The following is a 72,089-nucleotide window of genomic DNA, read 5'->3' as shown; positions in this document are numbered from 1 at the left end:
ACTACTGGTCTCTCTGATGCCATTACCAATTCCTCCCCTGAGCTCTCCACTGCAGACTTGGTCTCCTCCGTTCCAACATTCTCTCCTAGCCTCCCTCCATCCACATTCTCGACTCACAAAACTCCTGGAAAGGAGAAGAGCATGATGTCTTCTTCCTCCTACATGCCAACATTTGCAGAAACTACCATGACTGTCCACACATGGATTCCTGCATCTACACCCTACCAGACGCATGCCTGGGACACATCGGCCATGGCCTCAGCCTCCAGCACACTCCCCACTGCATCCCAGACTCTGCCCCACTCACACAGCACCCTGCAATCAACCACATCTCCTGAAGTCCTGTCCTCCACACAAACTCCAGCTGTGTCACATCTGAGCTCCACAGGGGCCCTGACATCTGCCAGCCCCACAGCCACACCTTCTCCTGCTCCTTCCTCCCCTGCGACCATCACCCCACTTCTCACCTCCACTCTCCATGACAACATGCAGGGGATGCACACAGGATCAACACCTGTGAGCACCTTGAAACCAAGTCAGACTACAGGTGGACAGGATACCTCAGCCACCTCCTGGGTCTCCTCAGACCTCCACACAAGTCCATCATCTTCAGACACAGCGGCATCGAATGGGAGAGACTACTCTTCTGTACCCCAAACCTTATCATCTAATGTAACCTCCTCACACATTCCTGAGACCAGAGCTGAGGTGAAGACACCCTTCAGCACTGGGGACGCCATAATTTCAACAAAAATGCCAGCATCAACTCAGACCACAGAGCTGTTCACCCAGACAGCTTCCTCCAAGACCACAGTGTTAACTTACAGCAGCATTCCTGAGGAGCCCAGCTCAGCCCTGGCCAACACTGCTGGCCTCTCTAAGGCCACCACAAGCTCCTCCCCTGAGCTCTCCACTACAGGCTTCTTCCCCTCTGCTGCAAACCTCCCTCCCAGTCTTGCACCATTCACAGACTCTGCTCACACACTCACTGGAATGGAAAATAGCCTGATCACTTCCTCTTCACACAGCACAGCACCTACAGAAATCACCGCCACTGTCTACACACCAGTTCCTGCATCTGCATCTCATGGCACGGGGGCTTGGGACACATCTGCCCCAGTCTCAGAAACCAGCACACTTCCCACTGCATCCCAGACTCCTCCCCACTCAATCATCACCATGCGATCAACCTCATCCCCTGAATCCCTGTCTTCAACACAAACTCGAGCTGTGCCACCTCTGAGTTCTACAGGAGCCCTGACACCTGCAAGCCTCACAGGCTCACCTTCTCCTGCTCCTTCCTCCCCTGCATCCATCACCAAACTCCTCACCTCCACTCTCCACGAAACCACCCAGCGGATGGACACAGGATCAATACTTGTGAGCACCTTGACTCCAAGTCAGACCACAAGTGGACAGCACATCTCAGCCACCTCTCGGGTCTCCTCAGGCCTCCACACAAGTCCAACATATTCAGACACAGCAGTGTCCACTGTGGAATATTCCAGTTCTATCCCCCAAACTCACTTTACTATCTCTTCTACCTCAGAATTTACTGAGACAGCAGCTGGGATGAGGACCCCCTCCACCACTGGGGACACCACAGATTCCACACCTAGTCAGAGTTCTGCAAAGACAATAGAGATGGACACACAGACAGCTTCCTCCCGGACCCAGGCACTGACCCACACCAGCACAACAGAGGAGCCCAGCTCAGCCCTGGACACCTCTGTGGGCATCTCTGAGGACTCCACCAGTTCCTTCCCTAAGCTCTCCAGCGCAGAATTCTTCTCCTCGACTCCAAGGCTTCCTCCCAGCCTCGCTCCATCCACAGCCTCACCTCAGACATCCACAGATTCCAGTTCTGTCCTCAAAACCTACTTTACCACCTCAGCCTCCTCAGACCTTCCTGAGACCACAGCAGAGGAGAGAATGCCTTCCACCACTGAGATCACCAGAGTTTCTACACAAATACCAACATCCTTTCAGACAAGAGAGATGTTCACCAAGACAGCTTCCTCATCGACCCTAGAACTGACCCGCAGCAGCACACCCACACAGCCCAGCTCAGCCCTGGCCACCAGAGCTGGCCCCTCTGGTGCCACCACCAGCTCCTTCCTTGAGCTCTCCAGTGCAGGCTTTGTCTCCTCTGCTACAGCGCTCCCTCCCAGCCACGCTCCATCCACAATCTCAGCTCACTTACCCACTGGAATGGAGATCACCACTGCGCCTTCCTCTTCCTACAAGAAAACTTCTGCAGAAATCACCACCACTCATGAAAAGCAAACTCTTGCTTCTGCATCCCACAGCACCCAAGCCCAGGAAACACCAGCCACAGCCCCAACCACCAGCATCCTCCCCACTGCATCCCAGACCCGGCCCCACTCACACACCACCCTGCAATCAACCTCATCCCCTCAAGTCCTGTCCTCCACACAATCTAGACCTGTGCCATATCTGAGCTCCACAGGGGCCTTCACACCTACTGGCACCACAGCCTACCATTCTCCTTCTCCTTCCTCCCCTGCACCCATCACCCCACTCCTCACCTCCACTCTCCAAGAGAAAACACAGCTGATGGACACTGGATCAACACCTGTGAGCACCTTGACACCAAGTCAGACTACAAGAGGACAGGACACCCCAGCCACCTCCTGGGTCTCCTCAGGGATCCACACACGTCCAGCAGCTTCAGACACAGCAGTCACCACTGTGGAAGACTCCACTTCTGTTCCCCAAACCCACTTTACTCTCTTGGCCTCTTCAAAAGTTCCTTTGACCACAGCCAAGGAGAGACCTCCCTCCAGCCCTGGGGTCATCACAGCTTCCACACAAATACCAACCTCCTCTCAAACAAGAGAGATGGCCACCCAGACAGAGTCCTCCTGGACCACAGCACTGACTCACACCAGCACTCCTGAGGAGCCCAACTCATCCCAGGACACCACTGCTGGCCTCTCTGATGCCACCACCAGCTCCTCCCCTGAGCTCTCCAGTACAGTACATACCACCCTGCAATCAAGCTCATCCCCTGAAGTCCTGTCCTCCACACAAACTCCAGCTGTGTCATATGTGACCTCCACAGGGGTCCTGACACCTGCCGCCACCACAGCCTCAGCTTCTTCTGCTCCTTCCTCCCCTGGATCCAGAACCCTACTCCTCACCTCCACTCTCCAGCACACCACTCAGGGAAGGCACACAGGATCAACACCTGTGAGCACTTTGATTGAAAGGCAGACTACAAGTGGACAGAACATTTCAGCCACCTCTTTGGTCTCCTCAGGCCTCCACACACGTCCAACATCTTCAAACACAGCAGCATCGAATGTGAGAGACTACTCTTCTGTTCCCCAAACCTTATCTTCTAATGTAACCTCCTCACATATTCCTGAGACCACAGCTGAGGTGAAGACACCCTTCAGCACCGGGGACACCATAATTTCAACAAAAATGCCAGCATCAACTCAGACCACAGAGCTGTTCACCCAGACAGCTTCGTCCTGGACCACAGCACTGACCCACACCAGCACTCCTGAGGAGCCCAGCTCAGCCCTGGACACCACTGCTGGCCTCTCTAAGTCCACCACAAGCTCCTCCCCTGAGCTCTCCACTACAGGCTTCTTCCCCTCTGCTGCAAACCTCCCTCCCAGTCTTGCACCATTCACAGACTCTGCTCACACACTCACTGGAATGGAAAATAGCCTGATCACTTCCTCTTCACACAGCATAGCACCTACAGAAATCACCGCCACTGTCCACACACCAGTTCCTGCATCTGCATCCCATGGCACCCAGGATTGGGACACTTCTGCCCCAGTCTCAGAAAACAGCACCCTCCCCATTCCATCCCAGACTCCTCCCCACTCAATCATCACCATGCGATCAACCTCATCCCCTGAATCCCTGTCTTCAACACAAACTCGAGCTGTGCCACCTCTGAGTTCTACAGGAGCCCTGACACCTGCAAGCCCCACAGGCTCACCTTCTCCTGCTCCTTCCTCCCCTGCGTCCATCACCAAACTCCTCAACTCCACTCTCCACGACACCACCCAGCTGATGGACACAGGATCAACACCTGTGAGCACCTTGACTCCAAGTCAGACTACAAGTGGACAGGACATCTCAGCCACCTCTCGGGTCTCCTCAGGCCTCCACACAAGTCCAACATATTCAGACACAGCAGTGTCCACCGTGGAATATTCCAGTTCTGTCCCCCAAACTCACTTTACTATCTCTTCTACCTCAGAATTTACTGAGACAGCAGCTGGGATGAGGACCCCCTCCACCACTGGAGACACCACAGATTCCACACCTAGTCAGAGTTCTGCAAAGACAATGGAGATGGACACACAGACAACTTCCTCATCGACCCTAGAACTGACCCGCAGCAGCACACCCACACAGCCCAGCTCAGCCCTGGCCACCAGAGCTGGCCCCTCTGGTGCCACCACCAGCTCCTTCCTTGAGCTCTCCAGTGCAGGCTTTGTCTCCTCTGCTACAGCGTTCCCTCCCAGCCACGCTCCATCCACAATCTCAGCTCACCTACCCACTGGAATGGAGATCACCACTGCGTCTTCCTCTTCCTACAAGAAAACTTCTGCAGAAATCACCACCATTCACCAAAAGCAAACTCTTGCTTCTGCATCCCACAGCACCCAAGCCCAGGAAACACCAGCCACAGCCCCAACCACCAGCATCCTCCCCACTGCATCCCAGACCCGGCCCCACTCACACACCACCCTGCAATCAACCTCATCCCTTCAAGTCCTGTCCTCCACACAATCTAGACCTGTGCCATATCTGAGCTCCACAGGGGCCTTCAGACCTACTGGCACCACAGACTCCCATTCTCCTTCTCCTTCCTCCCCTGCACCCATCACCCCACTCCTCACCTCCACTCTCCAAGAAAAAACACAGCTGATGGACACTGGATCAACACCTGTGAGCACCTTGACGCCAAGTCAGACTACAAGAGGACAGGACACCCCAGCCACCTTCTGGGTCTCCTCAGGGATCCACACAAGTCCAGCAGCTTCAGACACAGCAGTCACCACTGTGGAAGACTCCACTTCTGTCCCCCAAACGCACTTTACTCTCTTGGCCTCTTCAGAAGTTCCTTTGACCACCGCCAAGGAGAGAATGCCCTCCAGCCCTGGGGTCATCACAGCTTCCACACAAATACCAAGCTTGTCTCAGACAAGAAAAATGGTCACCCAGACAGCTTCCTACTGGACCTCAGCACTGACTCACACCAGCACTCCTGAGGAGCCCAGCTCACATATGGACACCACTGCTGGTCTCTCTGATGCCACCACCAGCTCCTTCCCTGAGCTCTCCAGTGCAGGCTTCTCCTCTGCTCCAAAGCTCCCTCCCAGCCTCATTCCATCCACAGTCGTGACTCACAGAACCACTGAAACAGAAAAGAGCGTCATCTCTTCCTCCTCCTACATGCCAACATTTCCAGAAATCACTACCACTATGCCCATACAGCTTCTTGCATCTGCATCTCACAGCACACGAGCTTGGGACTCATCAGCCACGGCCTCAGCCACCAAAAACCTCCCCACAGCATCCCAGACCCTGCCACACTCGCACACCCCCCTGCAATCGAGCTCATTCCCTGATGTCTTGACCTCCACACCAACTCCAGCTGGGCCACATCTGAGCTCCACAGGGGCCCTGACACCTGGCAGCCCCACAGCCTCAGCTTCTCCTGCTCCTTCCTCCCCTGCATCCATCACCACACTCCTCACCTCTGCTCTCCAAAACACCATGCAGTGGATGGATGCAGGATCAACATATGTAAGCACCTTGACTTCAACTCAGACTACAGGTGGACAGGATGTCTCAGCCAACACCTGGGCCTCCTTAGGCCTCCACACAAATCCAACATCTTCAGACACAGCAGAGTCCACTGTGGAACATTCCAGTTCTATCCCCCAAATTCAGTTTACTCTCTCTGCTACCTCAGAACCTCCGGAGACAACAGCTGAGGAGAGTATGCTCTCCACCACTGGGGTCAGCACAGTTTCCACACAAATGCCAACATCCTCTCAGACAAGAGAGATGGCTACCCAGACAGCTTCCTCCTGGACCACAGCGCTGACCCACAGCAGCACTCCTGAGGAGCTCAGCTCAAACATGGACACCACTGCTGGCCTCTCTGATGCCACCACCAGCTCCTTCCTTGAGCAATCCAGTACAGGCTTCTTCTCCTTTGCTCCAAAGCTCCCTCCCAGCCTCACCCCGTCCACAGTCATGACTCACAGAACCACTGAAATGGAAAAGAGTGTGATATCTTCCTCCTCCTACATACCAACATTTGCAGAACTCACCACCACTATCCCGACACACCTTCCGGCATCTGCATCTCACAGCACGCATGCCTGGGACACCTCAGCCACGGCCACAGCCACCAGCACCCTCCCCACTGCATCCCAGACCCTGCCCCACTCACACACCACCCTGCAATCAAGCTCATCCCCTGAAGTCCTGTCCTCCACACCAACTCCAGCTGCACCACATCTGAGCTCTAAAGGGGCCATAAAACCTGCAAGATCCACAGCCTCACTTTCTCCTGCTCCTTCCTCCCCTGCATCCATCACCCCACTCCTCACCTCCACTCTCCAGGACACCACTGAGCAGGTGGACACAGGATCAACACCTGTGAGCACCTTGACTCCAAGTCAGACTACAGGTGGACAACACATCTCAGCCACCTCTGGGGTCTTCTCAAGCCTCCATACAAGTCCAACATCTTCAGACATAGCAGGGTCTACTGTGGAACATTCTAGTTCTATTCCCCCAACTCAGTTTACGATCTCTGCTATCTCAGAACTTCCTGAGACCACACCTGTGATGAGGACCTCCTCCACCACTAGGGACACCAGAGGTTCCACACCTGCACAGAGCTCTGCAAAGACAACAGTGATAGACATGAAGACAGCTTCCTCCCAGACCCAGGCACTGACCCACACCAGCACAACAGAGGAGCCCAGATCAGCCCTGGACACCGCTGCAGGCCTCTCTGATGCCACCACCAGCTCATCCCCTGAGCTCTCCAGTGCATACTTCTCCTCTGCTACAAGGCTCCCTCCCAGACTCATACCATCCACAGTCACGGCTCCCAGAACTACTGGAGTGGAGATCGCCAGCATGTCCTCTGTCCCTTACAAGGCAGCTTCTGCAGAAATGACCACCACTGTCCATACTCGGATTCCTGCATCTGCATCCCACAGCACAGGTACCTGGGACTCATCATCCATGGTACTAGCCACCAGCATCCTCCCTACTACATCCCAGACCCTGCCCCACTCACACAGCACCCTGCAATCAAGCTCATCCCCTGAAGTCCTGTCCTTCACACAAACACCAGCTGTGTCATATCTGACCTCCACAGAGCTCCTGACAACTGCTGGTCCCACAGCCTCACCTTCTCCTGCTCCTTCTTCCTCTGCATCCACCAGCCCACTCCTCACCTCCACTCTCCACGACACCACCCAGGGGATGGACACAGGATCAACACCTGTGAGCACCTTGAATCCAAGTCAGACTACAGGTGGACAGCAAATCTCAGCCAACTCCTGGGTCTCCTCAGGCCTCCACTCAAGTCCAGCATCTTCAGACACAGCAGTGTCCACTGTGGAACATTCCAGTTCTCTACCCAAAACCTACTTTACCACCTCGGCCTCCTCAGAACTTCCTGTGACCACAGCTGAAGAGAAAATGCTCTCCACCACTGGTGTCAGCACAGTTTCTACACAAATACCAACATCCTTTCAGACAAGAGAGATGGTCACCAAGACAGCTTCCTCCTGGGCCAGAGAACTGACCCACACCAGCACTCCTGAGGAGCCCAGCTCAGCCCTGGAGACCACTGCTGGCCTCTCTGATGCCACCACCAGCTCCTCCCCTGAGCTCTCCACAGCAGGCTTCTTCTCCTCTGCTCCAAAGCTCCCTCCCAACCTCCCTCAAACCACAGTCTCAGCTAACAGAAGCACTGGAATGGAGATCACCAGCATGTCCTCCTCTCCTTACAAGACAGCTTCTGCAGAAATCACCACCACTGTCCACTCTCAGATTCCTGCATCTGCATCCCACAACACAAGTACCTGGGATTCGTCATCCATGGTCCCAGCCACCAGCATCCTCCCTACTGCATCCCAGACCCTGCCCCACTCACACAGCACCCTGCAATCAAGCTCATCCCCTGAAGTCCTGTCCTCCACACAAACTCCAGCTGGGCCACATCTGAGCTCCACAGAGCTCCATACACCTGCCAGCCCCCCAGCCTCATCTTCTCCTGCTGCTTCTTTCCCTGCATCCATCAGCCCACTCCTCACCTCCACTCTCTATGATGCCACCGAGGGAATGGACACAGGATTAATGCCTGTGAGCACCTTGTATCCAAGTCATACTACAAGTGAACAGCAAATCTCAGCCACCTCCTGGGTCTCCTCAGGCCTCCACACAAGTCCAGCACCTTCAGACACAGCAGTATCCACTGTGGAACATTCCAGTTCTCTCCTGAAAACCTACTTTACCACCTTGGCCTCCTCAGAACTTCCTGTGACCTCAGCTAAAGAGACAATGCTCTCCACCACTGGGGTCAGCACAGTTTCCACACAAGTACCAACATCCTCTCAAACAAGAGACATGGCCACCAAGACAGCTTCCTCTTGGGCCACAGCACTGACCCACACTAGCATGCCTGAGGAGCCCAGCTCAGCCTTGGACACCACTGCTGAACAATCCAGTACAGGCTTTTTCTCCTCTGCTCCGAAGCTCCCTCCCAGCCTCACTCCATCCACAGTCTCGGCTCACAGAACCACTGGAATGGAGAACACCAGCATGTCCTCTGTCCCGTACAAGAGCAATTCTGCAGAAATCACCACCACTGTTCACACACAGCCTCTGGCAACTGCATTGCGTACCACAGATGCCAGGGACACGTCAACCATGGCCCCAGCCACCAGCATCCTCCCTACTGCATCCCAGACATTGACCCGCTCACACAGCACCCTGCAATCAAGCTCATTCCCTGAAGTCCTGTCCTCCACACAAACACTAGCTGAGCCACATTTGAAATCCACAAGGCCCCTGACACCTGCTGGCCCCACAGCTTCACCTTCTCCTGCTCCTTCTTCCCCTGCATCCCTCACTCCACTCTTCACCTCCACTCTCCAAGACACCACTGAACAAATGAACACAGGGTCAATACCTGTGAGCACCTGGACTGCAAGTCCAACTAAAAATGGACAGCACATATCAGCCAACTCCTGGGTCACCTCGGGCCTCCACACAAGTCCAACAACTTCCGACACAGCAGTCACCACTGTGGAAGATTCCAGTTCTCTCCCCAAAACCTACTTTACCACCTTGGCCTCATCAGAACTTCCTGTGACCACATCAGAAGATAGAACGCCCTCCACCACTGGGGTCATCACAGTTGCCACACAAATACCAACATCCTCTCAGACAAGAGAGATGGTCACCCAGACACCTTCTTCTTGGACCACAGAACTGACCCACATCAGCACTTCTGAGGAGCCCAGCTCAAACATGGACACCACTGCTGGCCTCTCTGATGCCACCACCAGCTCCTCCCCTGAGCAATCCAGTACAGGCTACTTCTCCGCTGTTCCAAAGCTCTCCCCCAACCTCCCATCATCCCCAGTCACGGCTCACAGAACCACTGAATGGGAAAAGAGTGTGATCTCTTCCTCCTCCTACAGGCCAACATTGGAAGAAACCACCACCACTAGCTCCACACAGCTTCCTGCATCTGCATCTCACAGCACGCATGCCAAGGACACGTTAGCCATGGCCTCAGCCACCAGCATCCTCCCAACTGTATCCCAGACCCTGCTATACTCACACAGCACCCTGCAATCAAGCTCATCCCCTGAAATCCTGTCCTCCACACCAACTCCAGCTGTGTCACATCTGAGCTCCACACTAGTCGGCCCCACAGTCTCACCTTCTCCTGCTCCTTCCTCCCCTGGGACCATCACCCCACTCCTCACCTCCACTCTCCATGACACCACACAGGGGATGGACACAGGATCAACACCTGTGAGCACCTTGACTGAAAGGCAGACAACAAATGGACAGAACATTTCATCTGCTTCCTGGATATCCTCAGGCCTCCACACAAGTCCAGCATCTTCAGACACAACAGTGTCCACCCTAGAAGACTCCAGTTCTGTCCCCAAAATCTACTTTACTCCCTTGGCCTCCCCAGAACTTCCTGTGACCACAACTGAGGATAGAATGCCCTCCACCACTGAGGTCAGCACAGTTTCCACACAAATACCAACATCCTCTCAGACACGAGAGATGATCACCCAGACAGCTTCCTCCTGGACCACAGCACTGACCCACACCAGCACTCCTGAGGAGCCCAGCTCACATATGGACACCACTGCTGGCCTCTCTGATGCCACCACCAGCTCCTCCCCTGAACAATCCAGTACAGGCTTCTTCTCTGCTCCAACGCTCCCTCCCAGCATCCCTCCATCCACAGTCATGGCTCACAGAACCACTGAATGGGAAAAGAGTGTGATCTCTTCCTCCTCCTACAGGCCAACATTAGCAGAAATCACCACCACTATCTCCACACAGCTTCCTTCATCTGCATCTCACAGCACGCATGCCTGGGACACGGAGGCCCTGGCCTCAGCCACCAGCACCCTCCCCACTGCATCCCAGACCCTGTCCCACTCACACAGCACCCTGCAATCAAGCTCATCCCCGGAAGTCCTGTCCTCCACACCAACTCCAGCTGAGTCGCATCTGAGCTACACACCTGTTGGCCCCACAATCTCACCTGATCCTGCTCCTTCCTCCCCTGGGACCATCACCCCACTCCTCACCTCCACTCTCCATGACACCACACAGGGGATGCACACAGGATCAACACCTGTGAGCACCTTGACTGAAAGGCAGACAACAAATGGACAGAACATTTCATCTGCTTCCTGGGTCTCCTCAGGCCTCCTCCACACAAGTCCAGCATCTTCAGACACAGCAGTGTCCTCTGTAGAAGACTCCAGTTCTGCCCCCAAAATCCACTTTACTCCCTTGGCCTCCTCAGAACTTCCTGTGACCACAGCTGAGGAGAGAATGCCCTCCACTCCTGGGGTCAGCACAGTTTCCACACAAATACCAATATCCTCTCAGACAAGAGAGATGATCACCCAGACAGCTTCCTCCTGGACCACAGCACTGACCCACACCAGCACTCCTGAGGAGACCAGTTCAACCCTGGACACCACTGCTGGCCTCTCTGATGCCACTACCAGCCTCTCCTCTGAGCAACCCAGTGCAGGCATAAGCTCCTCTGCTGCAACGCTCCCTCCCAGCCTCATTCCATCCACAGTCTCGGCTCACATTACTACTGGAGTGGAGATCACCAGTGTGTCCTCCTCCCCTTACAAGACAGCTTCTGCAGAAATCACCACCACTATCCACACAAGCATTCCTGAATCTGGCTTCCACAACACGAGTGCATGGAACAAGTCAGCCACAGCCCCAGCCACCAGCATCCTCCACACTGCATGCCAGACCCTGCCCCACTCACACAGCACCCTGCAATCAAGCTCATCCCCTGAAGTCCTGTCCTCTGCACAAACACCAGCTGAACCACATCTGAAATCCACAGGGCCCCTGACACCTGCCAGACCCACAGCTTCATCTTCTCCTGCTCCTTCCTCCCCTAAATCCATCACCCCACTCCTAACCTCCACTCTCCAGGTCACCACTGAGCAGATGGACACAGGGTCAATACCTGTGAGCACCTGGACTGCAAGTCACATCTCAGCCACCTCCTGGGATTCCTCAGGCCTCCACACAAGTCCAACATCTTCACACACAGCAGTCCACACTGTGGAAGACTCCAGTTCTGTCCCGAAAACCTACATTGCCACCTCGGCCTTCTCAGAACTTCCTGTGACCTCAGCTGAAGAGAGAATGCCCTCCACCACTGAGGCCATCACAGTTTCCACACAAATACCAACATCCTCTCAGACAAGAGAGATGGCCACCCAGACAGCTTCCTCCTGGACCACAGAATTGACCCACACCAGCACGCCTGAGGAGCCCAGCTCAAACATGAACACCACTGCTGGCCTCTCTGATGCCACCACCAGCTCCTCTCCTGAGCAATCCAGTACAGGCTACTTCTCCTCTGCTCCAACACTCCCTCCCAGCATCCCTCCATCCACAGTCATGGCTCACAGAACCGCTGAATGGGAAAAGAGTGTGATCTCTTCCTCCTCCTACATGCCAGCATTTGCAGAAATCACCACCACTATCTCCACACAGCTTCCTGCATCTGCATCTCACAGCACGCATGCCTGGGACACATCATCCATGGCCTCAGCCACCAGCACCCTCCCTAGTGCATCCCAGACCCTGCTATACTCACACAGCACCCTGCAATCAAGCTCATCCCCTGAAATCCTGTCCTCCACACCAACTCCAGCTGTGTCACATCTGAGCTCCACACTAGTCGGCCCCACAGTCTCACCTTCTCCTGCTCCTTCCTCCCCTGGGACCATCACCCCACTCCTCACCTCCACTCTCCATGACACCACACAGGGGATGCACACAGGATCAACACCTGTGAGCACCTTGACTGAAAGGCAGACAACAAATGGACAGAACATTTCATCTGCTTCCTGGATCTCCTCAGGCCTCCACACAAGTCCAGCATCTTCAGACACAGCAGTGTCCACTCTAGAAGACTCCAGTTCTGTCCCCCAAATCCACTTTACTCCCTTGGCCTCCCCAGAACTTCCTGTGACCACAGCTGAGGAGAGAATGCCCTCCACCCCTGGGGTCAGCACAGTTTCCACACAAATACCAACATCCTCTCAGACAAGAGAGATGGTCACCCAGACAGCTTCCTCCTGGACCATAGCACTGACCCACACCAGCACTCCTGAGGTGCCCAGCTCAGCCCTGGACACCACTGCAGGCCTCTCTGATGCCACCACCAGCTCCTCCCTTGAGCTCTCCAGTGCAGACTTCCCCTCTGCTCCAATGCTCCCTCCCAGCCTCACTCTATCTACAGTCACAGCTCATAGAACCACTGGATTGGAGACCACCAGCATGTCCTCCTCTCCGTACAAGACAGCTTCTGCAGAAATCACCACCACTGTCCACACTCGGATTCCTGCATCTGCATTCCAAAGCACAAGTACCTGGGATTCATCAACCATGGCCTCAGCCACCAGCATCCTCCCTACTGCATCCCAGACCCTGCCCCACTCACACAGCACCCTGCAATCAAGCTCATCCCCTGAAGTCCTGTCCTCCCCACAAACTCCAGCTGGGCCACATCTGAGCTCCACAGAGCTCCTGACACCTGCCGGTCCCACAGCCTCACCTTCTCCTGCTCCTTCTTCCCCTGCATCCACCAGCCCACTCCTCACCTCCACTCTCTATGACACCACTGAGGGGATGGACACAGGATCAACACCAGTGAGCACCTTGACTCCAAGTCACACTACAAGTGAACAGCAAATCTCAGCCACCTCCTGGGTCTCCTCAGGCCTCCACACAAGTCCAGCACCTTCAGACACAGCAGTGTCCACTGTGGAATATTCCAGTTCTCTCCCCAAAACCTACTTTACCACTTCGGCCTCCTCAGAACTTCCTTGGACCTCAGCTAAAGAGAGAATGCCCTCCACCACTGGGGTCAGCACAGTTTCTACACAAATACCAACATCCTCTCAAACAAGAGAGATGGCCACCCAGACAGCTTCCTCTTGGGCCACAGAACTGACCCACACCAGCACGCCTGAGGAGCCCAGCTCAACCCTGGACACCACTGCTGGCCTCTCTGATGCCACCACCAGCTCCTCCTCTGAACTTTCCAGTACAGGCTTTTTCTCTTCTGCTCCAAAGCTCCCTCCCAGCCTCACTCCATCCACAGTCTCAGCTCACAGAACCACTGGAATGGAGAACACCAGCATGTCCTCTGTCCCTTACAAGACCACTTCTGCAGAAATCACCACCAATGTCCATGCACAGCTTCCAGCAACTGCATTCCATACCACAGATGCCAGGGACACGTCAGCCATGGCCTCAGCCACTACCATTCTCCCCAGTGCATCCCAGACTCTGCCCCACTCACATAACACCCTGCAATCAAGCTCATCTCCTGAAGTCCTGTCCACCACACAAACTACACCAATGCCACATGTGAGCTCCACAGTAACTCTCACAACTTCTGGCCCCACAGCCTCAACTCCTGCTCCTTCCTCCCCTGCACCCATCAGCCCACTCCTCACCTCCACTCTCCACAACACCACCCAGGGGATGGACACAGGATTAACACCTGTGAGCACTTTGACTCCAAGTCACACTAGGAATGGACAGCACATTTCAGCCACCTCCTGGGTCTCCTCCGGTCTCCACGTAAGTCCAACATCTTCACACACAGCAGTCACCACTGTGGAAGACTCCACTTCTGTCCCCCAAACCTACTTTACCACCTCAGTCTCCTCAGAACTTCCTGTGACCTCAGCTGAAGAGCGAACGCCCTCCACCACTAGGGTCAGCACAGTTTCCACACAAATACCAACATCCTCTCAGACAAGAGAGATGGCCACCCAGACAGCGTCCTCCTGGACCACAGCACTGACCCACAGCAGCACTCCTGAGGAGCCCAGCTCAAACATGGACACCACTGCTGGCCTCTCTGATGCCACCACGAGCTCCTCCCCTGAGCAATCCAGTACAGGCTACTTCTCCTCTGCTCCAAAGCTCCCTCCCAGCATCCCTCCATCCACAGTCATGGCTCACAGAACCGCTGAATGGGAAAAGAGTGTGATCTCTTCCTCCTCCTACATGCCAGCATTGGCAGAAATCACCACCACTATCTCCACACAGCTTCCTGCATCTGCATCTCACAGCACACATACCTGGGACACGTCAGCCATGGCCTCAACCACCAGCATCCTCCCCAGTGCACCCCAGACCCTGCCCCACTCACACAGCACCCTGCAATCAAGCTCATCCCCTGAAGTCCTGTCCTCCAAGCCAAATCCAGCTGGACCACATCTGACTTCCACAGGAGCCCTGACACCTACCAGCCCCACAGTCTCACCTTCTCCTGCTCCTTCTTCCCCTAAATCTATCACCTCACTCCTCACCTCCACTCTCTATGACACAACTGAACAGATGGACACAGGATCAACACCTGTGAGCACCTTGACTCTAAGTCAGACTACAGGTGAACAACACATCTCAGCTACCTCCTGGGTCTCCTCAGGCCTCCATACAAGTCCAACATCTTCAGACACAGCAGTGTCCACTGTGGAACATTCCAGTTCTATTCCCCAAATTCAGTTTACTATCTCTGCTATCTCAAAACCTCCTGAGACAAAAGTGGAGGAGAGCACGTCCTCCACCACTGGGGTCAGCAAAGTTTCCACACAAATGCCAACATCCCCTCAGACAAGAGAGATGGCCACCCAGACAGCTTCCTCCTGGACCACAGAACTAACCCATACCAGTACTCCTGAGGAGCCCAGCTCACATATGGACACCACTGCAGGCCTCTCTGATGCCACCACCAGCTCCTCCCCTGAACAATCCAGTACAGGCTTCTCCTCTGCTCCAACGCTCCCTCCCAGCATCCCTCCATCCACAGTCATGACTCGCAGAACCACTGAATGGGAAATCACCACCACTATCCCCACAGAGCTTCCTGCATCTGCATCTGCATCTGACAGCACGCATGTCTGGGACACGGCAGCCCTGGCCTCAGCCACCAGCATCCTCCACACTGCATCCCAGACCCTGCCACACTCACTCAACACCCTGCAATCCAGCTCATCCCCTGAAGTCCTGTCCTCCACACAAACTCCAGCTGGGCCACATCTGAGCTCCACAGGACAGGATATCTCAGCTAACTCCTGGGTCTCCTCAGGCCTCCACACAAGTCCAACATATTCAGACACAGCAGTGTCCACTGTGGAAGACTCCAGTTCTGTCCACAAAACCCACTTTACTCCCTTGGCCTCTTCAGAACTTCCTTTGACCACAGCTGAGGAGAGAATGCTCTCCACCCCTGGGGTCATCACAGTTTCCACGCAAATACCAACATCCACTAAGACAAGAGAGATTTTCACTAACACTACTTCTCCATGGATCCTAGAACTGACCCACAGCAGCACTCCTGCACAGCCCAGCTCAGCCTTGGACACCACTGCTGGTCTCTCTGATGCTGCCACCAGCTCCTCCCCTGAACTCTCCAGTGCAGACTCTGTCTCCTCTGCTCCAATGCTCCCTTCCAGCCTTGCTCCATCCACAGTCTTGGCTCACAGAAAGACCGGAGTGGAGATCACCAGTGTGTCCTCCTCCCCTTACAAGACAGCTTCTGCAGAAATCACCACCACTGTTCACACACGCTTTCCTGAATCTGGCTTCCACAGCACGAGTTCATGGGACACCTCAGCCACGGCTCCAGCCACCAACACTCTCCACACTGCATCCCAGACCCTGCCCCACTCACACACCACCCTGCAATCAAGCTCTTCCCCTGAAGTCCTGTCCTCCACACCAACTCCAGCTGGGCCACATCTGAGCTCCACAGGGCCCCTGACATCTGCAAGCTCCACAGCCTCACCTTCTCCTGCTCCTTCCTCCCCTGCATCCATCACCCCACTCCTCACCTCCACTTTCCAGGACATCACTGAGCGGATGGACACAGGATCAACATCTGTGAGCACCTTGACTCCAAGTCAGACTACAAGTGGACAGGACACTTTAGCCACCTCCTGGGTCTCCTCAGGCCTCCACACAAGTCCAACATATTCATACACAGCAGTGTCTACTCTGGAAGACTCCAGTTCTGTCTACAAAACCCATTTTACCACCTCAGCCTCCTCAGAACTTCCTGTGACCACAGCTGAGGAGAGAACTCCCTCCATCACTGGGGTCATCACAGTTTCCACACAAATACCAACATCTTCTCAGACAAGAGAGATGATCACCCAGACACCTTCTTCCTGGACCACAGAACTGACCCACAGCAGCACTCCTGAGGAGCCCAGCTCAAACATGAACACCACTGCTGGCCTCTCTGATGCCACCACCAGCTCCTCTCCTGAGCAATCCAGTACAGGCTTCTTCTCTGCTCCAACACTCCCTCCCAGCATCCCTCCATCCACAGTCATGGCTCACAGAACCGCTGAATGGGAAAAGAGTGTGATCTCTTCCTCCTCCTACATGCCAGCATTGGCAGAAATCACCACCACTATCTCCACACAGCTTCCTGCATCTGCATCTCACAGCACGCATGCTTGGGACACGGCAGTCATGGCCTCAACCACCAGCACCCTCCCCACTGCATCCCAGACCCTGCCCCACTCACACAACACCCTGCAATCAAGCTCATCCCCTGAAGTCCTGTCCTCCACACAAACACCAGCTGTATCACATCTGACCTCCACACTTGTTGGCCCCACAGTCTCACCTTCTCCTGCTCCTTTCTCCCCTGGGACCATCACCCCACTCCTCACCTCCCCTCTTCAGGACACCACGCAGGGGATGCACACAGGGTCAACACCCATGAACACCTTGACTGAAAGGCAGACGACAAATGGACAGAACATTTCATCTGCTTCCTGGGTCTCCTCAGGCCTCCACACAAGTCCAGCATCTTCAGACACAGCAGTGTCCACTGTGGAACATTCCAGTTCTCCCCCTCAAACCTACTTTACCACCTCTGCCTCCTCAGAACTTTCTGTGACCTCAGCTAAAGAGACAATGCTCTCCACCACTGGGGTCAGCACAGTTTCTACACAAATACCAACATCCTCTCAGACAAGAGAGATGGCCACCCAGACAGCTTCCTCTTGGGCCACAGAACTGACCCACACCAGCACGCCTGAGGAGCCCAGCTCAACCCTGGACACCACTGCTGGCCTCTCTGATGCCACCACCAGCTCCTCCCCTGAACAATCCAGTACAGGCTTCTTCTCCTCTGCTCCAAAGCTCCCTCCCAGCCTCACTCCATCCACAGTCTCAGCTCACAGAACCACTGGAATGGAGCTCACCAGCATGTCCTCTGTCCCGTACAAGACCACTTCTGCAGAAATCACCACCACTGTCCATGCACAGCTTCTGGCAACTGCATTCCATACCACAGATGCCAGGGACACGTCAGCCATGGCCTCAGCCACTACCATTCTCCCCAGTGCATCCCAGACCCTACCCCACTCACACAGCACCCTGCAATCAAGCTCATCCCCCGAAGTCCTGTCCTCCACCCAAACTCCAGCTGTGCCATATCCGAGCTCCACATGGACCCTCACACCTGCAGGCCCCACAGCCTCACCTTCTCCTGCTTCTGCCTCCCCTTCATCCTTCACCCCATTCATCTCCACTCTCCAGGACACCACGCTGGGGATGGACACAGAATCAACACCCTTTACTCCACGTTCTCTCTCTGTACAGGAAACCAGCTCTCTCTCTTCTCTGCCTTTCCTGTCTTCTTCCTCCTCTTTTTCTGTCACTTCATCCCAGAATCTCTCTCCCCTTTCTTCTTCTGCCAGCTCCCTGTTTACCTCTGGGCTGTCGAAAACCACAGACATTTCCAACAGAAGCCCCACACGGGCAGCCAGTTCACCCCCCAGTCTCACCACTTCAGCCCTTGAAACCCTGGCTTTTTCGGATGTCACTACAGGCACAGAAAAACTCCAGTCTTCCTCACACCCAGCCGTTTCCAAGGTGCCAACCCGCCATTCGGAAGGGGCACTGAGTTCTAGGCTCCCCATCTCCTGGGAGTCACCCACAACTGCCTATGCAGTGGGCTCTTCTGCCCATGTGTGGGAGGTCTGGAAGGCCACCCCAGTGTCTGACCACGTGGCACCCACCGGAGTGACCACGGAGCCATTCAAGGAGGCAAGCATGTCCACAGAGCCCAGCTCGGCTCCGCGCACCCCTCTACCTCCTACTCTTGAGTCCACTCCAGCTCTCCAGACTTCCCAGCAGGCCTCAACCTCTTCTACACCCACATCAGCCTCGGGCTGGACGCCAGTGTCACAGTCGACCGTAATGTCAAGGCCAAGTGTCCCCCACTTCTCTACCCCTCCCTCTGTAATGGGGCCTTCTGGGGTGACCTCCTCCCCACCACCATCTCAATCCACTGTGTCAGCTTCCGTACCAGCATCTTCCTCTGACCTCTCCACCCCTGCCTCTCCCACCAGCCCCACCCCCCATGCCATGACTTCCTCCCCGGCCACCACCAACATGGCAGACACTAGTCTTGCTACAGAAGGACACCCAGTGACACCCAGTACTTTAGAGCCCAGAACCCAGCCCATCCAGACATCTTTATCTCCCAGCAAAGGGACAGAAGATGACAACTTAAGAGCAATGACAAGTGCTGTTCAAGTTTCTGCACATCCAACCCAGTCGTCAAGTAAGAACCCACGCCTTCTCTCATCCCAGGCAGGGAAGGAAGGGGAATCCAAGGAGATAAGTCTTTGCCAAAAATGAAACAAAAGGGAGGGGGAGTTATTGAATTCATTCCCACAATCATAATTCCCTTATTATAAAGCCACATGCTGATGGCTCATTCCTGTAGTCTGAGTGACACAAGAAGGCTGAGATCTGAGGATCACAGTTCAATGCCGGCCTGGGCAGGAAAGTCAGTAAGATTCTTATCTCCAATGAACCACCAAGAAGCTGAAAACAGAGCTGTGATTCAAGTGGTAGAGCACCAGCCTTGAGTGAAAAAGCTAAGGGAGAGTACAAGGCCCTGAGTTCAAGCACAGTATGCACCCAAAAACATTTATGTTTATTAGTAATACTATTATTTATTATTATTACATTTGTTATTTATTGTTGGTTTTATTGTTATACTATTATTCTTTAATAGTAGTATAAACTAATAGGTTTTATTGTGATGTTTCCATATGCACATATACTGTGTTTGGTTATATTTCCCCCATTTTCCTATTACTCTCCCTTGCCCTTCCTTCTCTCCCCTAGTTCCCCAGACCCATTTCACTTTACCATAGTCCATTTTCTATTTTTCAAGTCATCTTTTTTCTTTATTTGTAATTTTTACATATGAGAGAATATATAGATACTCGCCTTCCTGCATATGGTTAATTTTGCTAAATGTGAGCATCTCCAGTTACCCCACTGTCTTATTTATGAATGAATTGATTTTATTCATCATCATGACTGAGGAACAACGCATGTGTGTGTATGTGTGTGTGTCTGTCTGTCTGTCTGTCTGCCTATGTCTGTGTCTGTGTCTGTATGTATATGTGTTCTGGTTTTTCATCAACACACCTGTTGGCAAAGATTAGTTTTTTTTTATACAGCTGGGACTTAGACCCAGGACCTTGGTACAAGCTAGGCAAGCACTGTACTGGCAAACCATATCCCCACGTCCCTATAATGGAATTTCTTTTAGCAAACATTTGTTGATTCTAAATTCATTTCCAAGCACTGAACTAGGCATTGGGAAAGATAGATAGATAGATGGATAGATAGATAGATAACAAGGAGGTGAATAATTACAATATCACAATAAGTGTTATGTTGATTGATGATGATTGATTGAATGATTGATAGATTGGTGGTGATGATGATGATGATGGTGATATGATGATGGTGGTGATGGTGATGATATAGCCCGTGGTAGAGCCTTTGGCTAGCAAACATGAGATCCTAAGTTTAATCCTCAATACTGAAAAACAAGAAAAATCCTTTGACCAGTTTAGTGGTACAGGAATGTAGTCCCAGCAAACTGAAGTTTGTGTAAGGAAGTTCATGAGTTCAAGACCAGCCTCACCTACATAGTAACATCCTGTCTTTAAAAAGGAAACATCTGTGGCAAATGGCTCATGCCTGTAATCCTAGCTAATCAAGAGGCTGAGATCTGAGGACTGTGGTTCAAAACCAGCCTAGGCAGGAAAGTCCATGAGACGTATCTGCAATTAACCACAAAAAAGCCGGAAGTGGTACTGTGGCTCAAGTGGTAGAGCACTAGCCTTGAGGAGACAAAAAAAAAAAAAAGGTCAGAGATAGCACCCAGGCCCTAAGTTCAAGTCCCAGGGCCAGCACCAAAAAAAAAAAATCCCTCTCTAGCATGAGTAAGACCCTAGGTTCAATCCCCAGCACTGTAAAATAAAAGAATCCAGAGAATCTAGGGTCAGGACTAGGAAAGTATGCTCTTAACAGGCTCAGCAGGTGTAGTTGGCGAGTTATTAGACAGAACAAGTATTTCTGGCTTTCAAGAAGCACTGTTTTAGGGAGAAGTAATAAGTTCTATCAAATACTATGGAATAGCTAAGTTGAAATAAGGACAGAGCTGTTTTGACAACATGGTCAGCCTCAGAGATTCAAATAAAAGCAGCAGTCCCTGAGACCAAGGGTCTAAAAATAAGACAGATCCAAAGGGGCATTCCTACCATTCAACAAAGCAGTTCAAGAGTAAGTCAGAGCCAGGCACCAGTAGCTTACGCTTATAATCCCAGCTAATCAGGAGGCTGAGAGAGGAGAATCCGCAGTTCCCAACCAGCCTGCCATGTGCAGATAAATCCATGAAATTTTTTTATTTCCAAGTAACCTGAAGTGGAGCTGTGCTTCAAATGGAAGAGCACTAGCCTTGAATGAAAAAAGCTAAAGTACAGTGCCCAGGCCCTGAGTTCAAGCCCTAGTACCAGAACAAAAGCAAACAACAACAATAAAAAGAAAAAGAGGAGAAGTTGAATCCATTTCCCCAGGGCACCCCTTCTGGATACAATGACTCACGCTTGTCCTCTCCCTCGCTCTCATTGCAGAACCTGAGGAGGATACTCTGGAGCACAATACGAAGATGCCCAATAAAGCAGAACACAGGGGAACAAGGAGACCAGGCACAGACGCCCTAACTTCACCTGCTCATCCCAAAGGTAGGTCCACCTCAGAACCATTTGTGTCCTTGCTTCCTTCCCCAGAGACAGGAAAGTTGTTTTCCTTAGGAAGAGAATTATGAGTTGTTTTTGTGAGTTTCTTGGGTGATCAGATTTGTTTTTTTTTGGTCTAATGCTTACCATGTGGATGTCAAACTGTGCCATTTTTATTTCTTCACAGTGTGTTGAATGTACTTAGTTTAAGGTCAAATCTCTCTCCCTCCTCCTCCTCCTCCTCCTCCTCCTCCTCCTCCTCCTCCTCCTCCTCCTCCTCCTCCTCCTCCTCCTCCTCCTCCTCCTCCTCCTCCTCCTCCTCCTCCTCCTCCTCCTCCTCCTCCTCCTCCTCCTCCTCCTCCTCTTCCTTCTCCCCCTCTCATGATGTCATTACATAGCTGAAGCTGGCCTCAAACTTCTGATCCTCTTTCTGCCCCTGCCTCCTGAATTTTGGGCCTACAGGCATGCACTACCACACCCAACCAGAGTTCTCCATTTAGCAAACGTGACCTAATTTAACTTAAATCTGAAAAGTATTTATTGAGACCTCACAACAAAATGTAGCAGTGGAACTCAGTAGACACCATGTTGAACAGGAACTATACAACTTGTGGGTGGGGATAGGAGGGGAAAAACTGGGAGAGAGTAAAGGAAGGGGTGATATTATCAAAAAAGAAATGTGCTTATCACCTGACTTATTTAACTGTAACCTCTCTGTATATCACCTTAGGTGTGGAGTTCCAGGAATGTAGTAGGAAACCCTCTGGGGTTAACCAGCAAGTAGAGCTGTGGCTCAAGTGGTAGAGCGCCAGCCTTGAGTGAAATAGACGTTAGAGCAGGAGGTCCAGAGTTCAAGCACCCCTAAGGTACAAAAAAAAAAAAAAGACTCAGCTATTACTATATTTAAATTTCTACAGTGAGTTTTCTGTCTCCATAAAATGATGGAGATATCATTCAATGCTGGTTTTCCCCCCTTCTTGGGGCTTGAATTCAGGGCCTAGGTCCTGTCCTTGAACGTTTTTTCTCAAGGCTGGTGCTCTACCACTTGAGCTACAGCTCTACTTGCAACTTTTTGGAGGTTAATTGCAGATGAGAGTCTCACAGACGTTTCTTCCCAGGCTGGCTTTGAACCATGATCCTCAGATCTCAGCCTTCTGAGTAGCTAGGATTACAGGTGTGAGACACTGGTGCCTGGTCCATTTACTGCCCTGGAGACATCAGAAAGGAGAGTGTGACAGGTTTTCTGTGATTGTTTCTCCTCATCTTTTCTTCCCCCTCCTCTTCCTCCTCCTCCTCCTCTTCTTCTTTGGTTTCTTCCTCCTCCTCTTCTTCTTTCTCCTCATCCTTTTCTTCTTTTTCCTCCCCCATCCCATCTCCTCTTCCTCTTCTCCCTCTCCTCTCCTTTCTTCTTCCTTTTCCCTCTTTCTCCTCTTTCCATCCTAGACCCTACACTAACCAAAATGCACTGTTTGAATGCCTGAGTGTATGACTCAGAATTACTGATTCATCTCCCAATTCAACAGAGCTCTCCGAGGGAGAAACAGGGAGACGGGAGATCACGCCCACAACACCAGAGGCCACGCCCACAGCACCAGAAACCACGCCTGCGACGCCAGAGATCACGCCCACACCGACAGAGACCACGCCTGCAGCACCTGGGGCCAGGCCCACAATGCCAAAGACTGTGCCCATGACACCGGAGGCCACGCCCACAGCACCAGAGGCCACACCCACACCACCAGATATCTCTTCCAGGACTCCAGAGACCACTCCCACAATGCTGGAGGCCACGCCCACAACACCGAAGGCCGTGCCCACGATGCCAGAGATCACACCCACAACGCCAGAGACCATGCCTGCAATGCCTCATACCACACCTATGATGCTGGAGACCACACCTACAATGCCAGAGATCACGCCCATGATGCCAGAGACCACACCTGCAATGCTGAAGACTATACCCACGATGTCAGAGATCACGCCCATGATGCCAGAGACCACACCCACAATGCCAGAGACCACGCCTACAGCACCAAAGACCACACCCATGATGCCAGAGACCACGCCTGCAACACCAGAGACCATGCCCACGACGCTAGAGACCATGTCTGCATTGTCGGATACCACACCTATGATGCCAGAGACCACGCCCACAAGGCCTGGGGTCACGCCCACAACACCAGAAGCCACGCCCGTGATGCCAGAGACCACACCCATGATGCCAGAGACCACACCCATGATGCTGGAGACCACTACCGTCATAGACGCATCAACTCTCAGAGTGTCTGTACCACCTGTCCTCAGGACACCAGGACAAATGTCCAGCACAAGCACAACCTCCACTACCACCCCTGCCATCTCAGAGGTCACAGACTTATCGATCCTCAGGGCCACGACAGAGACCAGGCCGGCCGGTCCAGCTCCCTCCATCTCCCCAGATGTGCCAGAGCTGGAGACGTCACACCCTATCAACACTTGGGCAGACACAAATACGCCAACTGACTCTCCAAATACAGCAGGAGTCACAGATTCCCCAGTCACCCATTCTGGGCCACAGACAAGTAATTCAGCTGCCATTCTGACTGTCTCCTCTGCTGGGCCAAGATGGGCGACTTCAGTGGGTACAGGAGCAGAGACAACCCACCCGGATATTCCAACTGTGATGATTTCCTCTGCAGAGTCAGGCACAATGGTCACCCACCCAGCGGACACCCAAACACCCGTTTCCAGAACGATCTCCACTCTTAACCACGGTGTATGGGACACTACCACACTCTTCATGGACACCAGGACAGAGGCAAAAGCCAGTTCAGCCATTCCAACATCAGTCGCCATCTCACCTGATACACCAGAACTGGCCACATCAGCGCTCACCGGTTTTGAGACAGACACCAAGATGACGAGCTCAACTCCAACCCCTTCTGCAAGGGAGTCTGAGAGCCCAGCCTCAGGAGCCACTGCCCCTGGGACACAGGTGGCAGCAATGAGTTCAAACCCAACCATCTCACTCGGTGTAGCAGGACTGGTGACATCACAGGTCACTCATCCTGAGCTGGAGATGGCTACTACCACTGCCCTAACTCTCACTGTCCTCCCTGGAGCCTCAGAAATGGTGACTGCACTGACCACTCATTCTGAAACACATACCCATCAGTCTCCAACTTGGATTGTTTCCTCGGGTCCACTGGAGACCACAGCCTCACAGGTCACAAGCCATCCTGGGTCACAGGCCAGTTCTGCTATTCCAGTAATCACTAGGGAGTCGTACTCAACAGCTTCATTTATCACCCAACCTTCAGAGGCCAGTCCAGCTGTGGCCACCACAAGCCCAAGTCTCCCCCACAGGGAATCAGACGCCTCACCTTCAACAGCCACAAGCATTTCAGAGGAAGCCAGTTCTGTTCCAGTGACAAGAATCTCACCAGGTGAACCAGACACAGGGACCTCACTGGAAGCAATCAGTACAGGTAACCCAACCACCACTGCCTCATCCATTACCCCCACTGGGGGACAAGCAAGCACAGCCATTCCAATTCTGACTGTCTTTCCTGAGGCGCCAGCAACGGCGACTTTAGCCATCACCAGTTCTAAGGAGGTCACCAGTCCACCGATGCCAACTCTGGCTGTTTCTCCTTCTGAATCCAATGCCACAGCCTCACTGATCACCAGTGTTGGTACCCAAATGAATTCAGCCATTCCAACCCTGACTGTCCCCCCCAAAGTATCAGAGATGGCAACCACACTGGTCACCAGTTCTGGAACGGAGGCCAGTTCATTTCCAACTGGGACTGTTTCCTCAGGTCCATCAGAGACCACAGAATCAAGATGGGTTACCCATCTGGGACCAGAAGCCAGTTCAGCTGTTCCCATGGTGACGGGGCCCTCCACCATGCAAAATACAACCACCTCCTTAGTCACCGGTTCCACCGAGACCAGTTCAGCTGCTCTTGGAATGAGCTCAAGTCTTTCCCACAGTGAATCAGACACCTCACCCCTGACAGCCACTGTGCATAGGGAAAAGGTCAGTTCACCTGTTCCTCCTACAACTCATTCATCTAGCATTGCAGATATGGTGACTGTGTCACAGGTCTACATTTCCAGCACTGACACCCCCACAACCAAACCACCTCTGACACCTTTTCCTGTGGAGTCAGAAACTACAACTTCGTTGGTTACCCAAACAATTTCAGTCATTCCAACTCTGACTGTCTCTCCCAGTGTGACTGAAAAGATTACTTCAGTGGTTACTGGTCCTGGGGCAGAGATGAATACAGTCACTCTGATGCCGACTGTTTCTCCACCTCAATCAGAAACCACAGCCATGTGGGTTGTCACCCATCCTGAGAGTCAAGCCAGTTCATCTGCTCCATCACAGTCCATTCCCCCAGAAAGAACAAACACCTGGACCTCTCATCTGACAGAGACCAGCCCAATTATTTCTAGAACCACTCCATATTTTTCCCACAGGGGATCAGATACCCCACCCTCAATGGCCACCAGTCCTGGGATGGACACAAGTTCAGATGTCTCCCCTAAGGCACCAGAGGTGGTGACACTGTTGATCACCAGTTCTAGGGCTGTGACCAGCCTAAGTACTTCAAGTTTGTCCCTTCCTTCTGCTGTAACAGAGACCACAGCTTCATCAGTCACTCCCACTGAGGCACAGACAAGTACATCTATTCCAGAGATGACAGCCTCCTCCGGTGTATTAGGGACAGTGACATCCTTAGTCCCTAGTTCTGAGTCAAAGACACCTGTTGCCACATCACCTGATTACTCAAAAGAACCAGCATCTACCACCTCATGGGTCATCCACACCGGGTCAGAAGCTAGCTCAGCTGTTCCGCTTCCAACTGTTTGGCCTGGTGAACCAGCAACAACAATCTCACTGGTCACTCATACTGCAGAGGACAAAACACCCATTTCTACAACAACCCCAGATTTTTCCCAGAGTGCATCAAATTTCATCTCTCCAATGGCCACCAGCACTGGAGCAAACACTAGATTGTCTGCTCCAGCCAAGAAGATCTCGACAGGCATACCAGGGATAGTTACTACTTCTGGGACAGATGCAAATACAGCTACCCCAATGCTGACTGTTTTCCCTGGAGAAGCAGAAGCCACAGCTTCCTCAGTCACCCATCCTGAGACCCAGGCCAGTTCTGCTGGGCCAACTCTGACTGTTTCCTCTGGCGAACTGTTTACAACAACCTCACTGGCCACTTACTCTGAAGAGACAAGCACAGCCTTTTCCAGTACAGCCCCCCATATTCCCCAGGGTGGATCATATACCATACCCACAATGGCTACCAGTTCTGGAACAGAAACAAGTTCAGCCTCTCTGACAACTATCTCACTGGGTGTACCTCATTGGACAACCTCACTGGTCACTGGTTCTGGAACAGACACCAGGACAATTTTTCCAACACCTTCTTCCTCTCCGTATGAAACAACAACAACAACCTCACTGATCACTCATCCTTCAGAGACCAGTCCAATAGTCACCCCTACAGCTCCCCATTTTTCTCACAGTAGTTTACTTACTACCACTTCAGTGGCCACCAGCTCTGGGACAGAAGCCACTTCAGGTACCCCAACAATGAGCAGTTCATCCGAAGAACCAGATAGGCTGACCTCCCAGGTACTGACAACTTCTGGGCAATCAACCAGTATGCCAACTCCAACCATGACTCTTTCTACCAGCCAATCAGAAACCACCAATTTATCAACTGCCAGCCCCAGGGCCGCATCCACCAGCTCAAAATTTCCTTCTTTATCCATGTTCCCTCATACGTCAGAGACCACAGCCTCTCTGCCCATCACACCTTGGGCGAAGGTCAGTACAGCAATTCCAACTCAAACTGTGCCCCCTGGGGGACCAGAGACAGCCACTTCTGTCCTCACAACTGTGACCAGCAGAATTGATCGAGGCTCAACTGTCTCCCCTCATGTTCCTACACCAACAACCTCACTGGCTACCCATGCTGGGTCAGAGGTTAGCACGGGTCTCCCATCTGTCACCGTGTCCCCTGGTTTATCCCAGACCACAGGCTTGTGGGTCACTAGTCCTTTGGCAGAAACCAGCTCCGAAGTTGTGACTATGGCTTTTTCCCTCCATGTCCCTTCAATAACCAGTGAATCGAACACTGTAACTTCCTGGACTCCAGAAACTTCATCACCTGTAACTACAGTTAGAACCCCAGACTTCTCCAAAATGACCACAGGTCCCATGATGATCCATACACCATCAGAGACCTCCACCCTGCCTGCAACCAGTCATGAAGAAGGATCGAGTCCAAGCGCCACACAGAAAACCACCACCAGTGAGACTACTAACTCAGTGACCACAGGTTCAAGACCCACAGTGGCTCAAACCACAAGTACTCCCATCAATCCCCTGTCTGGAAGTCCCTTCGTCCCTCTAACCACAACTGCAATGACAATCTTGACTTCTGAGATGGTGACTTCAAGAACAAGTAAGAATAATTATCTTTTGGGTATGGTTAAATATATATGTATATATATGTATATATATATATATACATATATACATATATACATATATACATATATACATATATATATGTATATATATGTATATATGTGTATATATATATATATATATATCAAGTCATATTTTCCATTTTAAGTATTTGTTGGTATGTGATTGACCAGCATTCATTAGATTCACACTACTAGGCAAGAGGAAAAGTAACAGATTGTGTGTGCCAGTGTGTACATGCACACACACATGAATGCAGACACATGCATAGGACCTAGAGCTTAAACTCAGGGCCTGGTCACTGTCCATGTGCTTTTGTTGCTCAGGGCTGGTGCTTTACTACTTGAGCCACAACTTCACTTCTGGCTTTTTAGTAGTTCATTGGAGATAAGAATCTCACTGACTTTCCAGCCCAGGCTAGCTTTGAACTGTGATCCTCAGATCTCAGCCTCCTCAGTAACTAGGATTACAGCTATCAACCACTGATGCCCGGCCAGATAGACTTTTTTAACATACCTGTGAGACCTACATGCAGTATTTTCTTTCTGTGTTGAAGTTCTGTGTATTTTGTTACAAATAATAAGCTGTGATTTTTCTTTATGACTATATAATATTCCAGTCTGTACATGTATCTCATTTTCTTTATTCATTCATCCATTGATAGGCATCTTGATTGGTTCCATTGGACACTGTGGCCAGAGATTGCTTTCATATCTTGGCTATGATGAATAGTGTTGCTATCTATATCTATCTATCTATCTATCTATCTAATCTATCTATCTATATGCATTGACAGCATACACACACACACACACACACACACACACACACACACACCCCTAGAGCTAGGAACTATCATCTCACTTGTAGCATGGAAAGTCTGTGTCCCAGAAACTCACCAAGTCCCAAAACAACCAGAATAATTTCTTGGACAGTAGGGAAACACAAAACAATCCCAACAGGAAAGGATAGACTAGAACCCTGGACAGGTATCAGACTTAAAATATGTTCTGCCAGGAGCCGGTGGCTCATGCCTGTCATTGTAGCTATTTGGGAGGTTGAGATCTGAGGATCATAGTTAAAAGACAGCTTGGACAACAAAGTTCATGAGACTCTTATCTCAAAAAACAAAAACCTACAAAAATAACAATAAAAACAGAAATGGACAGCCGGGTGCCAGTGGCTCACGCCTGTAATCTTAGCTACTCAGGAGGCTGAGATCTGAGGATCATGGTTCAAAGCCAACCCAGGCAGGAAAGTCCGGGAGACTCTTATCTCCAAGAAACCACTAGAAAACCGGAAGTAGCACTGTAGCTCAAGCGGTAGAGAGCTCGCCTTGAGCTGAGGGATAATACCCAAGCCCAGAGTTCAAGCCCCACGATCAACCAAAAAAAAAAAAAAAAGAAAACAAACAGAAATGGAGCTGTGGCAAGTGGTAGAACACTAGCCTTAAATCAGGGACAGTGCCCAGACCTTGAGTTCAAGCCCCAAGACTAACAAAAAGAATTCCCATTGTGTTCATAAATATTCCTTGATTGTGGTTATTCATTGAAGATTCATGAATGGCCATTGAATTACCATGTTATGAATAGTCATGGACATTTAATGAATGTGATTCAGCCTCTACCAAAATGTAGAGATGTGAGGGACAGCCTACACAATAGTGACCCATAAGATCAGATCCCCTGGCTCAGTAGCGCTTGCCTTGCATGCATGAGGCCCTGGGTTCAGTTCCTCAGCACCACATAAGCAGAAAAAGCCAGAAGTGGCTCTGTGGCTCAAGTGGTAGAGTGCTCACCTTGAGCTGAAGAGCTCAGGGACAGCGCCCAGGCCCAAAGTTCAGGCCCCACAACCGACAAAAAAAAAAAAAAAGATTAGATCACCTCTCTTCATGTAAGTACACTCTGATGTTTGCATAAAGAAAGAGCCGCATAGCAACGCATTTCCCAGAATATACCACTTTCCTTACATAATTTGTGACTGTGTATTTAAGATCCCAGCACAGGGAAGTTAGTTCAACAAATATTTATTAGACAACTACTTATAGTAGGCATGGCAGTCCACCCACTACACCCAGACAGGTGCCGCACTGAACAAGCCACGGGCAGAGTCTCTCCAGCGTCGTTCTACTGAGTAGGCCTGAAATCACTCATGCAGTTACAACAAAAAGTAACCAGAGAAATAGAAATATAGCCATGCTCCCCCCGCAACGTTATGTGTCTAGGTCCTTGTCTCAGACCAAATCTAACTCAGCCACGCCCTCCTTCTCTCCTCCCCCACGACAGCGGTGGTCCCTGACCTGGTGCCATTCACCCTCAACTTCACCATCACCAACCTGGGGTTTGAGAAGAACATGGAACATCGGGGCTCCTGGAAGTTCAACACCACAGAGAGAGTTCTGCAGTACCTGGTGAAAGCTCCGCCCATCTCTCAAAGACCAGCCCCACCCACAGCTTGCTTAGGCCACACCCACTAGGGCCAGCCACACTCACAATCCACAGACCCCACCTGAGGGCCAGCTCCACCCACAACTCCCCCAGGCCATACCTATGGAGGATCAAGCCCCACCCACAGCTCCCCAGGACACACCCACTTGGGCCAGCCCCACCCACAGCTCCCAGGACACACCCATTTGGGCTAGCTCCACCCACACCTCACTAGGGCCTGCCCCATCCACATCAACCCCGCCCAATCTGTCCTACCAAAGTCTCAGCTCCTCCCAGTTTCCCACCAAAGTTCTTCTCTCACTTCTGTTCTCCTTCACAGCTCAAACCCTTGTTGAAGAACAGCAGTCTGGGATCACTCTATTCAGGCTGCAGACTAGTCTCGCTCAGGTGAGCACTTCCCCCCAAAATTCAGGGCCTGCAGGTGGATGAGACCTAAGGCAAGCTTGGCGCTCCCTGGCTAACCACACTCACCATGGATGCTAAGTGTCAACCAGAACACCAGCCAGGAGCCAGAAGAATGACTGTGCGTTTGGTATTCCTATAGCATCAGCCTCATGAATCAGGTGTACAGGGTAAACTGAGGCCAAAAGAAGTAAGTGGCTTGTGCCAGGTCACACAGGGAAACACTAGCATTTCAGGCTGTATCACACACACACATACCACATATAACCACGCATATACACACACACACAACTACATACCCAACCACATAACACAACACATGATATAACCACATACAACCACACACACAATATAACTACACACAGCCACACACACAACCACACAAATCACACACATAACCACATGCGCAGGCACACATACACACAGCCACACCACACACACACACACACGTATGGTATACATGCATGCTATACTATATAAACCATGTGAGTTTTGCTATACAGACCGCACACATTCATGGCAGTTGTGAGAATCTAGTTAGAAAATGAGCTAAAGCAAACAGTTGTAAGTAGGCTGAGAATATGGTTTCGTGGTGGAGACATTGCCTGCCCTGTGCAGGGCCTGGGTTCAATCCCTAGGGCCACAAAAACAAAAATAGTAGCCAGGCAATGGTGGCTCACACTTGTCATCCTGAGTACTCAGGAGGTTGAGATCTGAGGATCACAGTTCAAAGCCAGCCCAGGCAAGAAAATCTATGAGATTCTTTTTTCTTTTTTTTTTTTTTTTTGGGGGGGGAGGGAGGGGTCCAGTCGTGGGGCCCGAACTCTGGGCCTGGGTGCTGTCCCTCAGCTCTTCAGCTCAAGGCTAGCACTCTACCACTTGGGCCACAGTGCCACTTCCAGTTTTTTTGCTTATGTGGTGCTGAGGAATCGAACCTAGAGCCTCATGCATGCAAGGCAAGCGCTCTACCACTGAGCCACCTTCCCAGCCCCCTCTTTTTTCTAACTACAAAAACAAGCCAGAAGTGGATCTGTGGCTCAAGTGGTAGAATCCTAGTCTTGAGTAAAAAAGCTCAAGGACAGAATCCAGGCCCTGAGTTCAAGCCCCAGGACCTGCGTGCACATGTGCACACACACACACAGACACACATTCACACAAAATCATCTGAAACTAGTGTAATATCAATATTAATCATTATATAATGTGCTAGGTATTAGAATATATAAAACAAAAACCACACATTTCCTATTTACATTTATATTTAAATATATATGTATTATTTTTAATGGTATATAATTGTTTTGTATGTGATATATAATAGGTATACTAATCATTGAGGAACTGAGCAATGTCTGCCATGTTGAATAATGGAAGCTGTTGCTTTTTGGTTATTGCTTTTTTTTTTTTTTTTTTGGCCCAAGACCAGGACAATGCTTTCGCTCATTGGTTGGTGCTCTACCACCTGAGCCAGGCCTCCAACCCAGTGGAAGCTGTTACTTTGGGAGCTATTGCACTCACATTCCTGGGATCTTTGGGCTGGTTAATTGGGTCAGTGGCCTGTGGCTATGGTGAAGGCTGACTTCAGATTGAACCAGCTGTGGTTTCCAATAGATCCACCAATCAGGCACCTGTTGCATTTAGCATTCAGACCTGGAAGAGGGAGGGAGGGAAGGAAGGAGGGAGGCAGAGAGGAACAAATAAATGGAAAAATATTTAGACCAATCACGTGCGGCATTCCCCAGGCCTGAGAAGAATGGGGCAGCCACCAGAGTCAACGCCATCTGCACACATCATCCTGGCCCTGCTGGCTTCGGATTGGACAGAAAAAAGCTGTACTGGGAGCTGAGCCAGCTGACCTATGGCGTCACCCAGCTGGGACCCTACACTCTGGACATAGACAGCCTCTATGTCAATGGTGAGTGACTGGGAGGTGAGTGGAGGGTGTGGTCCTCTCACCACCTTGCTGGAAAGGCTCCTTGGGGGCCTGGCCCATATGTTCAGGGCATGGTGAGGTTGATCTGGATTTCTGAGTTCTTCTTCAAGAATGTCTCTGATGTGATCGTATTGATAAAGTATCATCCTGTATCTTCTATGTTATGAATCATCCACCATTTCCCTGTCTCCCTTACTCCTCTTCAGACCCCTACCTTGCCCTCAACCCTTCCCTATGTCCCTCACTCTCTCTCTCACTCTCTCAATCCAGGTTTTACCCATCAAAGCTCAGCACTCACCACCAGCCGTAAGTATTGGACAAATGGTCTCCTATACCCTAAATAGAGAGGAGGCCAACAGATACCCATCCCCACAATGTCCTCTCCAAGAGCAAAGGGACTGAGAGGGCAAAGTTATTTACCTTCTTCACTGCACCATCTTCAGAGAGAGAGTCCTAGACCAAGCCATCTCCACAAGCAGTGTCTCCCCCTGGCATTTCTGTGGTGAACATGCCTTGTTTCTCTTAACTGTGGGCTTCTCCCCAGCTCCTGGAACCTCCACAGCGCCCCCTGGGACCTCCGGGATGCCATCCTCCTTCCCCAGCCTCTCCAGTAAGTACTTCTTCATGACACCTTTGTGAGAGAGGCTGATGAGTAGGTCTCTGACGTTATTCTTTCAAGGAAAGATGGAACGTCGTAGTAGGTCAAGTGAGGATGCTGTGCCTGAGGGAATGTGCCAAGGAACACAAAGTAGTCTCTGTCCTCAGAGGATTTGTGTTGGTGTGATGATGGTGGGGGGGGGGGGGGGTTGCTGATGATGAAGATGGTGATGGTGATTATTCTGATGATTGATGTTGATGGTGTTCATAATGGTGATGGTGATGGATGATGGTTATGGTGATCTTGATGGTGTGATGATGATGATAATGATCATGATGATGGTGAAGGTGATGCTGCTGCTGGTGGTGGTGATGATGGCAATTCTGATCATGATAATACTAGTGATGATGCTGATGGTGATCGTGGTGATGGTGATAGTGAAGGACCAATTGTACCGTATCATTTTATGTAAAGGGCTCAAGCATCCCAGGATGTTGACAGCCATTGTGGACTTGGAAGCTAGTACTGTAACAAATCCCCCCTAAACACCAACGCTAAAATTGTGTCCTTTGAAGGATTTTCCATGCAAAACACAGATGGAAGTTATTCCAAGTGGACATTCACAGTCAAAAAGGCAATGCAAAAACAAACTTCTCCATCATTATTCCACAATACTGTGAAATTTGGGAAATTATGTAATCACTTAGTCACAATTAAAAAAAAAAAAAGAACCTCAGGGAAGGTAGGGAGGGAAGGGATGGTAGGGGGAAAACAATGGAGGAGGTAACAATGCTCAATAAGAAGTGTACTCATTACCTTGCTCATGTAACTGTAACCCTCTGTATAGTATCTTTACAATAAAAAATTTAAAAAAAAAGAACTTCTTAAGCAGGCATTGCACACACAGCTCAGTGTATACACAGAAGCTCTCTGTCATTCCCCAACATCTATTTGTCAACTGTGTTTAAAATGTGCAGTTGGGCACCAGTGATCATGTCAGTAATCCTAGCTATTAGGAGAGTGAGATCAGAAGATCATGGTTCAAAGCCAGCCCAGGAAGGAATGTTTGTGAGTCTCTTAACCTTCAATGAAACACCAAAAAAGCTGAACATGGAGCTGTGGCTCAAGTGGTAGAGTACTAGCCTTGAGCCAAAAAACTAAGAGAAAGTGCCCAAGCCCTGAGTTCAAGCCCCACCACTGGCATCAAAATGTCTCCTCTGCCTTTCTTGTTTCAGCCACGGCGCCCAGTCTGGTTCCTTTTACTCTCAACTTCACTATTGTGAACCTGCAGTACACATCAGATATGAAGCACCCAGGGTCTGCCAAGTTCAACACCACCGAGGTCATCCTGCAACGCATGGTAAAAGCCCACAGCTGCTGGCTGACCACTTCTCACCGGGCATGACCCTCAAGTCTTCTTTTTTTTTTTCATTTATTGCCTGTCCTGGGACTTGAACTGTGGGCCTGGGCACCGTCCTTGAGCTTCTTTTTGCTCAAAGCTCGTGTTGTACCACCTGAACCACAGCACCACTTCCAACATTTTTGAGTAGTTTATTGGAGATAAGAATCTCCCGCACTTTCCTGCCCAGGCTGGCTTTCAACTTCGATCCTCAGATCTCAGCCTCCTGAGTAGCTAGGATAACAGGAATGAGCCACTGGCTCCTGGCCCCCTCAAGTCTTCTTATCCTGCTCCTTTCTCCCCAGCTTGGTCCTGTGTTCGCGAACACCAACATCGGCCCCCAGTTTTCTGGCTGCCAGCTGACGTCACTCAGGTGAGTCCTTACATTCTCCCATGTCTCCAATTTTCCATTCCTGAACTGATCTTGCTCTCGCTTCTCACTTGTCTGGTTCTGTCTGGGTACCTGTGAAGTTGTGTGTGCTGAGGTGTCTCCCAAGATTCTGTCTTCTCTTTGTCCTCTACTCACCATGGAGACCACCACCTCCATGAGAGTGAAGGCCCCAAAAGTTCCAAAATTATCCTAGACTCAGGAAAATGCATGAGGCAAAAAGAAAACTGCGGCAGACAGGTTTTCTACCTTCTGTCAGAAGTACTAAAGACTGATTTTGCACCTAAGGTATTCACAAGGGCTTGTGGCTGTCCAGCTGTTTTCATTTGCTTGTTGGTTTGTTACTTTGTTTGATTTATTGCTTGCTTGAGTTTTCTGTTTTCCCTGGTCCTGATCTGGGATTGGGTTGGCAGAAAGCTAACATAGGTTAAGCCTCCCACATCTGAAAAATTGAAATCTAACATACTTCAACATCTGACATATAGATAGATAGATAGATAGATAGATAGATAGATAGATAGATAGATAGATTGCATACCTACACATATATAACATATTGATATAGACATAGATATTGATGCATATTGTTACTGTGCTACTTGAACTATGCCCCAGCCTTTTTTTTTTTTTTTTTTTTTTGCTAGTCCTACAGCTTGAGCTCAGGGCCTGGGTGCTGTCCCTGAGCTTCTTTGTACTCAAGGTTAGCACTCTATCACTTGAGCCACAGTGCCACTTCTGGATTTTTATTCTAAGTAGTTTATTGGAGATAAGAGTCTCATGAACTTTTCTGCCTGGGCTGACTTCAAACTATGATTCTCAAATCAGGCGTGAGCCACTGATGCATTGCCTCCACCAATTTTTTTTAATCTGCCTGTGTTTAAGATAAGCTCTCACTTTCCTGAGTCAACCTGGACCACAGTCCCCTATTTATGTTCTCCACATAGCCAAGATGACAAACACACACCATTACAACAAGCTTTTTTGTTGCCATAGGGCCTTGCAAACTTTTTTTTTCCTGAGCTCTCCTGGAACCATGATCCTTCTGACCTTAGCATCCTGAGTATCTGAAATTACAGGTGTGAGCCATTGTGCCCAGCTAACACTAAAATTTTCTGTTATTGCTTGTTTATTTTTTGTTTTTGAATTGCCCATATATTAAAAATGGAAGAGCGCTTCATTGTGATGATTCCATAACTGGATATGCATTATACATATGCAGATATGTGTGTTATATGTGTGTATATGTGTGTAGTATACATGTAATATACTTCTTTCACATCACTCCATATACTTTCCTGTTTCTCTCCCCCTTCTCTACAAACAACTAACTGAGTTCAAAGAGCATTCAAACAAACAACTGAATGAAATAAAAAAAAGCAATACAGAAGTCAAGCACCAGTAGCTCACAGCTATAATCATAGCTACTCAGGAGGCTGAGATTTAAGGATTGTTGTTCAAAACCAGCACGAGCAATTCTGTGATACTCTTATCTCTGATTAACCATCCAAAAGCAAGAAGTAGAGCTGTGGGTCAAACGGTAGAACACTAGCCTCCAGGCAAAACAGCCAAGCAAGAGCTTGAATTCAAGCCCCAGAACCAGCAAACTCAATTGAAAATCACACTAATAGACCAAAACAACCTGAAATTTCTTGAATATTATGCTGGCATTCCAAATATGCCAAATATTACAGGATTTCAGATTTTTTCAGGCTAGGGGAAAAGATCTATGCACTGTTCCAAAAAAGAAAACTAAAAAACCCTACTCTGAAATCAGAGACACTTCTAGATCCAGGCATTTTGGATCAGGATTAGTCAAGCCGTAGGTGGATGGGGAACACTACCAATTCTCTTTGTCCATCTACTGATCATTTTACAAATGCTACCTCTTCTTCTGTCTCCATTTTCTCTCACCATCTAAGAAAGCTGCTGTTAGCTTTGGGGCTTTTGCAGACAATATCATTCTTGCAAACCATCTTCATCAACAGTCTTGCTTATGTCCCCCACTCCCACATCCCCTACACCCCAGACCAGAGAAGTATGGATCAGCTACTACAGTAAATATGATCTGCACCCTTCGCTCTAAGCCAGCCAGCACTGGGCTGGACCGAGAGCGACTGTACTGGGAGCTGAGCCACGAGACCAAAGGCATCTCCCGGCTGAACACCTACACCTTGGACAGGAACAGCCTTTATGTCAACGGTGAGTGGAGTCAGCAGGTGCTGAAGACTCTGTGGGCTCTGAGTCCATAACACACAGAAAGTGGTGAACACTCAACAGCTTTGTGGAGATGAAGGCAAGTGGCAGAAGGGGTGAGTCTGAGCAAGGCATACTGTATGCATCTATAGAATGTCAAAATGAAACCTTCTTCTACAACTAATAGAAGCTACTTTTTAAAAAGATGGGCTAGTGGAGTGGTTTAAGGGCTGAGGCATGACTCAAGCAACAGGGGGCGTGGCTGGGTGTGACATAAGCAGAGACAGCTTGGCTTTAAATGGTGGGGCATGGCTAATACACTAGGGGTGTGGCTAATATGGTAGGGGCGTGGCTCAAGCAAGCTAGGCTCATATCATGGCCTTGATGTAAGCATTGAAGGCGTGGCTTTAGTGGTGAGGCGTGGCTCTTTATGGTAGAGGTGTGGCTTTAAGCAGTGAGGTGTGGCTTAAATAATAGTCAAGGCTTCCATAGTGGGCATGACTTCTTAAGCGATGGGGCGTGGCTCCAAGTAGGCTCTATGCCGCTGGCATAGCTCACATAGTGGGTGTGGCTTGTGTAGTGGGCGTGGCTCTGAGAAGTGGGGCGGGACCCAAGTGATGGGGCATTTGCTCAAGTGACATTGCACCAAACCCCAGTGCCACCAAAAGAAAAAGAAGGAGGGTAGGAGGGAAGAGAAGAAGGGAGGAAAGAAAGCAAGGAAGGAAGGAAAAATGACCAATGTCAAAAGGGTCTGGAGGGCATGGCTCAAGACATATGGGGTGTGACTGTAGTGGTACAGTACCTGCCTAGCAGGTATGAGGCCCTGAGTTCAATCCCCAGGACTACCAAAATAAAACAATCAACTCATTAAGTAGTTAAATCTGTAGACATCCAGTAGATCCCAGATCCTGGCCTCATTTTCCCATTCACCATCCTTTCAAATCACACGGTCTATCATTCTGCAGGTTACAACCATCGTCGTCGGGTCCTGACCTCCACCCCCAGCAGTGAGTAAATGGGGTCTTTGCTGCTTCACCTTGAAGCCCTCTTCTATCTCTGCCATCCCTTACAGTGCATCTCTAGAAAAGGAGGATTACAGGAAAGCCCTAGTTTTAAACCTCATCATTACTTTCCTGTCTTAGAAAAAGATACACCCGACATAGACTTCAGAGCAACTCTCATGGTGGGCACTTGTCCTTCACTCCCCCCATGGTCACTTCACTGTGATTTTTTTTCCCTCAGCTGCTATAGCCTCAACCATCATGCCAACAACATCAGCCACTACTGCTCTGGGCCCCACAGGTAGGCATTTCTTTCCTTAAAAAAAAAATCTGGGGCTGGGAAAGTGGCTCAGAGGTAGAGTGCTTGCCTTGCATGCATGAGGCCTTGGGGTTTGATTCCTCAGCACCACAGAAGCAGAAAAAGCCAGAAGTGGTGCTGTGGCTCAAGTGGTAGAGCACTAGCCTTGAGCTGAAGAGCTAAGGGACAGCGCCCAAGCCCAGAGTTCACTGCTGACAAAAAATAATAATCTGGGCTAGGAATGTGCCTTGGTGGTAAAGTGCTTGCCTAGCATGCATGAAGCCCTGGGTTCAATTCCTCAGTACTACATATACAGAAAAAGCCAGAAGAGGCGCTATGGCTCAAACATAGAGTGCTAGCCTTGGGCAAAAAAAAAAAAAAAAGAAGCTCAGGGGCAGTGCCCAGGCCCTGAGTTCAAGCCCCAGGACTGGTAAAAGCAACAACAACAAAAGAAAAAAAACTCCCATGTCCTGTGACTAGAAGCCTCCAGACCTCCTTCATTCAACAAGTATTTGTTAAACACTTACTACATCAGAACAGTCTGGTAGCACAGCAGTAACAAAAACAGAAAGGGCCCCAGTCTTGGATGAATTCCCAGCAGGAGAAAAATGAGTTAAGTATTACATTTGCAAACCTGTGTTCCTGGGGTCAGATCTGCAGGTAAATGAAAAGAGTTCTCTTATCATATTTTGTTTCCAGTTCAGGAATAGAAGGGACCAGAATAAACAATACATAGACCAGGGAAACGCCCTTTCTTAGGTCAAGCTAAGGCACGTGATGAGGTTTTATTGAGCCTCCCATTGGCTCCTGTTGGCTTCTGGTTGGCTAAGGTAGATTTCTGGATGGTTCCCTGGAAGCACTGGCACCAGGATGGGCTTGCTTCAGCCTCTATCTATAGTTACAGATTAGCTAATACCTCTAGAGGGAGCTCTCTACACGAAAGGCTCAGGTTGGCCTGTGGGCCTCTGCCAGTGGTCTAAAGTAGAGACATTATCAGCTTAGACTCTGGAACCACAAAACATGAGTTCTGGTCAGGTTCTGCCATCTAGAAATTGTGCAGATGTTATTACAGTCTACAAAATAGACATCTGTCTATAAAACAGACATCCTAACACCTCCTCCAAAGCAGTAAGCCAACAAATAAAAGACAAATTCAAGCAAGATGTGTACCATGTGAAAACAGAACATAAATGTCTCTTCAAACGTTTATTTTAATCAATAAATATGTAGACCTCAGAGAAAGATTTAGGCTTAATAAAAGCTAATCTAAAAAAAAAAGAAAGAAAGGATTTCCATAGTAATTTTAGAAAGTACTTGCTTTCTAATTCACCGTGGATTTGCCCCAAAAGAAAAACATACTCAACAATGAGTGCTCATGTCTGGGATCTATGCTCAGAGGGAGACATCCTACAGGAAGAGCCACCCACTATGGGCACACCTGTAATGGAAATGCACCCACACCCACGGGTATGGAGAAAAATGGGCTCAATGGTATCTCTCCCCCCACACCCCATCTCCACAGCAACAGGCCCCAGCCTAGTGCCCTTCACCCTCAACTTCACCATCACTAATCTGGAATATGAGCAGGACATGGGTCACCCCGGAACGGGGAAGTTCAATGTCACAGAGGGAATCCTGAAGAGACTGGTAAGAACCCTGCCCACCCTGTACGCCCCGCCCACCCTGTACGCCCCGCCTACAAGAGAAAGCCATGCCCACCCATGGAGAATCAGCCCACCTTAATCTAACTACATCCACTCGAGACAAGCTTCCCCTATACAAGCCACGACCACTCATGAGTGCCCCACCCCCATACTCCCTTAGCCCTCCCACTGACCCTGCTCCTCTTCCTCTGCAGCTCAGACCCTTGTTCGAGAAAACCAGTGTTGGTCCCTTGTACTCTGAATGCAGACTGGATCTGCTCAGGTGAGAGCTCACAACAGATCAGGGCTTACACACCTAACACCAGGCAAAGGAGGTTGGTGAGATCATCCTACCTTCCTTCAGCATGCCCTCTGCAAGTTGGCAATCGGGAGATGCTGGATCCAGCACCGCAGTGTTCCCTAATCCCACCACCTTCCTTCTCAGATATTCCAAGAGCTTGCACACCATAAGCTGAATGGGGCCCTGCCTTTCTCCTCCATAGTTAATGCCCTGCTCCCTTCCCTCACTTTGGACTAGGAGCATTTCCTTCAGGCACTCCTTCTAGGCCCAAAATTTCTCTTTCATTTTGGATTGACATTCAAGACTGCTCTGACCTGATGCAAGTGTGACACCTGCCCCACCCCCTCCCAGACCCTGCACCCAGGTTGGAGCCTTATATTTAAGGAGAAGTTAAGAACCTATGACAGATCAAAAATCCCAGGCTGGCTCAGAGGCAGTGCACACAAACATTGAAGTCTAATTTCTCTCCTGTCCACCAGATGTCTCTTTTCCTGTGGCTCTTCAGCACCTTCACCAGGATGCTCAGGACCCCTCGATTGTCTATGCACTAATTGTCTTGCGTCTCTCCCATCCTCCCAGGTCTGAGAAGGAAGGAGCTGCCACAGGAGTGGATGCCATCTGCACCTACCACCCCCACCCCATGGGCCCTGGGCTGGACAGAGAGCGGTTGTACAAGGAGCTCAGCCAGCTGACCCTCGGCATCTCCCAGCTGGGGCACTACAGCCTGGACCAGGACAGTCTGTATGTCAATGGTGAGCAGAAGCCCAGTGTGCTTGGCTGTGTCAGGGTCCTTGCCCTCCCATCCTGTGCCTCCTGTTCCCTCATTCCCACCTCCTTACCATTTCCCTCCCCCTCTCTCTCTCTGCAGGTTTCACCCTCCACAGCCTGCCCTCCACCCCCAGGAGTGAGTATTATGGGCCTCCCTAAATTCCACCTCCCATCCAAGCCCCAGCCCTCTGCAATGAACCACATCGATGACCACCAAGTCCCTTCACACAACACCCCCCAACACCTGGGGATGAATCAGGAATTTATACAAAAACCCTGGCACCACCACCACCAGGGATCTGCATTGTACTACCTTCAGAGGTGGTGGTGGTGCCCACCACAAACACTTGTTCTTTTTTCCCTAACATCTCCAGTGACCACCGAGTCTTCTGCGATGCCAACACCGTCCTCCAGCCCCACAGGTAGGAACTCTCCTCCTGCACATCCTCCCAGTGTCCCCAGCAACATAGCAGGTAGGAGGGTGTGTCAAGGACATGGTACACACAAAGGAGCATAAGGTGGAGTCTTCATGGCTTTCTCAGGGTCTTCCCAGCACCCCAAAATATTCCTTGAACACTAGTATCCTCCCCAGGGAGCCTATGCCACTCCCTGGACCCTGGTTCAGAATCCTAGAGTTCACCCAGCACCCCTAAAATCTCCCCAACCCTAGATTACAGACCAGCAGATTGTGCAGAACACAGATTGCTTTCATGCCTTGTGCCCCAAAGCAACTCAGAGAAAGATCAGCCCTTCATTCACACAGCTAACCAACTAGCCATCAGTTTGCTTTCTATTTGAGGAATCCTGTATTCAGCGAATTAATAGAAAAGACCACTCTGTTTGGTAATATTTTATGAATGCGCCCTTTGTGAGTATAGATCCAGCCTCTCCTTAAACATCTACAAGGATCACAGCCTTTTCTACATAATAGAAAAATAAATATAGCACATTCTGTTTGTCCAATATTATAGGAACAACAGGGTCTTCTCCAAATATCCTAAGCAATGGATGTTTTGGTATCCATGGGTCTCTTAAATTTTGATCACTTGAAAAAATTGCCAAAACTGACAAAAATATTAAAAATAATATAGCCAAAAGTAGCTCTATTTACCAAGAGGACTTCCCAGTTCTTCTTGTCTTGTTGGTTCCTTGGCCACAGTATTCTCGGCCAACAGATGACATGGGCATGCCTAACAATTGTCATGCTATACAAAATTATCACACATTGGTACAAGGTTTATTTTTTTTGGTGTTGCATATATTTGCTTTGTATTTTTTTATTGTGAAAATACCATATAGAGGGGTTCCAATTACATGGACAAGATAATGAGTACATTTCTTATCAAGCATTGTTGCCTCCTCTTTTGTTTCCCCTTCCCAACCCTTCCCATCTCCCACTTTACCACCACCCCCCAACCCCCACACCCCCCTGCCAAAGTTGTAAAGTTCGTTTTTCGACATAACATCTTGTACATCTCATTGTTGCAATGGGTCCACTGTATCCCTATTTAAACTATTTTTTTCCCTTCCCCTCCACAAATTATACCAACATCAAATACAGTGAAAGCAGGGCTTATACTGTGGGGAGGGACATACAAAGCAACAAAGAAATCATCTTATTTTGAAAATGGCATTTAAAGTGTCAGAAACACACATGTGATCAGAACCTAATTCACCAACGAAGTCTCACATTTGTGAAAACTGAGGAAATATATAAAGGATAAAATAATATATCTCAACTGATAATACATAACTCATGCTTGTAACCCTTGCTGTTTAGAAGGCTGAGATCTGAGAATTGTGTTGTATTGCTAGCTCAGGTAGGAATCTGTGATACCCTTATATCCAATTAACCAACAATTAGCCAAACTAGAGCTGGGGCTCAAATGGTAGTGTGCAAGGCTTGCACAAAAAAAATGCTAATGGACAGAACCCAGGCACTGAATTCAACGCCCAGTACAAGCACACACACACACACACACACACACACACACACACACACACACATTAATAACAATAATAATATACCCAATATTAAGATAGAATGTTCTTTTATGAGAGATGGCATTACATGGAACAAATCATGCCACCTCCATTGTGTTCATTTTTCCTTCTGTAAAATGAGCATCATAAAAATATCCACTATCCACCAATGAGTCCAGTTTGAAGAAAGACCTTCCAGAAGGCCTTGACTCATGAATAAGGGACACAATGTCTATTCAGAACATTTTTCAATCTGTAAATATGTGAATGACTTGGAGTAAACAAAAAATAGCTCAGAAACAAAGGCAATTCATATCACCTTCATCCACATGGAAGATCAGCTGAGGTTGCTTTCTGTTGACAGGGCCTTTGCGTCCAAAAGCAAACCTCCTCCTCTTTAGAACATTGGAGTGGGTGCTGATATTTTGGGCCTCCTCCAGGAGGAAGCTGTCAATTCATGGAGAAGCCTCACCTCATCTTGAAAACACATAGAAGAGAAATCAGGCATAGATTCCCCAGAGTACAAAAAAGCTCAAGGTGTCTTTCTCCCAACCCCACTGCAGCAGCAGGTCCCATGCTGGTGCCATTCACCCTCAACTTCACAATCACCAACCTGAAGTATGAAGAGAACATGGGTCACCCTGGATCCGGGAAGTTCAATGTCACAGAGAGAATCCTGCAGAGACTGGTGAGAGCCCCGCCCACTGTGTGCAGACCCGCCTACAGACGAAGCCACGCCCACTCAAGTTATACCAGGCCTGTGAAAATAGACTCCACCCACTTGTCCAGAGCCCCAAAATTAAAGGTTCACCCATGCGCACAGCCACGCCCACCGCTGAAAGCCATGCTCACACCATCTGTCTCATACCCAGAAAAGACTACTCATTCAACCACAACAAACACAAGTCATTCTCACTGACTGCTAGCTCCGCCCACCACCTATGGCCTCACCACTCAACCTTCAGACTCACCCTTCTCTCCTTCCTCCACAGCTCAGACCCTTGTTCAAGAAAACCAGTATTGGCCCCCTCTACTCTGACTGCAGACTGGACCAGCTCAGGTAAGAGCTCACCACAGCAGGAACAGAGCATCCCCAAGTGATCCTAGACAGAGCAAGGCAGTCCACTGTCATTCTTCCTTCATTCTGGAGATTGTCTTTGGGGATGGAAATCAGGACACACTAGATCCACACCATAGTGTCCCAGCACCTCTCAAATTCCAACGTCTCAGATCCTGCACACCATTAGGTGGACCCTGCCTTTCTCCTCCAAAATGAAACCCTGCTTCCTCCCTCCCTTTGGACAGAAGACCATTTCCTTCATGCCTAACTTCCTCAGAAACTTCCATCGTAGATAAACATTCAATGCTGCGCTCACCTGTCTCATCTTAGAGCCCCCAGGCCCTGTTCCGCAGTCATGCTGCTTAGAGTCTTACATTTAGGGAAAGTTCTAAAACCCATCAAAAGTTCCAGGCTGGATAAAAGGGAGCACATTCACATATTTAAATCTGACTTCTTGCTTGTCCACTGGCCTCTTCTCCTGTGTTTGCCTCAATAACTTCACTGGGTTCTCAGGTTCCCTTCCTGGTTCATGCATCTCTTGTCCTTCCTCTCCCCTACCCTACCCAGGTCTGAGAAGGAAGAAGCTGCCACAGGAGTGGATGCCATCTGCACCCACCTCCCAGACACCATGGGCCCTGCGCTGGACAGAAAGCAGCTATACAAGGAGCTCAGCCAGCTGACCCTTGGCATCTCCCAGCTGGGGCCCTACAGCCTGGACCAGGACAGTCTCTATGTCAATGGTGAGTAGAGGCCCAGTGTGCTTGGCTGTGCCAGATTCCAGGGCCTCCCATCCTGTGCCTCCTGTTCCCTCAGTCCCACCTGCTCACCCTCTCCCTTCTCTCCTGCAGGTTACACCCTCCACGGCCTGCCCTCCACCCCCAGGAGTGAGTATTCTGGGCCTCCCTAAACCTCACCTCCCTTCTCAGCCCCATCCTTGTACAATGAAGCAAGGCAATGCCTACCTTGGCCTCTTCAAGCAAAGCCACACCTCCAACACCTGGGGACAAATCAGGAATTTATACTCCAACCCTTGCACCGCCACCAGAGATGAGCATTGTTCTGTATTACAGAAGTGACTGTGGTCTCCATCGCAAACACTTGTTCTCTCTCCCCAATATTACTAGTGACCACCGTGTCTTCTGTGATGCCAACACCGTCCTCCAGCCCCACAGGTAGGAATTCTCCTGACTGCACATTCTCCCAGTGTCCCCAGCATCACAGGAGGCAGGAAGATGGGTGAAAGGGGTGACAGGTCTTAACCACCCCAAGGTAGGCTCTCCATGGTTTTCACAGTACCTTCCCAGGTCCTCAAGAATTCTTTGTGTACCAGTATCCTCTCCCAGCACCAGGCACCCTGTGCCATTCTGTGGACCTTGTTTCTGAACCCTAGAGTTTAAGCCTCAGTACCAGTCTGAACACACATGTACACACACACACACATAATTATAATATACTGAGCATTCAAAATGAATGTTTCCCTTTTAGACATAGTGTCTCTTGGGACAAACCATGTCACTTGTCTTGTCTCCTTTTCCATCTGTAAAATAAGCACCATAAACATATCCCCGTGGTACCAATGAGTCTGCTTTGGATAAAGACATTCCAACAAACCTTGAACCATGAACAAAGAACACAGGTGTTTCTCCAGACATTTCTTGGCCCATAAATATATGTATCTCAGAGAATGACTTGCAGTTAAAAACAAAAAGGCTGAGAGACAAAGGAAGTCCATATGACTTTCAGCCACATTGCAGGTCGACTGAGTTTGCTTTCTCATGATAGTTTGCTTACATCTATAAGCAAACCTCCTGGTCCTTAAAACATTCAAGTCTGTGCTGATATTTTGGGCCTCCTCCATGAAGAGAAGAATCCAGAAGAATCCCCACACCAGATCTTGAACACACATAGAAGAGAAGCCATGCTCAGGTCCTCAGGGCCAAGAACAAGTTCAAGGGGTCTTTCTCTCAACCCCACTTCAGTATCAGGTCCCATCCTGGTGCCGTTCACCCTCAACTTCACCATCACCAACCTGGAGTATGAGAAGGACATGGGTCACTCTGGATCCTGGAAGTTCAATGCCACAGAGAGAATCCTGCAGAGACTGGTGAGATCCCCGCCCACTGAGGAAGCCACGCCCACACAGTCTATGCCAGGCTCCTAAAGTAGACTCCGCCCACATGCCCATACTCCCACAGATTAAAGGCCAGCCCACCTGTGTGGCCACCGCTGAAAGCAAAGCCCACACCATCTAGCTCATATCCATGGGAGATTACTCACCAGAACCCACACAAGTTGTTCTCGCTGATTATACCAGCTACACCCACTACATTTGGCCCAAACACTCAACCTTCCGACTCACCCTTCTCTCCTTTCTCCACAGCTCAGACCCTTGTTCAATAAAACCAGAGTTGGCCCCCTGTACTCTGATTGCAGACTGGACCAGCTCAGGTGAGAGCTCACAACTACAGGACAGGGCACCCCCAGTGATCCTAGACAGAACAAGTGAGGCCACTGCCATCATTTCTTCACTGTGGAGATCCTCTTCAGGGGTGGAAATGAGGACACTACTGGATCTAGCACCACAATGTGCCCTAGCACCTCCCAAACTCCAATGTCTCAGATCCTGCACACCATTAGATGGGACCCTGCCTTTCTCCTCCAAAATGGAGCCCTGCTTCCTCCCTCCCTTTGGATAGAAGATCATTTTCTTCACACCTAAATCTTTCAGAAAAAAAAAAAAAACATAGCTTTCCATTGTAGATGAACATTCAATGCTGCTTTCAATCTTAGAACATTCAATGCTGGCTCATCTTAGAGCCCTCAGTTCCTGTTCCATGTTCATGCCTTCCCTTTAGAGAAAATTCTAAACCTAAGACTGATCAAATCATCCAGGTTGGTACTGACAGTGTGACAGCAGACATTTAAGTGTGACTGCTTCCAATCCATCAGCCGTCAATTCTCTCATGTGTGCGTTAGCGCCTTCACCAGAAATCTCAGGGCCCATCTGTAGTCTGCCCACCTATTGTCTTTCCTCTCCCCTGCCCTCCCAGGTCTGAGAAGGAAGGAGCTGCCACAGGAGTGGATGCCATCTGCACCCACCGCCCTTACCCCAAAGGTCCTGGGCTGGACAGAGAGTGGCTGTACAGGGAGCTCAGCCAGCTGACCCTTGGCATCTCCCAGCTGGGGTCCTACAGTCTGGACAAGGACAGTCTCTATGTCAATGGTGAGCAGACTCAGTTTGCTTGTCTGAGTCACAGTCCACAGCTGACCCTCCTGAACGTCCTGTTCCCTCATTCCCACCTCCTCACCCTCTCTCCTGCAGGTTACACCCTCCACAGCCTGCCCTCCACGCCCAGGAGTGAGTATTCTGGGCCTCCCTAAATCCCACCTCCCCTCCAAGCCCCAGCCCGTGAACCAGGTCAATGCCACCTTGTCCCTTCACACAAAGCCACACCCCCAACACCTTGGGATGAATTAGTAATTTATACCCTAACCCTGGCACCACCAGGGACCTGCATTGTCCTACCTGTATTTCAGAGGTGATGGTGGTCCCCACCACAAACACTTGTTCTTTTCTCCCCAACATCTCTAGTGACCACCGTGTCTTCTGCAATGCCAACTCTGTCCTCCAGTCCCACAGGTAAACTCTCCTGGATGCTCATTTTCCCAGTTTCCCCAGCATCACAGGAAGAAGGAGGGTGGGGGGAGGGAGTGATGTTTCCCCAAGGTGAGGTCTTGATGACTCTCACAGTATCTTCCCAGGACCCAGAGAATTCCTGGAGTACCAGTGTCCTCCCCCAGCACCGGGTAACCTACACCATCTCTGAACTCTGTTTCTGAACCCCAAAGTTCTGTACCCCTAAAATCCCTCCAACCCTTCCAAGATTACAGAGCAACATTTGTGCAGAGCACAGATTTGTTTCATGGACTTATGCCCCAAAAGCAACTCAGAAAAAGATCAAGCCCTCATTCACGCAGCTAACCAACTGGCCATCATTTTCCTTTTTATTTGGGTAATTCTGTATTCAGTGGCCTGCATAGAGAAAACCATTCAATTTCCTGATGTTTTATGTATTTAATCTCTGTGAATATAAATACAGCAGCTCTGCGTCCATCTGTAAGAATCACATTCATTTCTACAGGGTAGAAATGTATATAATATTTGGTTCATTCAATAGCTACAAACCACAAGGTCATCTCTGATATTCTTGAGAATTTTGTATGTTTCTCGGCATGATTCTCTTAAATTGTTGTTCTCAGGGAAATTGCTAAAAGTGATAAAAGCACTAAAATAATAGAAGCAGGAAGGGCTCAAATCACAATGGGACTTTACAGGTTTTCTTGTCTTCTTGATTCCTTGGATACAAAATTTGCTCCCAACAATGACACAGGCATTCCTAAAAATCATCATGCTAAGCAAAGTTATCATACACAGAACATCAGAAGGTTTATTTTAAAAATATGTGTGTCTGATTTGACACAAATAATCAAAATCTAATACATCATGGCCTCACAGATGTTAAATACATAGGAAATATACAAACGATAAAATAATTTATATCAGCAGAGAGCTGGCAATGCATTTCTTTAATTCTAGCTACTTAGAAGGATGAGATCTAAGGACTGGGTTCAAAGCCACGGACAAAAGAGTCCATCAAATTTTCTAATTAACCACACAAAGACACACCTGACCCTATGTCTCAAATGGTAGAGTGCCATAATAGGAACAGTACTCGAGCTGAGTTCAAACCCCAGTACCAGTGTGTACACACATGCACACATGCACACACACACACACACATGCATATACACAAACAAAAAAATTATAATATATCCAGCATTCAAAAGTAATGTTTTCCATTTAGAGAGGGTATAACCTGGGAAAACCATGTCACTTCCATGATCTAACATTTTTCCTCTGTAAAACAGGTATCATAAAAATATACTCTTGTGGGGCTGGGAATTTGGCTTAGTAGTAGAGTGCTTGCCTAGCATGCATGAAGCTCTGGGTTTGATTCCTCAGTACCACACAAACAGAAAAGACCAGAAGTGGTGCTGTGGTTCAAATGGTACAGTGCTTGTTTTGAGCAAAAAAGAAGTTCAGGGACAGTGCTCAGGCCTTGAGTTCAAGCCCCAAGACTGGCCAAAAAAAAAAAAAAATGTTCTTACTACCAATGAGTCAAGATGGATAAAGCCCTTTAAACAAGCCTAGACTAATGAACATAAGTTTATCTTCAGACATTTCTCAATCTATAAATATGTGAATCACAGAGAATGATTAAGAGTAGGAAAAAATATAGCTGAGAGACAAAGGAAGTCTATATGACCTTCAGACTTGTTGAAGGTCAACTCAGTTTGCGTTCTGATGATATCCTCTTTAAAATATTTGAGTTGGTGCTGATATTTTGGACATCCTCCATGAGGATGCGGTATACCCCAGAAGAATCCCCACCTCAGATCTTGAACACACACATAGAAGAGAAACCATGCTCAGGTGTTCAGAGCAAGAACAAGCTCATGGTGTCTTCTCCCAACCCCACTGCAGCAGCAGGTCCCATGCTGGTGCCATTCACCCTCAACTTCACCATCACCAATCTGAAGTATGAAGAGAACATGGGTCACCCTGGATCCAGGAAGTTCAATGTTACAGAGAGAATCCTGCAGAGACTGGTGAGAGCCCTGACCGCTGTGCACTGCCCTGTCCACAAAGCTACGACTACTCCAGGAAGGTCACAAGCCATTAAAGTAGACTTTGAGCAATTGGCTGAAAGTCCAGCCCCCCCAGTATAGCCACGCCCATCTTGGAAAACCACATCCACACTATCTAGCTCAGACCATAGAAGAAGACTACTCACCCAAACCCACATAAGTCACTCTCACTGATTATGCCAGATATGCCCATTACATTTTGGCCCAAACATTCAACCTCTGACTCACCCTTCTCCTTCCTCCATAGCTCAGACCCTTGTTCAAGAAAACCAGTGTTGGCCGCCTCTACTCTGACTGCAGACTGGACCAGCTCAGGTGAGAGCTCACAACAGCAGTGATACTAGACAAAACAATTCTCTCCACTACCATCTTTCTTTATTGTGGAGATCCTCTTCAGGAATGGAAATCAGGACACACTGGATCTAGCACAATGTGACCCAGCACCTCCCAAATTCCAATGTCTCAGATCCTGCACAGCATTAAATTGGACCTTGCTTTTCTCCTCCAAAATGAAGTTATGCTTCCTCCCTCCCTTTGGATAGAAGATCATTTCCTTCACACCTAAATTGTTCAGAAAAATATATAGCTTCCCATTGTAGAAAAACATTCAAAGCTGCGCTCACCTGTAACGATTTAGTGCCTTCAATCCCAGTTCCATGGGCATGCTGATTTTTTTTTTTGTCAGTCATGGGGCTTGAACCCTGGCCTTGGGTGCTATCCCTCAGCTCTTCAGCTCAAGATTAGCTCTCTAACACTTGAGTCACAGCGACACTTACAGTCCTCTACTGGCTTATTGGAGATAAGAGTTTCACAGAGTTCCCTGCCAGGGCTGGCTTTGAAAAATGATCCTCGCCGGGCGCTGGTGGCTCAAGCCTGTAATCCTAGCTACCCAGGAGGCTGAGATCTAAGGATCGCGGTTCAAAGCCAGCCCGGGCAGGAGAGACTGTGAGACTCTTATCTCCAATAAACCACCAGGAAACTGGAAGTGGCCCTGTAGCTCAAGTGGCAGAGCACTCTCTTTGAGCTGAAGAGCTGAGGGACAGCGCCCAGGCCCAGAGTTCAAGCCTGACGACCGACCAAAAATAAAATAAAATAAAAATGAAAAATGATCCTCACATCTCAACCTCCTGAGTAGCTAGGATTACAGGCAAGAGCCACCGGTGCCCAGCTGGGCGTTCTGCTTTGAGGCTTTCATTTAAGGAACGTTCTAAACCCAAAACTGGCCAAAAGTTTCAGAGTGTCTAATAGAGGGCACACTCACCTATTTCATTCTGACTTCTTGCTTGTCCACTGGCCTTCTCCTGACCTCTGCCTACTTCCATGATTTCACACAGTTCTCAAATTCCTGGCCATGGTCATCCATCTATTGTCTTTCCCCTCCCCTGGCCTCTCCAGGTCTGAGAAGGAAGGAACTGCCACAGGAATGGATGCCATCTGCACCTACCGCCCCAAACCCACAGGGCCTGGCCTGGACAGAGAGCAGCTGTACAGGGAACTCAGCCAGCTGACCCTTGGCATCTCCCAGCTGGGGCGCTACAGCCTTGACCACGACAGTCTCTATGTCAATGGTGAGTAGAGGTCCAGTATGCTTGGCTGTGTCAGAATCCAGGGCCTCCCATCCTGGGCCTCCTATTTGCTCCTCTCAACCTTTATACCTCCTCTCTCCCTGCAGGTTTCACCCTCCACAGCCTGCCCTCCACCCCCACCAGTGAGTATTCTGGGCCCCACTATATTCTACTTCCCCTCAAAATCCCAGACCTCTGAAATGAAGCACTTCAATCCCCACCACATCCCCTCACACAAACCCAAACACCCAAAGCCTGGGGATGAATCAGGAATTTATATCCTAACCCTGGCCCCACCACTGGGGATCTGCATTGTCCTACCTGTATTTCAGAAGCCATCGTGGTCCCCACCACAAACACTTGTTCCTTTCTCCCCAACATCTCTAGTGACCACCGTGTCTTCTGTGACGCCAACTCTGTCCTCCAGCCCCACAGGTAGGAATTCTGGCTGTACATTCTCCCAGCATCCCCAGCATCACAGGAGGCAGGACGAAGGGTTGATGGCATGGTACATACCAAGGAGCCCAAGAAGGATTCTTCATGGCTTCTGTAGCATCTTCCCAAGACGCAGAAGTGTTGCTTATATCCTCCCCCAGCACCAGGGAGCCTATGTGTCCTCTTAACCCTGTTTCTGAGCCCTGGTTCAGAAGCGCCACTACTAGTGTACACACAGATTAATTCACTCATGCATGCACACACACACACACACACACACACACACACACACACATTCAAATGGATTGTTTTCCATTCAAAGATTTTGTGACCTGAAAGAAACCATGTCAGTTCCATTTTCTCACTTTTTTTCTGCCTCTGTTAATTTAGCATCATGAATATATGCCTTGCTGACAATAAGTCCACCTTGGATAGAGATCTTCCAACAGGCCTTGTCTCATGAACATGGGAAACAGCTGTTTCTTCAGACACTTCTCATTGCATAATTTATGAATCTCAGAGAAGGACTTGGGGGAATAAAAAACACATGAGCAAAAACAGAAGTCCATATGATTTTCAGCCCTGTTGAAGGTCAACTCAGTTTGCTTTCTGATGACAGTGAGCTTACATCTATGACCAAACCTCCTGGTCCTTAAAATATTCAAATTGGAGTTGACATTTTGGACCTCTTCTATGAGAGACGTTGTAAACTCCAGAAGTTTCCCCACCTCAGATCTAGAACACACATAGAAGAGAAGCCATGCTCAGGGGCTCAGAACAAGAACAAGCTCATGGTGTCTTCTCCCAACCCCACTGCAGCAGCAGGTCCCATGCTGGTGCCATTCACCCTCAACTTCACCATCACCAACCTGAAGTATGAAGAGAACATGGGTCACCCTGGATCCGGGAAGTTCAATGTCACAGAGAGAATCCTGCAGAGATTGGTAAGAGCCCCGCCCGCTGTGCACTGCCCTGTCCACACAGCCATGACTACTCCAGCGATGCCAAACCCCTTACAGTAGGCTGCCTAATTGACTAAAAGTCCAGCCCACCAGTATAGCCACGCCCACCACGAAAAGCCACACCCACACGATCTAGCTCAGACCATGGAAGAAGACTACCCACCCAAACCCACACAAGTCATTCTCACTGATTATGCCAGCTACACCCACTACATTTGATCCAAACACTCAACCTTCCAATTCCCCCTTCTCTCCTTTCTCCATAGCTGAAACCCTTGTTCAAGAAAACCAGTGTTGGGCCCCTCTACCCTGACTGCAGACTGGACCAGCTCAGGTGAGAGCTCACAACAGCAGTGATACTAGACAAAACAACTCTCTCCACTACCATTTCTCCTATTTTGTGGAGATCCTCTTCAGAAATGGAAATCAGAACACACTGGATCTAGCACCACAATGTGCCCCAGCACCTCCCAAATTCCAATGTCTCAGATCCTGCACAGCATTAAATTGGACCTTGCTTTTCTCCTCCAAAATGAAGTTATGCTTCCTCCCTCCCTTTGGATAGAAGATCATATCTTTCACACCTAAATCGTTCAGAAAAAATTTATAGCTCCCATTGTAGAAGAACATTCAAAGCTGCGCTCACCTGTAACGATTTAGTGCCTTCAGTCCCAGTTCCATGGGCATGCTGATTTTTTTTGTCAGTCATGGGGCTTGAACCCTGGCCTTGGGTGCTATCCCTCAGCTCTTCAGCTCAAGATTAGCGCTCTAACACTTGAGCCACAGCGCAAGTTTCAGTCCTCTACTGGTTTATTGGAGATAAGATTCTCACAGAGTTCCCTGCCAGGGCTGGCTTTGAAAAATGATCCTCACATCTCAGCCTCCTGAGTAGCTAGGATTACAGGCAAGAGCGACCGGTGCCCAGCTGGGCGTTCTGCTTTGAGGCTTTCATTTAAGGAACGTTCTAAACCCAAAACTGGCCAAAAGCTTCAGAGTGTCTAATAGAGGGCACATTCATGTATTTCATTCTTACTTCTTGCTTGTCCACTGGCCTTCTCCTGACCTCTGCCTACTTCCATGATTTCACACAGTTCTCAAATTCCTGGCCATGGTCATCCATCTATTGTCTTTCCTCTCCCCTGGCCTCTCCAGGTCTGAGAAGGAAGGAACTGCCACAGGAATGGATGCCATCTGCACCTACCGCCCCAAACCCACAGGGCCTGGCCTGGACAGAGAGCAGCTGTACAGGGAACTCAGCCAGCTGACCCTTGGCATCTCCCAGCTGGGGCACTACAGCCTTGACCACGACAGTCTCTATGTCAATGGTGAGTAGAGGTCCAGTATGCTTGGCTGTGTCAGAATCCAGGGCCTCCCATCCTGGGCCTCCTATTTGCTCCTCTCAACCTTTATACCTCCTCTCTCCCTGCAGGTTTCACCCTCCACAGCCTGCCCTCCACCCCCACCAGTGAGTATTCTGGCCCCACTATATTCTACTTCCCCTCAAAACCCCAGACCTTTGAAATGAAGCACTTCAATCCCCACCATGTCCCCTCACACAAACCCAAACACCCAAAGCCTGGGGATGAATCAGGAATTTATATCCTAACCCTGGCCCCACCACTGGGGATCTGCATTGTCCCACCTGTATTTCAGAAGCCACCATGGTCCCCACCACAAACACTTGTTCCTTTCTCCCCAACATCTCTAGTGACCACCGTGTCTTCCACAATGCCAACTCTGTCCTCCAGCCCCACAGGTAGGAATTCTGGCTGTACATTCTCCCAGCATCCCCAGCATCACAGGAGGCAGGAGGAGGGGGTGAGGGCATGGTGCATACCAAAGAGCCCAAGAAGGATTCTTCATGGCTTCTATAGTGTCTTCACAGGACCCAGAAACATTCCTTATATCCTCCCCTAACACCAGGGAGCCTATGGGTCCTCTTAACCCTGTTCCTGAGGCCTGGTTCAGAAGCACCACCACTAGTGTACACAGATTAACTCACTCATGCATGCACACACACACACACACACACACACACACACACACACAGACAACTATTATAACATATCCAGCATTCAAATGGATTGTTTTCCACTCAAATATTTTGTGACCTGAGAGAAACCATGTCAATTCCATTTTCTCATTTTTTTTTGCCTCTGTTAAATAAGCATCATTAATATATCCCTTACTGCCAATAAGTCCACCTTGGTTAGAGACCTTCCAACAGGGCTTGTCTCATGAACAGGGGACACAGCTGTTTCTTCAGGCATTTCTCATCACATATTTCATGAACCTCAGAGAAGGACTTGGGGGAATAAAAAACACATGAGCAAAAACAGAAGTCCATATGATTTTCAGCCCTGTTGAAGGTCAACTCAGTTTGCTTTCTGATGACAGTGAGCTTACATCTATGACCAAACCACCTGGTCCTTAAAATATTCAACTTGGAGCAGACATTTTGGACCTCCTCCATAAGGCCGGTTGTAAACTCCAGAAGAATCCCCACGTCAGATCTTGAACACACATAGAAGAGAAGCCATGCTCAGGTGTTCAGAGCAAGAACAAGCTCATGGTGTCTTCTCCCAAACCCACTGCAGCAGCAGGTCCCATACTGGTGCCATTCACCCTCAACTTCACCATCACCAACCTGAAGTATGAAGAGAACATGGGTCACCCTGGATCCGGGAAGTTCAATGTCACAGAGAGAATCCTGCAGAGACTGGTGAGAGCCCCGCCCACTGTGGGCTGCCCTGTCCACACAGCCATGAGTACTCCAGCTATGCCAAACCCCTTACAGTAGGCTGCCTAATTAGCTTAAAGTCCAGCCCACCAGTATGGCCATGCCCACCATAGAAAGCCACACCAACCATGGAAGAAGACTGCTCACCCAAACCAAAACAAGTCATTCTCACTGATTATGCCAGCTACACCCACTACATTTGATCCAAACACTCAACCCTCCAACTCACCCTTCTCTCCTTCCTCCATAGCTCAGACCCTTGTTCAAGAAAACCAGTGTTGGACCCCTCTACTCTGACTGCAGACTGGACCAGCTCAGGTGAGAGCTCACAACAGCAGTGATACTAGACAACACAACTCTCTCCACTACCATCTTTCTTTATTGTGAAGATCCTCTTCAGGAATGGAAATCAGGACACACTGGATCTAGCACCACAATGTGCCCCAGCAACTCCCAAATTCCAATGTCTCAGATCCTGCACAGCATTAAATTGGACCTTGCTTTTCTCCTCCAAAATGAAGTTATGCTTCCTCCCTCCCTTTGGATAGAAGATCATTTCCTTCACACCTAAATTGTTCAGAAAAAATATATAGCTTCCCATTGTTGATGAACATTCAAAGCTGCGATCACCTGTAACAATTTAGTGCCTTCAATCCCAGTTCCATGGGCATGCTGATTTTTTTTGTCAGTCATGGGGCTTGAACCCTGGCCTTGGGTGCTATCCCTCAGCTCTTCAGCTCAAGAATAGCGCTCTAACACTTGAGCCACAGCGCAAGTTTCAGTCCTCTACTGGTTTATTGGAGATAAGAGTCTCACAGAGTTCCCCGCCTGGGCTGGCTTTCAAAAATGATCCTCATATCTCAGCCTCCTGCGTAGCTAGGATTACAGGCGTGAGCCCCCAGTGCCCAGCTGGGCATTCTGATTTGAGGCTTTCGTTTAAGGAACGTTCTAAACCCAAAACTGGCCAAAAGTTTCAGAGTGTCTAATAGAGGGCACATTCACCTATTTCATTCTGACTTCTTGCTTGTCCACTGGCCTTCTCCTGACCTCTGCCTACTTCCATGATTTCACACAGTTCTCAAGTTCCTGGCCATGGTCATCCATCTACTGTCTTTCCTCTCCACTGCCCTCTCTAGGTCTGAGAAGGAAGGAACTGCGACAGGAGTGGACGTCATCTGCACCTACCGCTCCAAACCCACAAGGCCTGGGCTGGACAGAAAGCAGCTGTACAGGGAACTCAGCCAGCTGACCCTTGGCAACACCCAGCTGGGGCGATACAGCCTTGACCAGGACAGTCTCTATGTCAATGGTAAGTAGAGGCCCAGTATATTTAGCTTTGTTGAAATCCAGGGCCTCCCATCCTGTGCCTCCTGTTCCCTCCTCTCAACCTCTGAACTCTCTCCTCCTCTCTCCCTGCAGGTTTCACCCTCCACAGCCTGCCCTCCACCCCCAGCAGTGAGTATTCTGGGCCCCACTATATCCCACTTTCCCTTTAAACCCCAGACCTCTGCAATGAAGCACTTCAATCCCCACCATGTCTCCTCACACAAACCCAAACACCCAAAGCCTGGGGATGAATCATGAATTTATATCCTAACCCTGGCCCCACCACTGGGGATCTGCATTGTCCCACCTGTATCTCAGAAGCCACCGTGGTCACCACCACAAACACTTGTTCTTTTCTCCCCAACATCTCTAGTGACCACCGTGTCTTCTGTGATGCCAACTCTGTCCTCCAGCCCCACAGGTAGGAATTCTGGCTGTACATTCTACCAGCATCCCTAGCATCACAGGAGGCAGGACGAAGGATTGATGGCATAGTACATACCAAGGAGCCCAAGAAGGATTCTTCATGGCTTCTGTAGCGTCTTCTCAAGACGCAGAAGTGTTGCTTATATCCTCCCCCAGCACCAGGGAGCCTATGTGTCCTTTTAACCCTGTTTTGAGCCCTGGTTCAGAAGCGCCACTACTAGTGTACACACAGATTAACTCACTCATGCATGCACACACACACACAACTATTATAACATATCCAGCATTCAAATGGATTGTTTTCCATTCATGGATTTTGTGACCTGGAAGAAACCATGTCAGTTCCATTTTCTCATTTTTTTTCTGCCTCTGTTAATTAAGCATCATACATACATCCCCTAGCTGTCGATGAGCCAACTTTGGATAGAGATCTTCCAACAGGCCTTGACTCATGAACACGGGACACAGCCGTTTCTTCAGACATTTCTCATCACATAATTCATGAATCTCAGAGAAGGACTTGGGGGAATAAAAAACACATGAACAAAAACAGAAGTCCATATGATTTTCAGCCGTGTTGAAGGTCAACTCAGTTTGCTTTCTGATGAAAGTGAGCTTACATCTATCACCAAACATCCTTGTCCTTAAAAATTCAACTTGGAGCTGACATTTTGGACCTCCTCCGTGAGAGACGTTGTAAACTCCAGAAGAATCCCCACCTCAGATCTTGAACACACACAGAAGAGAAGCCGTGCTCAGGTGTTCAGAGCAAGAACAAGCTCATGGTGTCTTCTCCCAACCCCACTGCAGCAGCAGGTCCCATGCTGGTGCCATTCACCCTCAACTTCACCATCACCAACCTGAAGTATGAAGAGAACATGGGTCACCCTGGATCCGGGAAGTTCAATGTCACAGAGAGAATCCTGCAGAGACTGGTGAGAGCCCCGCCCACTGTGGGCTGCCCTGTCCACATAGCCATGACTACTCCAGCGATGCCCCACCCCTTACAGTAGGCTGCCTAATTGGCTGAATGTCCAGCCACCAGTATGGCCATGCCCACCATGGAAAGCCACACCCACACGATCTAGCTCAGACCATGGAAGAAGATTACCCACCCAAACCCACACAAGTCGTTCTCACTGATTATGCCAGCTATACCCACTACATTTGATCCAAACACTCAACCTTCCAACTCCCTCTTCTCTCCTTTCTCCATAGCTGAGACCCTTGTTCAAGAAAACCAGTGTTGGGCCCCTCTACTCTGACTGCAGACTGGACCAGCTCAGGTGAGAGCTCACAACAGCAGTGATACTAGACAAAACAACTCTCTCCACTACCATCTTTCTTTATTGTGGAGATCCTCTTCAGGAATGGAAATCTGGACACACTGGATCTAGCACCACAATGTGCCCTAGCACCTCCCAAATTCCAATGTCTCAAATCCTGCACAGCATTAAATTGGACCTTGCTTTTCTCCTCCAAAATGAAGTTATGCTTCCTCCCTCCCTTTGGATAGAAGAGCATTTCCTTCACACCTAAATTGTTCAGAAAAAAATGTATATCTTCCCATTGTTGATGAACATTCAATGCTGCACTCACCTGTAACAATTTAGTGCCTTCAATCCCAGTTCCATGGGCATGCTGATTTTTTTTTGTCAGTCATGGGGCTTGAACTCTGGGCTTGGGTGCTATCCCTCAGCTCTTCAGCTCAAGATTAGCGCTCTAACACTTGAGCCACAGCGCAAGTTTCAGTCCTCTACTGGTTTATTGGAGATAAGAGTCTCACAGAGGTCCCTGCCAGGGCTGGCTTTGAAAAATGATCCTCACATCTCAACCTCCTGAGTAACTAGGATTACAGGCGTGAGCCCCCAGTGCCCAGCTGGGCATTCTGATTTGAGGCTTTCATTTAAGGAACGTTCTAAACCCAAAACTGGCCAAAAGTTTCAGAGTGTCTAATAGAGGGCACATTCACCTATTTCATTCTGACTTCTTGCTTGTCCACTGGCCTTCTCCTGACCTCTGCCTACTTCCATGATTTCACACAGTTCTCAAGTTCCTGGCCATGGTCATCCATCTACTGTCTTTCCTCTCCACTGCCCTCTCTAGGTCTGAGAAGGAAGGAACTGCGACAGGAGTGGACGTCATCTGCACCTACCGCTCCAAACCCACAAGGCCTGGGCTGGACAGAAAGCAGCTGTACAGGGAACTCAGCCAGCTGACCCTTGGCAACACCCAGCTGGGGCGATACAGCCTTGACCAGGACAGTCTCTATGTCAATGGTAAGTAGAGGCCCAGTATATTTAGCTTTGTTGAAATCCAGGGCCTCCCATCCTGTGCCTCCTGTTCCCTCCTCTCAACCTCTGAACTCTCTCCTCCTCTCTCCCTGCAGGTTTCACCCTCCACAGCCTGCCCTCCACCCCCAGCAGTGAGTATTCTGGGCCCCACTATATCCCACTTTCCCTTTAAACCCCAGACCTCTGCAATGAAGCACTTCAATCCCCACCATGTCTCCTCACACAAACCCAAACACCCAAAGCCTGGGGATGAATCATGAATTTATATCCTAACCCTGGCCCCACCACTGGGGATCTGCATTGTCCCACCTGTATCTCAGAAGCCACCGTGGTCACCACCACAAACACTTGTTCTTTTCTCCCCAACATCTCTAGTGACCACCGTGTCTTCTGTGATGCCAACTCTGTCCTCCAGCCCCACAGGTAGGAATTCTGGCTGTACATTCTACCAGCATCCCTAGCATCACAGGAGGCAGGACGAAGGATTGATGGCATAGTACATACCAAGGAGCCCAAGAAGGATTCTTCATGGCTTCTGTAGCATCTTCTCAAGACGCAGAAGTGTTGCTTATATCCTCCCCCAGCACCAGGGAGCCTATGTGTCCTTTTAACCCTGTTTTGAGCCCTGGTTCAGAAGCGCCACTACTAGTGTACACACAGATTAACTCACTCATGCATGCACACACACACACAACTATTATAACATATCCAGCATTCAAATGGATTGTTTTCCATTCATGGATTTTGTGACCTGGAAGAAACCATGTCAGTTCCATTTTCTCATTTTTTTTCTGCCTCTGTTAATTAAGCATCATACATACATCCCCTAGCTGTCGATGAGCCAACTTTGGATAGAGATCTTCCAACAGGCCTTGACTCATGAACACGGGACACAGCCGTTTCTTCAGACATTTCTCATCACATAATTCATGAATCTCAGAGAAGGACTTGGGGGAATAAAAAACACATGAACAAAAACAGAAGTCCATATGATTTTCAGCCGTGTTGAAGGTCAACTCAGTTTGCTTTCTGATGAAAGTGAGCTTACATCTATCACCAAACATCCTTGTCCTTAAAAATTCAACTTGGAGCTGACATTTTGGACCTCCTCCGTGAGAGACGTTGTAAACTCCAGAAGAATCCCCACCTCAGATCTTGAACACACACAGAAGAGAAGCCGTGCTCAGGTGTTCAGAGCAAGAACAAGCTCATGGTGTCTTCTCCCAACCCCACTGCAGCAGCAGGTCCCATGCTGGTGCCATTCACCCTCAACTTCACCATCACCAACCTGAAGTATGAAGAGAACATGGGTCACCCTGGATCCGGGAAGTTCAATGTCACAGAGAGAATCCTGCAGAGACTGGTGAGAGCCCCGCCCACTGTGGGCTGCCCTGTCCACATAGCCATGACTACTCCAGCGATGCCCCACCCCTTACAGTAGGCTGCCTAATTGGCTGAATGTCCAGCCACCAGTATGGCCATGCCCACCATGGAAAGCCACACCCACACGATCTAGCTCAGACCATGGAAGAAGATTACCCACCCAAACCCACACAAGTCGTTCTCACTGATTATGCCAGCTATACCCACTACATTTGATCCAAACACTCAACCTTCCAACTCCCTCTTCTCTCCTTTCTCCATAGCTGAGACCCTTGTTCAAGAAAGCCAGTGTTGGGCCCCTCTACTCTGACTGCAGACTGGACCAGCTCAGGTGAGAGCTCACAACAGCAGTGATACTAGACAAAACAACTCTCTCCACTACCATCTCTCCTATTTTGTGGAGATCCTCTTCAGGAATGGAAATCTGGACACATTGGATCTAGCACCACAATGTGCCCCAGCACCTCCCAAATTCCAATGTCTCAAATCCTGCACAGCATTAAATTGGACCTTGCTTTTCTCCTCCAAAATGAAGTTATGCTTCCTCCCTCCCTTTGGATAGAAGATCATTTCCTTCACACCTAAATTGTTCAGAAAAAAATGTATATCTTCCCATTGTTGATGAACATTCAATGCTGCACTCACCTGTAACAATTTAGTGCCTTCAATCCCAGTTCCATGGGCATGCTGATTTTTTTTTGTCAGTCATGGGGCTTGAACTCTGGGCTTGGGTGCTATCCCTCAGCTCTTCAGCTCAAGATTAGCGCTCTAACACTTGAGCCACAGCGCAAGTTTCAGTCCTCTACTGGTTTATTGGAGATAAGAGTCTCACAGAGGTCCCTGCCAGGGCTGGCTTTGAAAAATGATCCTCACATCTCAACCTCCTGAGTAACTAGGATTACAGGCGTGAGCCCCCAGTGCCCAGCTGGGCATTCTGATTTGAGGCTTTCATTTAAGGAACGTTCTAAACCCAAAACTGGCCAAAAGTTTCAGAGTGTCTAATAGAGGGCACACTCACCTATTTCATTCTGACTTCTTGCTTGTCCACTGGCCTTCTCCTGACCTCTGCCTACTTCCATGATTTCATACAGTTCTCAAGTTCCTGGGCATAATCATCCATCTATTGTCTTTCCTCTCCACTGCCCTCTCCAGGTCTGAGAAGGAAGGAACTGCCACAGGAATAGATGCCATCTGCACCTACCGCTCCAAACCCACAGGGCCTGGCCTGGACAGAGAGCAGCTGTACAGAGAACTCAGCCAGCTGACCCTTGGCATCACCCAGCTGGGGCGCTACAGCCTTGACCACGACAGTCTCTATGTCAATGGTAAGTAGAGGCCCAGTGTGCTTGGCTGTGTCAAATCAAGGGCCTCCCATCCCGTGCCTCCTGTTCCCTCCTCTCAACCTCTGAACTCTCTGCCCTCTCTCACTTCAGGTTTCACCCTCCACAGCCTGCCCTCCACCCCCAGCAGTGAGTATTCTGGACCTCACTATATTCCACTTCCTATCTAAAACCCAGCCCTCTGCAATGAAGCACTTTAATCCCCACCATGTCTCCTCACACAAACCTAAACACCCAATGCCTGAGGATGAATTAGAAATTTATACCCTAACCCTGGCCCCACCACTGGGGATCTGCATTGTCCCACCTGTATTTCAGAAGCCATCGTGGTCCCCACCACAAACAGTTGTTCCTTTCTCCCCAACATCTCTAGTGACCACCGTGACTTCTGCGATGCCAACTCTGTCCTCCAGCCCCACAGGTAGGAATTCTGGCTTTACATTCTTCCAGCGTCCCCAGCATCACAGGAGACAGAAGGAGGGGGTGAGAGTATGGTACATACCAAGGAGGATTCTTTATGGCTCTCACAGTGTCTTCCCAAGATCCAGAAATATTCCTTATATTATCCCCCAAAACCTATCAGCCTATGTGTCCTCTGAACCTGTTTCTGAACCCTCATTCAGAAGCGCTACTAATAGTGTACACACACATTCACTCACTCATGCATGCACACATATACATAAACACACACACACACACACACACACACACACACACACACTAATCATAAGATATCCAGCATTCAAATGGATTGTTTTCCATTCACAGATTTTGTGACCTCAGACAAACCATATCAGTTCCATTTTCTCTCTTTTTTTGCCTCCGTTATATAAGCATCATACACATATCCCATTGCTGCCAATGAGTCCACTTTGGATAGAGATCTTCCAACAAGCCTTGACTCATGAACATGGGACACAGCTGTTTCTTCAGACATTTCTCATTGCATAATTCATGAATCTCAGAGAAGGACTTGGGGGAATAAAAAACACCTGAGCAAAATCAGAACTCCATATAATTTTCAGCCGTGTTGAAGGTCAACTCAGTTTGCTTTCTGATGACAGTGAGCTTACATCTATGACCAAACCTCCTGGTCCTTAAAATATTCTAGTTGGTGCTGACATTTTGGACCTCCTCCATGAGGGACGTTGTAAACTCCAGAAGAATCCCCACCTCAGATCTTGAACACACATAGAAGAGAAGCCATGCTCAGGTGTTCAGAGCAAGAACAAGCTCATGGTGTCTTCTCCCAAACCCACTGCAGCAGCAGGTCCCATACTGGTGCCATTCACCCTCAACTTCACCATCACCAACCTGAAGTATGAAGAGAACATGGGTCACCCTGGATCCGGGAAGTTCAATGTCACAGAGAGAATCCTGCAGACACTGGTGAGAGCCCCGCGCACTGTGCACTGCCCTGTCCACACAGCCATGACTACTCCAGCGATGCCAAACCCCTTAAAGTAGGCTGCCTAATTGACTAAACGTCCAGCCCACCAGTATAGCCATGCCCACCACGGAAAGCCACACTCACACTACCTAGCTCAGATCATCGAAGAAGACTACTCATCCAAACCCACACAAGTCATTCTCACTGATTATGCCAACTACACCCACTACATTTGATCCAAACACTCAACCTTCCAACTCACCCTTCTCTCCTTTGTCCACAGCTCAGACCCTTGTTCAAGAAAACCAGTGTTGGTCCCCTCTACTCTGACTGCAGACTGGACCAGCTCAGGTAAGAGCTCACAACAGCAGGACAAATCATCCCCCAGTGATCCTAGACAAAACAAATCAGTCCACTGCCATCCTTCCTCCTTGTGGAAATCCTCTTCCAGAACAGAAATCAGGGCACTACTGGATCGGGCACCACAGTGTGTCCTAGCACCTCCCAAACTCCAATGTCTCAGATCCTGCACACCATTAGATGGGACCCTGCCTTTCTCCCCAAAACAAAGCCCTGCTTCCTCCCTCCCTTAGGTTAAAAGACCGTTTTCTTCTTGCCTCAATCCTTCAGAAAAACATAGTTATCCATTGTAGATGAACATTCAATGCTGTGCTCACCTGTCTCATCTTAGAGCCCCCAGGCCCTGTTCCATGGCCTTGCTGATTAGAGTCTTGCATTTAGGGAGCCCATCACCCCATGACTGATCAAATATTCCAGGCAGCTAAACAGAGCACATATAAATATTTAAACATAACTTCTTTCCTGTCCATTTGCCTTCTATTCTCTCATGTGTGCTTCAGCTCCTTCACCAGGAAGCTCAGGACCGCCAGTTACTTACCCACGGATTGTCTTTCCCCTTCTCTGCCTTCTCCAGGTCTAAAAAGGATGGAACTGCCACAGGAGTGGACGCCATCTGCACCCAACGCCCCGACCTCACAGGCCCTGGGCTGGACAGAGAACGGTTGTACAAGGAGCTAAGCAAGCTGACCCTGGGCATCTCCCAGCTCGGGCACTATAGCCTGGACCAGGACAGTCTCTATGTCAATGGTGAGTAGAGGCCAAGTGTGCTTGGCTGTGCCAAATTCCAGGGCCTCCCATCCTGTGCCTCCTGTTCCCTCCTCCCAAACTCGGAACCTCCTCTCTCCCTGCAGGTTTCACCCTCCACAGCCTGCCCTCCACCCCCAGCAGTGAGTAATCTGGGCCCCACTATATCCTACTTTCTCTCTAAACCCCAGCCCTCTCCAATGAAACACTTCAATCCCCACCATGTCCCCTCACACAAACCCAAATACCTAACGCCTGGGGATGAATCAGGAATTTATACCCTAACCCTGGCCCCACCACTGGGGATTCCCACCTGTATTTCAGAAGCCACCGTGGTCCCCACCACAAACACTTGTTCCTTTCTCCCCAACATCTCTAGTGGCCACCGTGTCTTCTGCGACGCCAACTCTGTCCTCCAGCCCCACAGGTAGGAATTGTAGCTGTATATTCTCCCAGCGTCCCCAGCAGAAGGAGGGGATGAGGGCATGGTACATACCAAGGAGCCCAAGAAGGATTATTCATGGCTCTCACAGTGTCTTCCCAAGACCCAGTAGTGTTCCTTATATCCTCCCTCAGCACCAGGCAGCCTATGTGTCTCTGAACTCTGTTCCTGAACCCCAGCATTCAAGCCCTACTACTAATACACACACACACACACACACACACACACACACACACACACACACACACACACACACACACACACATTCCTAATTATAACATATCCAGCATTCAAATGGAATGTTTTCCATTAAGAAATTTTGTGACCTTGGACAAACCATGTCAGTTCCATTTTTTCTTTTTTTTGCCTCCGTTAAATAAGCATCATATACATATCCCCTTGCTGCCAATGAGCCCACTTTGTTTTTTTTGTTTAGTTTTGTTTGTTTTTGGGTCCGGCCTGGGCCTGAACTCTGGGCCTAGGTGCTGTCCCTCAGGGCTTTAGCTCAAGGCTAGTGCTCTACCGCTTGAGCCACAGCGTCACTACTGGCTTTTTTCTTTTTGCTTATGTGGTGCTGAGGAATCGAACTCAGGGCCTTAGGAATGCAAGGCAAGCGCTCTACCACTGAGCGACCTTCCCAGCCCCAATAAGCCCACTTTGGATAGAGATCTTCCAACAGGCCTTGACTCATGAACACAGGACACAGCTGTTTCTTCAAACATTTCTCATTGCATAATTCATGAATCTCAGAAAAGGACTTGGGGGAATAAAAAAACACCTGAGCAAAAACAGAAGTCCATATAACTTTCAGCCCTGTAGAAGGTCAACTCAGTTTGCTTTCTGATGACAGTGAGCTTACATCTATCACCAAACATCCTTGTCCTTAAAAATTCAACTTGGAGCTGACATTTTGGACCTCCTCCATGAGAGACGTTGTAAACTCCAGAAGAATCCCCACCTCAGATCTTGAACACACATAGAAGAGAAGCCATGCTCAGGTGTTCAGAGCAAGAACAAGCTCATGGTGTCTTCTCCCAACCCCACTGCAGCAGCAGGTCCCATGCTGGTGCCATTCACCCTCAACTTCACCATCACCAACCTGAAGTATGAAGAGAACATGGGTCACCCTGGATCTGGGAAATTCAATATCACAGAGAGAATCCTGCAGAGACTGGTGAGAGCCCGGCCCACTGTGCACTGCCCTGTCCACACAGCCATGACTACTCCAGCAATGTCACAAGCCATTAAAGTAGACCCTGAGCAATTGGCTGAAAGTCCAGCTCACCAGTATGGCCACGCCCACCATGGAAAGCCACACTCACACTATCTAGCTCAGACCATGGAAGAAGACTGCTCATCCAAACCCACACAAGTCAATCTCACTGATTATGCCAGCTACACCCACTTCATTTTATCCAAACACTCAACCTTCCAACTCCCTCTTCTCTCCTTTCTCCACAGCTCAGACCCTTGTTCAAGAAAACCAGTGTTGGGCCCCTCTACTCTGACTGCAGACTGGACCAGCTCAGGTGAGAGCTCACAACAGCAGGACAGATCATCCCCAAGTGATCCTAGGCAAAACAAATCAGTCCACTGCCATCCTTCCTCCTTGTGGAAATCCTCTTCCAGAACACAAATCAGGACACTACTGGATCGGGCACCACAGTGTGCCCTAGCACCTCCCAAACTCCAGTGTCTCAGATCCTGCACACCATTAGATGGGACCCTGCCTTTCTCCTCCAAAACGAAGCCCTGCTTCCTCCCTCCCTTTGGATAGAAGACCATTTTCTTCTTGCCTCAATCCTTCAGAAAAACATAGCTTTCCATTGTAGATGAACATTCAATGCTGTGCTCACCTGTCTCATCTTAGAGCCCCCAGGCCCTGTTCCATGGCCTTGCTGATTAGAGTCTTGCATTTAGGGAGCCCATCACCCCATGACTGATCAAATATTCCAGGCAGCTAAGCAGAGCACATATAAATATTTAAACATGACTTCTTTCCTGTCCATTCGCCTTCTATTCTCTCATGTGTGCTTCAGCTCCTTCACCAGGAAGCTCAGGACCGCCAGTCACTTACCCACGGATTGTCTTTCCCCTTCTCTGCCTTCTCCAGGTCTAAAAAGGATGGGACTGCCACAGGAGTGGACGCCATCTGCACCCAGCGCCCCGACCCCACAGGCCCTGGGCTGGACAGAGAGCAGTTGTACAAAGAGCTCAGCCAGCTGACCCTGGGCATCTCTCAGCTCGGGCACTACAGCCTGGACCAGGACAGTCTCTATGTCAATGGTGAGTAGAAGGCCAGTGTGCTTGGCTTTTTCAGGGTTCATGGCCTCCCATCCTATGCCCCCTGTTTGCTCCTCTCAACCTCGTAACCTCCTCTCTCCCTGCAGGTTACACCCTCCACAGCCTGCCCTCCACCCCCAGCAGTGAGTATTCTTGGCCTCACTATATCCTACTTTCCTTCTAAACCCCAGCCTTTTGCAATGAAGCACTTCAATCCCCACTATGTCTCCTTCACACAAAGCCAATCTCCCAATGCCTGGAGACAAATCAGGAATTTATATCCTAACCCTGGCCCCACCACCAGGGATCTGTTTCGTTGTCCTACCTGTGTTCAGAGGTAATTGGGATCCCTACCAGAAATCCTTGTTCTTTTCTTCCCGATATCTCTAGTGACCATCGTGTCTTCTGCAATGCCAGCGCCATCCTTCAGCCCCACAGGTAGGACTTCTCCTGACCAAACATACCCTCAGTGTCCCTAGCATCAAAGGAGGCATGAGGATCTGGGAAGTGGGTGTCATGTCCTAAGGAACCTACAGTGGACTCTTGTTTGCTCTCACAGGGTTTTCAGAGGTTCCCAAGAATTTTTGAGTGTCAGTATCCTCTCCTAGCACCCAGCTCCTTTGTGTCATTCTCTTGAGCCTGTTTCTTAACCCTAGAGTTCACCCAGCACCTCTAAAATCTCCACAGCCCTTCCATCATTACAGACCAGCAGATTGTGCAGAGCACAGTTTTCTTCCATGGCATTGTCCCCAAAAGCAACTCAGAGAAAGATCAATACCTCATCCACACAGCCAACTATCGGCCATCAGTTTGCTTTTTATTTGAGGAATCCTGTATTGAATGGACTGCATAGAAAAGACCATTTGCTCTGCTAGTGTTTTATGAATTTGTTCTTTGGGAATATAAGTGCATCAAATCCTGTCCATCTGCAAGAATCACACTCATTTCTACATAGTGGAAATGTGTTGACATTTCAGTTCATCCAACATCTACAAATCAATAGTGTCATCTCTGAAATTCCTGATGATTTGATGTTTTAGTCTCCATGAGTCTCTTAAATATTGATCATTAGGAAAACTGACTAAAATGACAAAAATGTTAAAATAATAGAGGCAGCAATGGCTCTATTTACCAACAGAACTTTCCATTTCTTCTTGTCTTGTTGGTTACTTAGCCACAGTATTCTCTGCCAACAGATGATACAGGAAATCCTAAAAACTATCACACTACACAAAATTATCACACATTGACCATTACAAGGTTTATTTTGAAAATGGGATTTTAAGTATCAGAAACATACATATTATCAGAACCTAATACAACAACACACTTTCACACTTGTCACATACAGAGGATACATATAAATGATAAAACAGGAGCTGGTAATTCACACCTGCAATCCTAGCTGCTTAGCAGGCTGATCTCTGAAGAGATCAAAGCCAACCCAATCAGGGAAGCCAGTGAGACTTCTATATCCAGTTAACCACCAAAATAGCTAATGTTGAGTTGTGGCTCAAGTGGCAAAGAGTCTGCCTTAAGCAAAATAAGCTCTGGGACATTACCCAGGGCTGAGTTCAAGCCCTAATACTAGCACTCACACACATACAATAATAATAGTAATAGTTATTATTATTATATAATATCTTCTTTTCAAATGCAGTGTATTTCATCTAGAAATGGAGTGACCTAAAATAAACCATAGCACCTCTATTGTCTCAAGCTTTTCCCTCTGTAAAATGAGCATCATAACAATATCTACTTGCTACCAATTAGTCCAGTTTGGATAAAGAACTTCGAACAGGCTTTGACTCATGAAAAGAGATATATGTGTTCCTTCGGACATTTGTCAATCCATAAATATGTGAATCTCAGCGAATGAGTTGGGGTAAACAATCATTAGCTCAGAAACAAAGGAAGTCCCTATGATCTTCAGCCACATTGAAGGTCAGATGAGTTTGCTTTTTGGTGAGGGTGCCCTAACATCCAGAAGCTGACTTCCAAATCCTTAGAACATTCTACTTGGCTCTGACATTTGGGGTCCCCAGCTTGAAGAACCTTAAATACACATAGAAGAGATTACATACTCAGGTTTTCACATCAAGACCAAGCCCATGGTGTCTTTCTCCCAACCTCACCGCAGCAGCCGGTCCCATGCTGGTGCCATTCACCCTCAATTTCACCATCACCAACCTGGGGTATAAGGAGGAAATGGGTCACCCTGGATCCCAGAAGTTCAATGTCACAGAGAGAATCCTGCAGAGACTGGTGAGAGCCCTGCCCACTGTGCACAGCAACATCCACCGAGAAAGCCACGCCCACTCAAGCTATGCCACGTCCATGAAAGCAGACATGCCCACTCAGAGATAGCCCAGTGGTTAAAGGCCTGCTCATAGTTATAGCCACGCCCATCACAGAAAGCGGCACCTATTCTAGCTATGACTTGCCCACAGAAGATAACTATGCCCACCTCTCCCTAGCTCCATACATCAAAGCTCCACCAACATTGCATGGCCCCACCCTCCGAGGGAGGCCACGCCCCCCACATATGCCGTACTCTGCCCACCTTACTCTATAGCTCCACAGATCCAGCCCTGCCCACTTACTTCTGTCCTGTCCCTGCTCCCTTAGCCCTCCTCCTCATGCCTCTCTCCTTCCTCCACAGCTCAGACCCTTATTCAAGAAAACCAGTGTTGGCCCCCTGTATTCTGACTGCAGACTGGACCTGCTCAGGTGAGAGCTCAGAACAGCAGGACAGGACCTGCCATTTGCTCCCAGCCAGGGCAAATCTATCAACTTCCTCCCAACATTCCTCACTTTGTTCTACAGGGGTGGAATTCAGGAAAACACTGCATCCATCACCAAAACACCCTCTAATCTTATCATGTCCCTCCTGGATGAGCTCAGATCCTGCACCACATTTCAGGATTCGGCCCCAGCCCTGCTGGTCCAAAGTGCATGCTTTCTCTCCTTCCATCACTTTGCAACTAAAAGGCATTTCCTCTGGGCTTTGAATCCTGTACTGAAGATTTTATTTATTAAAAAGTAGGGTTTGTTTTTTTTTTCATTTTCCCTTAGCTCTCAAAACCAGTCTAACAAGACAGGTTGGAGCCTTGAATTTAGCACAAATGTCTGAGCTCACGACAGCTCCAAACTCACAAGACACTTGTGCAAATTATCACATATTAGTTAAGCCTGGCTTTTCCTCCTGTCCACCAGACTTCTCCTTTCAATATCCCTACTCACCTGCTCCAAGAAGGGCAGCTTTCTTCCACCCATCCACCTACTGTCTTTCCTCTCCCTGCCCTCCCCAGACCTGAGAAGAAAGGCACCGCCACAGCAGTGGACGCCATCTGCAGCCACAGCCCTGACACCACAGGCCCTGGGCTGGAGAGAGAGCAGCTGTACAGGGAGCTCAGCCAGCTGACCACCAGAGTCACCCAGCTTGGCTCCTTTACCCTAGACCCTGACAGTCTCTATGTCAATGGTGAGCACAGCCCTCTCAGCACCTTAACTGTGCACCCCTCATACCCCCCACCTCCAAGGCTGCTGCCCTTCCCTCTCCACCACCCAAACCCTCCTCATCCTCCCTGCAATCTCTCTCTACAGGCTACACCCACCAGGCAGCAGTGACCACGCCCAGCAGTAAGTGCCCAATCACTCCAAAATCCCACTCCCCCCACATACAGTGAAAGAAAGCCCCAGGCCCTGTCCTTACACCAGCTGTGAGAGGGGAAGGATTGTGGTCTCCAGTGAGATGGTCACAGGCCCTGCCTGTCCCCAGTGTCCATCACAGGCCTGACTCAGTGTGGCTTCTCCTTCTTTTCCTCTGCTGCAGCCACAGGCCCAGTTCTGCT

This window comes from Dipodomys spectabilis, unplaced genomic scaffold (genome assembly GCF_019054845.1).
Source record: "Dipodomys spectabilis isolate Male_0828 unplaced genomic scaffold, ASM1905484v1 ptg000173l, whole genome shotgun sequence".
Taxonomy (NCBI): domain Eukaryota; kingdom Metazoa; phylum Chordata; class Mammalia; order Rodentia; family Heteromyidae; genus Dipodomys; species Dipodomys spectabilis.
This window is presented reverse-complemented; position numbering follows the sequence as displayed.